The sequence below is a fragment of the Buteo buteo genome, chromosome 1 (genome assembly GCF_964188355.1).
Source record: "Buteo buteo chromosome 1, bButBut1.hap1.1, whole genome shotgun sequence".
Classification (NCBI taxonomy): Eukaryota; Metazoa; Chordata; class Aves; order Accipitriformes; family Accipitridae; genus Buteo; species Buteo buteo.
In genome coordinates this window covers 57,128,360-57,200,448 of record NC_134171.1, presented here as the reverse complement: position 1 = coordinate 57,200,448, position 72,089 = coordinate 57,128,360, and the positions used below count along the sequence as shown (strand labels likewise).

Sequence of the window (72,089 nt, the reverse complement as noted above, 5' to 3'; positions counted from 1 at the left end):
CAATAATCTGTTCAAATACATTTTCTAACAGCATTGCCACCAGCTTACGCCAACCTGGAGAACAGAGATCTTTCTGCCTAGTCTCCCAGCTGTATTCTAACACAAGGCTGTTCCAGGCAGCAATGACACAGGAAAGGTGAGCAAGGGGAAGTTAACTTTTTGGAGCTGTCAAAAAAACCCACCTGTGTTGCTGGCTGAGCTGAGTACAAATAAGACAGAAAATGGCTTCAAAGGTAGTAGTACCAAGACATATTTAGAAAATTGAGCTAAAAAGATATTTAGGCTCAGGCTTGGATTTACCATGGAAAGTCGAGTATGAATTCAACCTCTGACTCACAGGCAGCAACTGTCTGTATGACAAAGCATGCCAGAGAAACCAAGTCAGACGAACGACTTCAGACAAGCATGACAGTTGTTAGTATATGCACACAAAGACTCTTCCCTCTCCCCACGGCTCCCTGTGCCACACATCTGTATCTCCTATTCAGTCCTGCAAGCTTAACACCAGTGCTCTGGCTGCTCATTGATACTGTTGTACTTGAGTGAAATATGCAGCCAAGTATTCTTAATATTTTGCTATACTAACACCATGAAGGGAAAAGACAGCTAGCGCTCTTGAAACACAAGCCTAAATCACAAACTTTTTGCACGGTTTTGCAACAGGGTGTAATTAATGCTACTTAACTTTCCTGTTTATGAACGCTAAAAAATGCTGGGCCTAAGAGGCATCTGATTGCTGGCACGTTTATAAAGGAAAATGAATGTCTGCTAAGAAAAGAGAAATAGATTATGTAGCACAGTGATATATCGCAAACATCAATACAAAGTTGCTGTACATAATGGACTGGCGAAGTCAGAGAAGCACTCTGCTAGCTTTTAGTAGAACAAATACAGGAGATGTGACCACAGCAGTTTTGCTGGTGACATCCATCAGAAAGCAATGCATTAAAAAATCTCCTTAAAACATTATCTTCTGTAATCCAACACTGCAGTTACAATGCTCATTTAAGATTCTCAAACACTGTGGATGTGGGTTGATACAGAAAAGTACATATACAAGTAATGCCCAAGTGGTCTTATACTGTCAATACCTGCTCCAGGCAGTGCGAATAAAATGGATGATTTAAGAAATTAGTATTTTCCTCTTTGCTAAAGTCAGTTTCCTCAAATATTTCTTCATCCTTGACCATTTTCAGTCACTCACCTCCTGCACTGAGAAAAGTTTTGGAGTATTAGTGTTTGCATTCCAGCACGTCTTAAAGGTTTCTTAAGCCATGATGCTTAAGATGGTTCTGTGTTACAGCCCGTTCTGTACTATTACAACAGCTGCCAGAAGAGACAAGAAACAAAGCTCTGTTAGAGTAAGTTTCCAGGATAGTGACTATTTCTCACAACAGGAACAGCTGAGAAATGGGATTATACAGCCTCCATGTGCTATCCTTGAAGCAGAACTGAAAATGTAGAAAAGTAAGCAATTGTAACCAAAGTTCCCAAATTGCAGAGATTTCTATTCACAGTCTCTGCCAAGAAGAGATGGCAGTCAAACCTACTACTTCAGTACTCTGAAACAACAATGTGAACTAGCCAAAGAATTTATCTTTGAGTTCAGATAGGACATGTTGTCACCCCTAAGCTAAGACTGGGCTTCCAGTTTTATTTCCAAGCAAAAAATATTTTTTGCACCATTTGAACAACTAATACTTACAGGACCAGCTATTACAGATAAAGAAAAAAGGCATGGGACTCCTATTAGAGTCTCTGTATATAATGATAATGTTGGGAAAGAAAATGTTTTTCTCCCTAAATGGCATGGAAAAGCCAACTACTTTGACCTACTCATTAGCCTAGAGGAAACATCTTATCAAAAACATTGGGAGCTGGATTGGGTCCATAACTGTGAAAGGTGGTTGTTGTTCTTAATACAATGATTCCTGTGTAATAATAATAGTGAGCATTTGCAGTGTTTCAACTTACATTTTCCAAAAAGCTTTATAAACATTAGTTATTTAATTCACAAAACAACCATTCAAAGGAAGAGATTATTAGGTAAATGCCTACAGAACACAACTCAGAGAGATTTTCTTTAACCTTCTCTCATGCTTTGAGTTCCACATATTTCTAACATAAATCTCTGCTGGAAAATCATTCAGATAATTACTGTGAATTATTGTTTGTGAGTTTGTTTTTCTACTTCAGCTGCAGAAGTGAACCATTTAAAAGATAGTCTGTCTTACCTTATTTGAAAAGATATCCCTTTAAACCAGGGTCTTTGCATTCAAACAGCATCAAAGGACAAGCAATGGGTGACCTTGTGAAAGGTGGTTGTTCTTCATTCTGAATGCTGTTGCTGTCCTAGCTGGCCTGTACATTTCTGAGTATAGCCAATTAGACACCATGCTAGACTTTATTAACAGCAAAATGAGCTGTTTCTGCTCTATGTTTCTCTCTGCTCTCAGCCAGATAAATATCTTCATATCATCATATTTGGGGAAAAAGATATTGCCAATTTTTTCAAAAGGGAATAACCAGTTTGACTAACATTTAATAAAAGCTTAGTTTAACTAATAATAAGACCTTGGGTTGGGGGGGGGGGGGGATGGATCCTTTTTGAAATTAATTTTAATGCTACTTTTACAGAGGCTTGCTTTAATGGACAGTAGCTACACAGTGAGCTCTGTCCTTTGTGCTTCTATATATCCACTAGCTGCTTCTTCCTCAAGCCAAGCACTTTTACATTTTCTCAGCTCTCCTTCTTCTCTCTAATTAGCACCGATCTTTCAGGTTTCTGCAAGGAGCTGAAGGTGCCTCCTTCAGCAAGGAGGCACCGAACACAAGCCATTATAAGAGCAATGATGAACCCTCTCAGACTGCACAATTTATTCATGGACTTCCATATCCAGGGCTCCGAAAGGAAGGACTGGGGTGTATTTCCCGAAGGCATAAAAACATTTAATCACCAAAAATGCAGCATTCTCCTCCAAGAAGTACAATTCTGTACCTAAATTTAGATATTTTTGAGATTATCTGAATGACTGTCATCAAGTAACTGCTAATAATTTTTCTTTACTCCAGGCTCAGATGCAAACACTGGCTCCTGAGCAGTTCCTTACACAGTTTTGTTAGCTTCCACTAGAATAGCTGGGCTGATAAAGGGCTCTCAGTTCTACATCGGCTGCTCTATATCAAAATTCAGACCCAAATGCCTTAAATGAATGCCATTATTGAACTGCAAATACTTTAATTCTCCTGAATGATAGTGTATGTGTTTAACTAAAAAATTACCACTAACGCTTATTAATGTTTGCAAGTGCTTAATTTCCCTTATTCAATGTTTTCCATTCACTCCCCCAACACCTCTTGCAAAATGTCAGCATTCTTCTTCTATGACAGTACAGATTTTGTTACAGTATTTGATGTCTTATTGTTATACCATTTAATTTATTGTTTTCTAAAAAAGAAACTGTATTGACCTTTAAGAATTAGGTATGACAGACATAAAAGTAAACAGCCTCCTGCCTTTCTGAAGAAAATGCTAGTTTTCCCCCTTGTCATTTAGTCTGTCTTAAGTTTTCTCTTATGTCAGTGTAATTCTTAGATGTTTTATCCCAAGAGAATGACAGTTATGCAATCAAGGTGTTTCTGGCACAGACTTTGTTTTTCAGATACAAGGCAGATTAGAAGATCAAATTAATCAACAAGCTTGATTATTATAGAATCATAGAATCATTTAGGTTAGAAAAGACCTTTAAGATCATCGAGTCCAAATGGAAACCTAACACTGCCAAGTCCACCACCAAACCATGTCCCTAAGCACCACATCTACATGTCTTTTAAACACCTCCAGGGATGGTGACTCAACCACTTCCCTGGGCAACCTATTCCAATGCTTGACAATCCCTTTGGTGAAGAAATGTTTCCTAATATCCAATCTAAACCTCCCCTGCCACAACCTGAAGCTCTTTCCTCTCATCCTATCTCTTGTTACTTGGGAGAAGAGACTGACACACCCCTCACTACAACCCCCCTTCAGGTAGTTGTAGAGAGCGATAAGGTCTCCTCTCAGCCTCCTTTTCTCCAGACTAAACAACCCCAGTTCCCTCAGCCGCTCTTCATAAGACTTGTGCTCCAGGTCCTTCACTATCTTTGTTGCCCTTCTCTGGACACCCTCCAGCACCTCAATGTCTTTCCTGTAGCGGGAGGCCCAAAACTGAACACAGTATCCCAGGTGCGGCCGCACCAGTGCCGAGTACAGGGGAACAATCACCTCCCTGCTCCTGCTGGCCACACTATTTCTGATACAGGCCAGGATGCCGTTGGCCTTCTTGGCCACCTGGGCACACTGTTGGCTCATATTCAGCCGGCTGTCAACCAGCACCCCCAGGTCTTTCTCTGCTGGGCAGCTTTCCAGTCACTCTTCCCCAAGCCTGTAGCGCTGCATGGGGTTGTTGTGACCCAAGTGTAGGTCCCGGTACTTGGCCTTGTGGAACCTCATACAATTGGCCTCAGCCCATGGATCCAGCCTGTCCAGATCCCTCTGTAGAGCCTTCCTACCCTCAAGTAGATCAACCCGCCCACCCAGTTTGGTGTCATCTGCAAACTTACTGAGGGTCCACTCGGTCCCCTTGTCCAGGTCATTGATAAAGAGATTAAACAGAACTGAGCCCTGGGGAACACCACTTGTGACCTCATTATGCGTAACGAGGGATTAAGTATATGTTCTGTCTCTTTTTTTGATGCTAATTTTGCCAGATAAAGGATACATTTATCCATTTCTAATCCATAGTCCTACCTGTTTTGAGATGTATTGCTTAAAGCTGTTGTTTGTTTTCATCTACCGTACTGCATATTTCTTGTAGGGAGGAACTATGCATTTTACACATGATCATCTCCCTCTGGAAACTTTAAACCTACCAACATTGTTCAGTAGTTCTCTTCTACATTTTGTGGTTTCTATAATTCTGAAAGGCACTGCTAAAAACTCTAGCTAAAGCCTACAAAGAACTTCATTTAAAAAATTCAGAACACCATTGCAACCAGAAAAATCATACAGGACTTAGGAGAAATCAAATCATTTTTATATGGTGTAAAAAACAGGTAGCATGTAATATGGAGTAGTATTTTTCTACAGGTTTTGACAACCTATTGCTGTTCCAAATTATAGTTTTTTAAAAACCTTTATAGGAATGATTATATTTCCTCTTAATACTCCAGGAAAATATAAACAGGTAAAGTCATGTTACTGCCTCAGATATAAACAGTCAACTCATTGTACAACAAAAACCTGCCCCTTCATATCTCACTAGTGGACACAAAGGTAATTCTAAAAGAAATTCATTGACCGAAGCTCCAGCTTTCTTCCACCAGAGCAATTCTTGTGTGTCATTTATTCTAACCTATGCCTTCCCCCAAGGGGTGGCTGTTTCAAAGGTTTCTACAGCCAGCCTGTCCTATCCTTTCTCCCTGGCCACCCATCCCTTCCAATTCTCTAACACAAGAACAAACATCTCAAGGATCCAAAAATTTGGATTCTGATCTTACAAAGCAAAGCAGTCCACTCAAAAGCCCCAGCTTGGGGGAGGAAGGCTAAAAATCTGCAGGGCCTTCTCATTTGCCTTCTGGTTTCTAAGGTTATGGATGTAATTTTTCAAATTCCCTTCTGCAACTAAGGGTAGTAGATTTTTTTAATGAAAGAAACTTAAAATCTTGTAATAACAACACTGCATGTATATAAAGAACCTTTACTACCAACTGAGTCAGTATCGACTCTCATGGAATAAAGAGCTTTCACTACATACCCCTGTGGCTATGGGCCCACCATGTTAGTCTTTCACTGGCTGTCTTCACTCAGAGACAAGATGGCAGAATCAATGTAGATATTGTCAGAAAGCATTGGCTCAGTAGCAGCCAAAATTCAAATAGGATGTTATGAGCTATTACAAAGGGTATAAAGAACAAAACAGAATTATACTGTAGTATGAATCTATAATGCAACTACAAACATCCAGAAAGAAAGATACAGGTAACTAGAAGATTTGCAAAGAAAGGCCAACAATATTTAACAGAAATGAGAGATATGGTGCAGTTTACACATAAGAGGGTTTAAAAATACCAGAAATCCTCTGCTTGCAAAAGAAACACATCTAATAAATCTTAACTGATTTGGAGAGAATGAATAGAAAATGGCTATTTCTTGAGTTTTAGAAATAAAAATATCAGAGAAAGTCCAAAGCAATTATCAAGCCACAAATTTAAGAGACAAGTTGAAATACATTTTGGCACAGGACATAGTCTACTTTTGGATCTCACAGCCAGATGACATATATAGCAAAAGTATAAATAAAAACACTTTTGCTGGGTCTCAGCATGGCTATTGAACATGTTACCCTAAATCTGATCTCCTCAGTAAGTTCCCAGGACACTAAATAACAAAAGGTGGACGGCACATCAGGAGAAAGACTGTGTTACACTTCTCTGATTCTTTCCGTTTCTGACACAGAAAGCTGCAGCTGATCATGGTCGCAGAGAGGGTTCAGTTCTGTCCATCTTAGTACTGGAAAAGACCTGGTGCCCAGGTCTTCACCCAGAAGCCCCATCTTTACAGAGTTATCACAAAGTCATCCTGTACTTACCTGGAACTACTGGGCCCTCTTTTACTGGATGAAAAAAGTACCAGCGGCATCACTCCTTATGTGAAACTGTCAGGGGCTGTTCAAAAACATTTTCATTGCAGCAGGAATTCAGGAGAGTAATTTACTTACCTGAGCTTCCTTTCTCTTAAAAATTGAATATTTTTATCTCTCAGTCTAGTTTCACAGATTTTGTGCTAACCAGCAAATGCTCTATATAGACCTTAGAATTAGAAGTTTGGGATCTGTGTGCTTTTCAAGACTTAACATCATAGGACTGAAGAAGGGATTCCCACTGGACCAATTGCTCAGTGAAGTCAATGGTAAAGATAGACAAGCTTTAAAAAATACATGTATGTAGTGGCACCTTTCCATGGGATTTGGGGTTAGTGTTGGTAATGATTTATAATGATAAAATACATTCTAGACCTATCTAAGAGTATATGATTCCACCACAGACAAAAGATGCAGAGTACATACAGCAGAAAAGATTATTTCAGTTTTCTGTGATGGGAGTTAGCTGGGTTAGCTGATTAATTGCATTAGCAAAGTGTCTTGCAAAAATAAAGCCTGTGGGACGCAGAATATTCTGACAGGAAAGAGCTTGGCATAAAGGTGACAATATGCATTGATTAGCATATCAATATGAATTTGTCAGTCATATAAACCTGGAATGCCAGGTTGCACTTCACTTTAGAAAAGAACAATTTGCTCTTCTCAAATAAGAAGTGACAACAGAGAAAAACACAGTTGATTGCTGCAGATTGATGGCAGTTGGGGTAAGGGAGGTACAACTGGATAGAGAAAAGCTTTAAGTGAAACATACTATTTTCTGTCCACAGTATCAAACTACTATTTTCTGATCTTAAGGCTTTGGGCTGCCTGTAAAGAGATGCCAGGAGCTGGATAGTATGCAAAAACCCCAGCCTCCAGTGTACAGCCATGAGAAATTTCAATATGTATTTTGGTCCTGAATCAAGACAAAAACATCAATATAGACTTTGAGGTTTGGTTTTTTCCCAAGTGGAAATTCTCAAAAGTTTATATTTAAAAAAACAAACAAACAAACAAATAAACCCCCAAACCAACAAAATGCTTTCTTGTATTTCACAAAAGAAATTATTTCCACAGTCTGCAAGTCAAATTCTTTCATTTGACGATTGGAGACATGAGAAGCATCTACACTGTGGGGTAGTGGAGACTGAATAAAATCCTGCCAATGAAAGACAGGGGTCTAAACAAAGCTGCTCTGTGTTGACAGATAAAACCAATGTTTTTAGGTCTCACTATGGATGCTTGACAAAACATATCATTATACAAGTGTTAATATAATCACAGACAAAGACAGTGTGTTTTTCAGAGTTTCCTCCTCCCTCCCCCTCTGCCAAAACAATTTGGTTCAACTTCCAATTATCTTCAGTGCTCTCTTTCCAATCTCCTGTTTCCCTGCTATTTATTGATTTGGGTTTTACCCTTTTGTCCTTCCTTTGGATTTTTTCTCTCCAGTTTTCTGTCTTTTTGTTCTGAATGGAAGTTGGTTTTAATGGCTGTCATTGTCCACTGCCCCAGCTAGAGACTCCAGTTACCCTTTGCTTGGCCTTCTTGGGCATCCCACACACTACCTCAGCAAGAAACAAGAACATGAGGCAAAAACAATGCTTAGCAGCAGGGAGCATTTATTCATCATTCTGGGATAGCGGTGTTTCATTAGGGTAACGCACCCAAAGTACATATGCCAGCCCAGGATTTCCCTATCTCTATCATCCATAAAAGAAAATGTGTGCTCTATAGCAAGAATGATGAAGGGCCCTTTCTCTGACAGATTAACCTGGAAATAAATCCATTAGATAACACTCTGAACACATGAAGTCAGACACAAGAAATTAGTTTCTTCAGCCTACAAATGCTACCTCTAAACATATTCCTACTACTACAAATCCTACTTGACAAAATTAAATTATCTGAACAATTTAGTGAGACAACAAATATTTTATCAACACCCACCATCCGTATTGGTTTTAAAAGAGCAAAAGATTTATAAAACAGCTTCAATCCCAAGTGCTTGCTGCACGTATGAGAACAAATTATTTTCAGACAAAAGCCTGAAGGGAATACGGGAGATTTAATCAAAAGATTTTTTTTTTCTTCTGCCTACCTCAGGAAAGCTAAGGAAGACTCATATTTTAATTTTTAAAATCCCAGATCTCTAGACTCTTTTTATAGTCCTTTTTGTAGCTACTCTCTTATAAGAGCCGTTGCACTGGGGAAAGGTAGTTGCCTCTGGTTTTTTTTTTTATAGTAAGGCTTAGTTTGTAAGTTCATAATACCATAGAACTCATTTTCATTTGTCACTTGTTGAAGTAATGATTCAACTACAAGGTACAAAAATTGACTTTAGGACATCCATGTTTGTATCTGTTTACATCTTTGAACTGGGCGGGGGGCTGGAGCGGGGGGGCAGCAGTGAAAAAATTCAGGCTGTGAGCCCTTTCCTTTGTTGTTTACATAGACAGGAAAGGGTTTTCACCTTTATTTTTAAAAAGTCCAGTAAAGCTAGAAGGCATTTTTAGCACAAGATTGCTACCTGGTGCCAACCCTAAATGAATGGTATCCTTTAAAGAGAACAATGCTGTTGACAGACTAATATGGTCAGAGAAATTGCCAGATGACCAACTATCATCATTGTGGATGCAATAACACATTATGGATGTAGATACAGTGTCCATCCACCTGCGTTTGTGGCCAGAAAAGGAGTAGCAGTGCTAGCTACTAATTTCTTTATAATTTCTACGTAGAAGTTGTTTTCTTGTTCCAAAACCAGCAACAAAGATCAGAAGTGGCTTATCAGCTGCAAATTATGGAGCTGTCATAGCTCCTTCATCGTTAAACTTGCCAGTGTCTCAGTTTTGCTTCTGACTACTCTCTGTCCTAGGAAAAACAAGCTATCCAACAAATAGTTTGGTCATAAGGCCAACTTAGGTCTACAAAAGTTGAAGTCAATTAGTTAAGGGAACTTAAATTATTGCAATCTGCAATTGGGGGAAAACATCTCTAGGCCTGTGGCAATGGAAAAAATGATCTTGCATCAATTTACTGATTAATAAACTTGTTAAGCTCCCAATTAACTGTAAATTTCTGAAGATGTCTGGGATTTTAGGACACATCTCTGTTTTCAACATCAGTCTCAGAGCAGAGATAGCCCTCATATGAAAAAACTCCTCTTGTCTGAAATCTTCTTTTCTTGGCAGTAGAATATTAAACCATATTAAAATATGGTTTCTATGATTTTTCAGTTTTCAAAAAATACAGCATCTTTCTTTACTACTCATTTGAACTGTACAGAATGGGAATATTTTAAGCATTTATTTGAAAACCTACTTCCTGCATAAGTGTTTCTTTTCAAAAGACAACTGACATACTTGTTCTTTATAAAGAAATAAAAAAACCAAACCCTTTTCATAGCACTATTTGAAACATTAAAAAAAAAAAGATAGTGATGTTAATTTTCACAACCTGTTTTCTGGGGGAGTGGCATCACTTATGACAGCAAGACACGAGAAGTCAGGTGTGTGTTGGAGAGGAAGGATTGACAGATACTCTACTTTTTTGCAACTCACACTTTCTTGTGGTCAAGAAAGTAGCAGCAGGCATCTTTTCTTGCCAAGAACAAGCTTTTTACAATTGCTATCCCCATTATCATCAGAGAATGAAAGGACATATAATTTCACCTTCACATATTTTATTTCAAAAGAAAGAGAACCCCCCTTCCCATCTTTCTTAAAATGTATCATCTAACTTTCTAGTCTTTTTAACACAGAGAGCTATTGACAGTGGTTAGACTATCTTCTTCATATAGCATATAACTATTCATACTACAATATCAGACAGAAAGCAGTAAAAGTAGTATTATTGGGTGTCCCAAGATGCTTTTTAGTGAAACCTGAACACCCTTACTGAAAACTGGATCTTTTTATTGAAAATTAAACTCCTCTGACTAAATACATTCAAAGTGCATAAAACTCAGATCACTGCTGAATTATTTGTAAATTTTTTCAGATAAACAGGAATGAGGAGTTTGTCAAAGCAGCAAGAAAGAAAAACATCATATCATAATGGTGAAATCCTCCAAATTTGGATTTCCCACTTCATTGGCTGTCTAGAGCTTGCTTAATCCCCTGCTTGCTTAGTTTAAAGAATCAGTGATAAAACCAATCAATAATTGAATTACATTTAGGGAAAACATTTTGGGAATGCACAGAAATGCAACAATGAAAATTTTCAGGGTCTTGACCATCTGTCATGGTATTCAAATTCTACCCAGTTGCTCAGATCATTTGCTACCCAGCTATTTGTAAGCCATTTTGAGGAGGAATAAGAGAAATAAAGTGAGAACTTTAGAGAAACATGCACCTTTATATCGTAGTATTAAATGGATGGTAACTTCTCCAAAATTTTATTTTCATCTTGAAAACCAGAAGATATTCTGGAGACATTTCCAAACCTACCCAAGAGATTTACTCCCATTGGGTTTTGATTGCCTGACTCCCATGGTCAGTGTTTTGAAACTCCTGCTTTCTGTTTGTCACAGATGAGAGATTTAGATCATTTAAAGGATCACTGTCAAAGGTATTATTAGCAAAACCGATTTTAATGTGAATTTGTAAAAGTGTAACTTAATAAGGTTTGATGGCAAGGTTCACTATTACTTACTACATGGAAGAAACATACAAAGGAAAATCAAGTTAAAATCAATTTAAAATTATTTACACAGAGACCAGAGACGCAAAAGGGAAAGGGGGACCCTCCCATTGAGTCACAAAGTTCAGAGCGGACCCCCTTGCTTTCTAAATTCCTAATGGAGCTTAGGTGCAGCTAGATCCAGACTTAGTCCCAGACTTTGTCAATGGTTTATGTCTAATGGAAGGGATACAAAGGATAAGGAAAACCTACCGTTGAATTACTATGCCAATTTGTTGGGGAATGAGTGATTATGGATCCTACATGACTTTGAGGTAGCAGCAATTTAAGATTTATTAACACAATTATGGTAAATCACAAGATTAGTTTATATGATTTTTAACAATACTTAATCATCAGCCAATAATCAGAGTGATTTAATGAAGTTTGCTATCAGCACTACAAAGTTTCCTAAATCAAATCGCAGACACACAAACACACACACACACAAATACAGAGGTTAACCTATGATCAAGATTTTTCTCTTTGCCAACTGTAATACATTATTGGTACCAAATGATCTTTGAAACTTCACAAAGTCTAATTGTAGTGAATTACTCACTATTCTCCTTCATCAGCATTGGTCAGCAGACGATCTTTGACGCCTTATTCTTAATCAGCACCTATCAGCAGACGATCTTGGAAATCCTCACGAAATGTACTCTTTGAAATCCTCGCAAAATCTACTATTTAATATCCTCACGAAATCCACCCTGTGAAATCCTTGTGACATCTACTCTGAGAGGCATCCCAAGTCAGGGGGAGGTATTGGGTCACAGCCTGCTGTGATCCTGGAGAGCTCAAAGGGTCTCACTTAGGATCGCTATTTACAGGATCTCAAGATGATTGACTTCGGTCAGTATACTTCCATTCTGGCCACAATTCTTGTCAGGTAATTCTGGCACCTTCCAGGGCAGGCCATAATCCAGGCAACTGGAGTTTCAGGTACAGTTAGGGAGTGCGTAATTATCCTAGGTCACTGTACCATAGCTGGGACAAGAAAGTACCAGATTGTCCCAACCCACTGCACTTGTAGCCAAAACAAGAACACAATCGTGACTGGTCCTGACATCACAATTTGGCTCAGGGGGTCTGCACCACCACACTGTTAGAATTATTGTTTATCTCTTGCAAACCTGTGTGTCTTTTCTTCATCTAAGGACATGGAAATGAAACATCTCCGTGAAAAAATTCCTCACCTGTGATTGAGTTAAGAGACTTCCAAAAGGACTGTGAAATTGTGTATCTATGAATGTAAGTAAAAGTCCTACGTTGGAAAAATGTATGCAAAATAACCCTCGCATGGGAGGATATTAAAAAAATATAATTGTAAGATCCTGTAGGTAGAGTTCTGTACTGGTTTTGGCTGAGGTAGACTTAAATTTCTTCCTAGTAGCTTGAATGGGGCTACGTTTTGGATTAGTGATGAAAACAGTCTTGATAACACAGGGATGTTTTAGTTATTGGTGAGCAGTGCTTACACAGCACCAAAGCCTTTTCTGCTTCTCAGACTGCCCTGCCATTGAGTAGGCTGGGGGTGTACAAGAAGTTGGGAGAGGACACAGCTGGGACAGCTGACACCGACCCCAATATCCCAAAGGGATACTCCATACATACCATATGACTCAGCAATAAAAGCTGGTGGAAAAAAAGGAAGGGGGAACATGCAGAGTTACGGAATTTGTTTTCCCAAGTAACCATTACCATGATGGAGCCCTGCTTTCCTGGAGGTGGCTGAACATCTGCCTGCTGATGGGAAATAGTGAAGGAATTCCTTGGTTTGCCTTGCTTGCTTGCATGGCTTTTGCTTTACCTATTAATCTGTCTTTATTTCAACCCATGAGTTTTCTCTCATTTTTTACTTCCAGTTCTGTCCCCCATCCCACTGGCTGGCAGTGAGTGGGCACCTGCGTGGTGCTTAGCTGCCTACAGGGCTTAAACCATGAAAATCTCATAACAGGATGCTTATAAGGATCAGGTAACCTAGAGGAAAGAATAAATGCCAAGTATCCGTATGAAAAATTGCAATACATCTTATCCAGGAATTCATGTCAAAAAAAATGAAAAGGCAAGCATGAAAATCTCTCCCAGCTGATGGACAACAAATAACAGACAAATGAGAGAACTGAGGCATTGCTGCTTGAGTAGTATGCAAGGAGTGGCAAGGCACAGGCAGCTCTACAGACTGGAATGTGATACCCTGCAAGAGCTGCCTTAGTAGCCGATCACCACCATCCTTCCTCAGATGAACCCTTCCACCTAAACACATTATACAACTTTCCTAGCAATAGTATATTCAGTTAGTGTTCTATCTGTACGTGTATAACATTTATTACACACATACATGAACACACAAAAATTATGACAGAATGCTATTCTGTTATGCCCTAAAGTCAGGCACTACAGAAGTGAGAAACTAGGAACAAGGTAGAGTTGACTACATATTTTTAATCCTTGTGGGGAATTGTAACTGAAACAGAAGAGCAAATATTTTAAGGCCACTTACCACCCTATGCTGTCCCAAGAGCAACAGAAAAGTTGATGTTCTGAGGGGATCCAGCTTAGTATCTGAGAGTCTTTCCTTGAATTCTTGCTAGTAGTCTAAAGCGAGTGAAATCTTTAAGGTAAGAATCTCTAGGTCCTAGACTGGTACATCAATAAATTGGTAGCAGCTTCTTAGGTGAGTTAATCCATCAACTATGATCATAACTATTCAAGTTCCTTAAAGATTTAAGAAAACTGCTTTAACAGGAGGGTAGATCAGAGTCCACCTATGATATGTGTGAGCCCATTCACTGAAAAATACATATAAACAATAAAACAATTGTGTACTTCAAAAGTGTAGCTGAATTAATAAGCAATAGAAACTCTGTTACTATAAGAGATCAGTCAAAATATTAGTCTGAGACAGTTTTTGACAGAAATAGACATTCTAAGTGAGCAAATTTCATGCTTTTGTGCAAAATTTATACTGAAAATTTCAACTTTTTTCTAAGAAAAATTTCAATTTTCAAGGTCTTTTTTAGAAAATGAAGAGTAACAAAAATAAAGAAAAATTGTATAAAGGCAAGTTTTCCACAGGAAAAAAAAATCTTCCTATTAAAAAATTGTCTGATCAAATCATGCTCACACTCATGAAATTAACACAAGAAAGCATTTTCCATGCAGTTTCTACTTTGCATTCTAATTTATGGCTACAAGCCCAGTCACTGAACATCAGTCAGTAAGCTGGACAGGATAAATGGAGAAATCAACTGGTGATTAAGCAATATGGTAATAACACCTCTCATAAATGAAAGATGATTGTCCCTTTAGAAAGAGTATACAAGGAAAGTAATTTTGCCATCAGCTCTTGTCAATATTAACTATAGTATAGTACTGTACAGTACAGCATAGTTTAGTATAGTATAGTACAGCAGAGCATAGCACAGCCAAAGAGTATGCAAGATCTGTCTTCACATAAAGTAAACTGAGATTGAGTCTAAATCAGAAAACAATATATGCCATATTGTTACTTGAGAATTAATTAAAAAAAAAAAAAAGACACGATGATTAAAATCTAAGTACCTTCCACAAAGTTCCAGAATAATTAGTCACCAAGTGTGAACACTAATATTTGAAACTTGTCTAAATAAATAAGATGCATTCTTTACAAATTACATTTAGTTTCTACTGTTTGCTTTCATGCCTCTTCCTCCCTCTTTGCTACTGCTTGTTCAAAACTCATCCGGTGATATATGTTGTATCCACAAAAAATAAATTAGTCTAAATCATTTCACCTCAGAAAATTAATTGCCTTCCTCTCTGTTGTCTTCTCAATGCCTCTGGAACATGCTGAATTATTGAGATAGGTCAGCTCATTTGAAACAAGATTCTTTCTCTGCCAAATGAGCCTGTCTGACACTAGAAATAGGAGAAAGGTTTTGTGATTCAGTACGTAAAAAAAGCAATCTGATATTTCACAAGGAGTGGGCATACAAAGAAAAGCTTGTGACAAAATTACTGACATTTCGTTTCCAACCTTAACAGCAATGCTTTGTTGCCATAACTGGTAATCTCAGAGCACTTTACAAAGCAGATTAGGCAGGTGGGAATTTTCAAGTTGAGAGAGGAACTGATTTCTCCAAACTGGGTTGTGCCACAGCCAAACTAGAATGAGGGTATCCACAAACCCACTTCAATGCTCTTAACACTCAGCAACCGATCATCTTTTGCCTGCCACTGCTCTAGGAAAAAGCATAAGATTAACTAAGAATATACTTTTCCTTAGTTTTTCAAGTAAATATAGCTCATTCCACATGTTCAAAACCAAAACTGCTGGTTTTAAGCAGTGTCAAGAATACTGAATTGGGCTGATGTAGCACAAAAACGTGTAGCAGCCAGGTGACTGAACAGGTCAGCTCAATTAAAAGAAAAGGCAATAGGAACACTATCCCATCCTAAGACAAAACTAATGCAGCTTAGCTCTCTTTTCTATGGTTTACAGAATGTATCATCTGAAGAATCTGTGGCACTGCAGATCAACCACAGAGTAAGCAGTACCAGGATCCTTAAATACTGTGTGCTAGAAGAAGCCAAAAGTGAGAAATACCCTTACTCTTCACTCTCCTCCTCTCCACAGTGCAACTAAGGCTTATACAAGGCTGAAAAAATTAAATATTTTCACCAAAAGCCCAAACCAAAAAACTCAGGAAATCGTTTTGAAAATAATTTCTAATTAGAAGTTACTTTTAATCAACCTTCTACTTATTAGTTGCCATATTAGAAGCACAGAAGTTAGTAAGAAAACTCTTTCTTGAACTCTGTTAATTCTCTAGTAATACTTCACAAATGAGAGAATAACATAGCCCTGAAAATACTTTTTTCTAGCATATGGGAAGAGAAATCCCTGAGAATAAGTGTTTGATGGATCAGACTTCCACAAGGGAGCTAGCACATCATATTACATAAGATGATCAAAGCAAGCAAAATACATTCAGCACTACAAATTATTCCTAGAATTATGATGAACACAGAAATCCTGGCCTGATTTGTATCTAAATCATATCTGCTTTTCCTGGATTATCTCCACTATAACTCATTTTGGGGGGGGGGGGGAATTTTAAGTATTTTAAATGATGGCTAAGGAAAAAAAAGAAACTAAAACCTTGCTTTTGGATGCGAAGTTAAAAGCTGACTTTGCTCTTTAGTTAGAAAGGCAGAAATTTAGAGCAATTCCCCAGAAATCAGAGTAATTCTGGATCAACACCAGTGTAAGTGAGATCGGAAACTGTCAAGAATACCTAACCTAGCATCAGCATGTCCCATCATTCTTCCTTAGAGTAACTTCTGTGAAGAATTTAGACTCTACCTCCTTTTCAAGTAAATATATTTTCTGTAATAATCCACTGTGCTATAGTACTTTTTAGTTTTATTTTTACTACTACTTGCAATGTTCAATTCTTCCTGATTCCTTAATCTGCTCTGGTTAATCTGTTTGTTTCACAGAGGTTATGGATGTTAAATGTGATTATTTACTTTTTCTAAACCCCTCAAAATGCAATTATTCTGCTTTTCCTTAAACTCTAAGCAATATGGAAAAATGAGTGTAGCAGGAAGCTTCTTTGGCCTTGTGAATAAAGCTAGAATGTTTTAAAAACAGAATTTACTGAGCAGGCAGAGATGGAGTAGCAATTTACAGAACCATTTGCAGCAAAATTGTGGGAAAAAATATTTGTTGTCTGGAAGGCAGGAAATTACATAAAGTACATATTTCTAGAAAATCTTCCATTAGAAAAACTGACAAAATTACCCTCTTCATTGCTCATCCTCTTTTTTTGCTTTTACTATCATGGCTTTTTGGGGGTCATAATGACCTAAAAATCTTCAAGTCAATTTGTAGTCAATCATATTTTCTCACATTTTTTGGACTGTAATGCAGCTTGCTGAACATCAGCCAAATATGTGATCTTCAGCAGTCAATAAACAATTGGCCAGTCAACTTCAGAGTGTCATCCCTTGAGCTGGCTGCAGGAATGACTCCTCTCATGCTGAAAAATTCCAATTCTGAATGATGAAAGGCAAATGCCAAGTACTCTCGTTCTTACATAAATAATCTTCTTTCAACATGAATATAGGAAATCAAATTAATAGGAACTCTTTTGTAAATATATATCATGGCAGAAATAAGATGGTCCAATGGTTACAGAAGAGGCACAAGAAATTGACTGACTTGAAGCCACAAATTGAATTTCACTGACATGGTCACAGTTGTTTTTCCTTTCATTCCAATTCCAAAGGAAGGAGAAAGATCACACAGCAGAGAAACACAAACTGAGCATTAGGGAGAAGAGACAGGAAAAGAAAAAGATTGGTAACAGTGATTAACTTTCATTGAAAAATAATAGTTCTTAAGACATGATTATTTCAACAATATGTTCCATAAAACTCTACATAGGTAGATCATATTCTGGAATTTTGGAAAAAGAAATTCAATTATTATTTCTGCTGAAAACCAACTAACTAGCAGATCTTTTGGCTTAAGAAAGTCTATAGTTTAGAAATAGAATGTTTGTGAGAAAATGTCATAAGAATACAATGATCCTTACGCATCAGTTCTGACAGTTGTTTCTTCTCCACTGACAGACACATAAGCAAACGTGCAAAACATGACAAGACATTGTCAGCATGAAGGCCACGACAGGGGTTAGGGATGCAGAAAAGCCAAGTTCAGATCCCCTCTCCACCTGCACCTGAAGTATCTCAGATGAAAAACTCGATTCTGAAGCAGGCAGGGCACGAATCTTAGATTCCAAAATGCAGAACAGGAGAAAGCAAATGTTCTCCCACATTTGAGAGAGTAGCTAAGAATGTTTTCTTTTTATCCTTTATTTTCAATGAAAAAAGATACATTTCAAGACACAGAATTTTCTGTGTTGCCAAAAGGCTCCCTCCTATATTTGCCACACAATTTGCAGATACAGCTTTTCTACTAAGTTGTCATATGCTTCCCACATAAGCAATTACAAAATTCACTTGGCTCTGATCCTGCTCTAGCACTTAGAATTTAAAATAATTTTTGGACAAAAGTCATAATATCACGTGTATATTTATAACCTTTTTTTTTTCCCTTGTACAACAAAGACAAGAGTACAAACTTTTTCTATGCTGCCAGAATATGGTCTCATATGAACATTCCAATTAGACAGTCTTCTAAAATGGATGAGATTATACTATTTTTTTTAGAAATACTTTGTACACAGTATTCTAAATCTGTGAATTGCCTGCAATGCTTTATGAAGAACAATCCATAATAATTCTTTTTTAATGAAGGCAGCAAGTAACTTTTAATATTCTCTTGATATGACAGTGATTGTAAGGTAATAAGGAAACTGCTCGTCAGATCAAGTTTGAAATTTTCATTCATTCTTTAAAATGAACACCAGTAATACCTATTAAAGGCAAATTGATTCAGATGGCTCTCAAAAATCAGCATTATATAACTAAGTAGCTGTATCTAAGTCTTATGAAATTTCTACTTATCCTTTGTTTTTTTCAAAATATTATTTCATATTTTAATAGATTTATGCTTTACCAAAATTCAAGAATGAAAAGGCAACTTTAGAGACACCTATATACATACATCCCTGTTACAACTGTACCCAGAGCACCACAGCTAGGCAATTGAAATAAAAATAACCCTTGATGCTAAATACTCTATGATTTAGCAGATTCATGTGATTTCATTCTTTACATATAGAAATGATCCTTACACTTTCTGATGCCATAGTGAAATTGTAGATTTTTCTGTTGGTGTCTATGGACCTATAATAATAGTCAGCAGCATCTCCTGTTATTAAAAAGCAAAGTCAAGAAGCCTCCTTGTTTTACTTTTCAGGTAACAGTGAAACACAGATGTGTCACCGATGCTCTATGAATAATGTGGATAAAGTTACCTGAAAATGTTATTTCCTGATTTTACTCAGCACTGAGTTACTATGTGTATTGGCTTTGTGTGGCAAGGTTTTGGTAGCGGGGGGGGCTACAGGGGTGGCTTCTGTAAGAAGCTGCTGGAAGCTTCCCCTGTGTTCAAGAGAGCCCACACCAGCCGGCTCTGAGACGGACCCACCGCCGGCCAAGGCTGAGCCAATCAGCGATAGTGGTAACACCTCTGTGATAACATTTTTAAGAAGGAAAAAAATGTTGGGACAGACAGAAACAGCCGCCGGAGAGAGGAGTGAGAACATGTAAGAGAAACAACCTGTGGACACCAAGGTCAGTGAAGAAGGAGGGGAAGGAGGTGCTCCAGGTGCCGGAGCAGAGATTCCCCCACAGCCCCTGGGGAAGACCATGGTGAGGCAGGTTGTCCCCCTGCAGCCCATGGAGGTCCACGGTGGAGCAGATATCCACCTGCATCCCATGGAGGACCCCACGCTGGAGCAGGTGGGCTCCCGAAGGAGGCTGTGACCCCATATGGGAACCCCACGCTGGAGCAGGCTCCTGGCAGGACCTGCGGATCTGTGGAGAGAGGAGCCCACGGAACAGGTTTTCTGGCAGGACTTGTGACCCCGTGGGGGACCCACGCTGGAGCAGTGTGCTCCTGAAGGACTGCACGCCGTGGAAAGGACCCATGCTGGATCAGTTCGTGAAGAACTGCAGCCCGTGGGAAGGACCTGTGTTGGAGAAGTTCGTGGAGGACTGTCTCCCATGGGAGGGACCCCACGCTGGAGCAGGGGAAGAGTGTGATGAGTCCTGCCCCCGAGGAGGACGAAGCAGCAAAAAATAATGTGTGATGAACTGACCGTAAACCCCATTGCCCGTCCTCCTGTGCCGCTGGGGTGGGTTGGTAGAGAATCCAGGAGTGAGGTTGTGCCTGGGAAGAAGGGAGGGGTGGAGGGAAGGTGTTCTGAGATTTGGTTTTATTTCTCATTACCCTACTCTGGTTGATTTGTAATAAATTGAGTTAATTTTCCCCAAGCTGAGTCTGTTTTTCCCGTGACGGTAATTGGTGAGTGATGTCTCCTGTCCTTATCTTGACCCGCAAGCTCTTTGTTATATTTTCTCTCCCCTGTCCAGCTGAGGAGGGGGGACTGATAGAATGGATTTGGTGGGCACCTAGCATCCAGCCAGGGTCAACCCAACACACTATGATTCTATTCATGCCTCCTCAAGACCTTAAAATATGCATTTTATTATGTATGACTATGTATCTACATTTTATTATATATAACATATATTCAGTAACTCCAGGAGACAGAAAAGTCACCAATAAAATCCCCCTTAATTTGAATGTTTTGAAGGAAACAAATAACTGGAAAGACCCCTGTAGGAGACAGAGGAAATTGTATTGCCAGTAGGTGTCTTTTCTATTGACTTTAGTGGGGTTACAAACAGGCCTGCAGGAATTTCAGGCGGCAACAGCAGCTACCCATTAGTTTCAATACTGTGGGTTCAGAACCTGCAAGGTCTAATAAAACACATTCTTTTCATCTCTGATTTATTTGACCTTGCAATTCTGTTGTTAAATGTAACTTAAAAAAAAACCAAAAAAACAACAAACACAAACCACACCCAACAAAAAGAATCATTAAAGCAATTTAAAAGAAAAGAAGAATATGGGGAAACATGTATGAGTGCACACATATATGTAAGTTGCTAGTTCACCTCACCTATGACATTAGAGAGGTACCTGAGCAGATGGAGAAAGATTAAAAGGCAGAGGTGCCTGGAATTACAATTGCAAATGATTTGTCTTCCACTGGAGAAAATAAAGAACGTACAGTGGTTAGAAGAAAACCATCGTAATTCAGTGAGGATTTCACACTAATTTGTGTCAGGGACTGCAACAAAGAATATAAAGAGGAAAAGAATAATAGCAGGAAAGAAGACTAACCACAATAGCCCAAGAAAATGTTTATTACATCATGTCCCATTTCACTCTGCCTTTCCCTCCTCTCCAGATATACTGCTGTCAGGGAGAAGAACCACTTGAGTCAATCCACTTAATTTTTTCAAAAAAATTGCTAGTATCACACATTGTATAATGTATTCTCCTCTCAAAGCCCCAGCTGACCAGGAAAACAAATGAATAAGAATTATTTCTCACAGAACAACTGTGCCCTACAAATTATGTTTTGACACAGGCACCTCACTGTACCAGCTATTCAGCCCTTTCAGTCATATTCTATGTGTGGCAGCTAAAAATCAGAGGACTAAGCTAAGCTGGTGACAATGGAAACCAAGTGTATTTAGCCTTTCAGGAGGATAGGAAGATCAAACTCTCAATGGCTCAAGAAATCCTGCTGGTTCTTTCTTCATCAAAGAAGAATAAAAGTTTTCTCATATGAAATAATTTGTGAAAACTATCATCATTCAGAATAGTCTTCATTTCCAATTAGCATTAGTTAATTTTCAATAACTCATCCATAGACCTGCTGAGTTTTACTTTATTCTAGAAGTAGTTTCAGTGAAGTTGTACCGCAGCATCATATTCCAGAAGAAAACTTGTCTCTAACCATTTCTTTGGCTCTGACCGTCCCCACCCTTCCAGCCCCCTCTAGCTATGATGAAGAGCCACATGTAATACATCTGGGTTTGGCCCACCCCTTTGCTGCAACATCCTTACTCATGCACTTGTGAAGTTGCCTGATGTCCTACTGAGTCATTTTCAGTCGGTGCCAGGAAGGAGACTTTTGCATTCATAAGCAATAATCAGAAACCAAGTTCAAACTGAGTTTTCCAGCTGTGTTTTAAGCTACACAAATAAAAGCAAACTGTTCAAAAGCCAGGTAGGCTGACATTGTCATGACAGCAGCACAATGCTAACAAGCAGCCATAATAAATAGGACAGTGTTGAGCATCCTTAAGTTGCAAAAATTCTCCTGCCATAGCTAAAGCTTTGCATGATGAACAGGACATATCAAAGCTGAAGAAAAAATTTGAACCACCAAAGCTGCTGCTGAAGGATCATCCCTTCCAGCTGGAAGGGAACGAGATCATTAGGCTAAGCCTAATGAAGCAAGCAAATTCAAGCACAAAAGCAAACTTAGCAATGCCCTCAGTGCTATATACAAGAGAAAGGAACCACAGAGGACAGGTCCTGTGAAACAGAACTACTGTGATTAACAATGATGCTGTTTGCACTCATGCTAAATAGATACGCTGTGCCAGCTGCTGTTCTGCTACAAATCCCTACTTGTGCACTACTGCTCATATTGTCTGGCTCTCTTTCCCACAGCACACAGATGAATTTAGTGGAAGAGTGACTTCAGATTAAAACTTCAAGTACACCAGAAGACCTGTAGAAGAATAAATCATGGTGTCATAAATAGCAAAGAATAGACTAATTTCTAAATCTACTTTGCAGTCGAGATGCTAAGTCAAGATCTTATCTTCCACTCTGGGCTCAGTAGGAAAGGTTTTGCTGGAACTGTGAAAAAATAGCTTTGAGATATATAACACAAAGGAAGAACTATAAACAATCACAGCTACTTTCCTGATCACACTAGCAAGACAGGTGCCAAAGGGCAGGTCAACCTATTTCTTTGCTGTAGTCTTTTGGATGTCGGAGGACCTGGTTTTGCTTCAATGGATTGTACCAGTTTACTCCTGTAGGGTTTCAATAAGAACAAAAGCTGGAGCACAGATGAATTTATTCTGGCAAATTTTTAGTCATCCCCAAAAGGAATCGTAAATGTTCCCCATAGGAGGCTGATCCAGTTGCCTGACATCTGCCTTGTGCTGTTCAGTGTTCAATTTCTCAAAAACGAAACAGCTCCAGGTACTCAGCCACCTCTTCTGCCAGATTTGGATACCCGCTGCAACACAACAGGTAACATCCAGCTCACTGAGCAAGCAACTAATGAAAAATCTAGGTTGTCCATTATGTAACTATGTTAATGTTACCACACGGGTTCTCTCCTCCTCATGTGTCGAGGAGAGGGGAGAGGGAAGGACACAGTATATAAGAAGGTCCCTACAGGAGTGGAATATTTCCTCAGTTTCCTCAGGGTACCCCTGAAAAGGAAGACAGGAATCAATGATACTTTCATTGCTGCACTGCAAAGCTGACGCTTTTGTTCACATACTGTGTTGGTGGTCTGGCTGACATTTCACAAACACAGAATACAAAAAGCTTCCTGATTTTTGTTTAAAGTAAGTCTCAAGGACTCAATGTACTGATAGCTTTGCTTGCATAATGAGGTGTTGACTTGTACTAACTTTTCACACTGTGACTAGGAATGTATTGAAGAGAACAATTTCCCTTGGCGCACTGTAGAGGATTAGTGAAATACATATGAGAATGGTCACTCCAGAACACACTGTATGCAATGGCAAGCAATTTTCCAAGACAGAGAGCTAGAACAAGCTTCATTCCTGTGAGAAAAGAGGAACAAGAACTCCTGCTCTCAAAGTCAAAATACAGCCCCTAGTTTGCAGCATTGGTGCAGAACTACTGCATATTGCACATTTTTTAGGGGAATTCACCACTGAGACAGAATTTGCACACAAGACCAGAATGCAACTCCATGAACTAAGCAGAGCAAATAGTTCAAATGCAGATTCTTTACGTTTCTATACAGGGGAAGTTTCTGCAAGTGCTATACTGTATGCTGTTCTTATAGGTTTGCACCCTGCTGAATCTCTAGCAGTACTGTGTGCAAGAAGTAAGGTCCCTGTCTCTCTGCTGAAAGTGAGGAAAAGGAGTAATAGAGCTGAGGTTGCGAGAGCTGAGTGGAAGCAACAGAAGCACATGGGACACAGGGACTGGGGCAGCTGGTGTGGGAATGTGGAAAACACATCAGCTTAGTAAAAGTCTGCAGTTCCTAGTTTGGGCATAAAAGTGGAAAGGTACAGGGCACAGGGCTGCGTTTGCGCTCTCTCGCTCGTAGCTATATGAAAATCTTGAGTGAAGCTTCTAGGTCAACAGTTGAGTGTCCAAGTCTCTGTTATAACTAGTCAGGCCAGTATTGCTCACTCATTGGAACTACTATTTGAATTCTTTCCACACTGAGACTCACAGAAATTTTCTTTACCACAGTTAATTCAATTTCTTACTTGGATTTTGCCTGTGACTTAGATCATTTATTACAAGTCAGATTTCTTTGCCCAGGTATGGGATTCTCTCGGTCTATTCCACTGGCCTATTTTGGACAATATGATACAACAAGGAGCCCTACCTACTAACCCTCTGGCCAGCACCCCACTCATTCTACCAGGAGAGTGCACCTGAATTACTCAACTGCTTGTTCTTCACTGCCTTCCCAAAGTCCCCTCTATACATGCCCAAAAGGCAGAGAAATGTATCCTACAGTTTGCTGTAGTTTAAGATAACTTAAAGAGTGCTTAACCCACTCAGCACTATTACAGTCTCTGCTGACTCTGTGCTTCTTGCTATAGGATCTCTTGAGCACATGGCACAAAGCCTATTGGGGAAATGGTGTGTGAACCACTATTCCCTTCTTCAGACTTACCTCCAGGGAGAGGATGAAAGACAATGCAGATGGAAGATGTGGGACTCGAAATGAAACTGTGGGATTAACTGCAGTGGTTTTGCTGTGACACGGACCTGCAGTGTATGGGTAGGTTCTAGACATGTTCCCACTGCTCTGATACAGTTGAAATCTCTGCTGATGACAAGTAGTAGCTATAAACTGTTGAAGCATGGAGCAGATCAGCACTAAAACACATTTTCTCCCTAAAGACTGCAGCCTATTAAATAACAAAGGTTTGTTAGTTGAATTTCCTTGCAGTCAACCCTTGCACAAAGCATGCATTCCCAGTGCCAGCTGTTGTTAACATATGTCATGGTTTAACCCCAGCTGGTAACTAAGCACCACGCAGCCGCTCACTCACTTCCCCCCCACCCAGTGGGAAGGGGGAGAGAATTGGGAAAAGAAGTAAAACTCCTGGGTTGAGATAAGAACAGTTTAATAGAACAGAAAGGAAGAAACTAATAATGATAATTATAACAATAATAAAATGACAGTAGTAATAATGAAAGGATTGGAATATACAAATTATGTACAATGCAATTGGTCACCACTCACTGACAGATGCCTAGTTAGTTCCCGAGCAGCGCTCCACCACCCTCCCAGCCAACTCCCCGCAGCTTATACACTGGGCATGACATTACGTGGTATGGAATACCCCTTTGGCCACTTTGGGTCAGCTGCCCTGGCTGTGTCCCCTCCCAACTTCTTGTGCCCCCTCCAGCCTTCTTGCTGGCTGGGCATGAGAAGCTGAAAAATCCTTGACTTAGTCTAAACACTACTTGGCAACAACTGAAAACATCAGTGTGTTATCAAGATTCTTCTCATACTGAACTCAAAACACAACACCATATCAGCTACTAGAAAGACAATTAACTCTATCCCAGCCGAAACCAGGACAACATACTAACAAAAAAACTGATTTCTTGTATGTTAAATTTTCTCATTTACCCTTTTCTACCAGTATAGAAATCACTGCATATAAAAATATTGTTTGCTCAAAATAATAATAGCACTAGTGTGGAATAAATGCAAATAAGCAAAAAGAACTAAAAAAAATTTTTTTCAAAGCTACAAATAAAACAAACCCCTACTATTTTACCCATATTTAAGGACACCTATGTTTAGGGCTGCATGGTGTTCGCAAAAAAAATCAGTGTCTGCTGAACATGCAAATGGCTTTATCGGCAACAAAGTTAATGCTGTAAGAAAAAGATTTTAATTTTATAAATGTTTCTTGATGTCAGTAACATATTACAGATTGAAAAGTGAAATTAAAGAGCAGCAGGATGTATTTCTTTATTTAAAAGAGGTCACTATTCCAAATCTGTAGTTAACAGAATGGTTAAAAGTGAAGCATGTACTAAATGAAAAAACGGCAGCAAAAAAGCAGATCTGAATTCATCTGGAATAAATTCATTAATTCACCTGGAAACAGCATTAATAAAAAGCAGTCTCAGTCCTGGGATGTTCAACTAAGCCAGCTAATTAGCCCCACAAAGACAGGGCAAAAAGACTATTTAAAAAGGAAGCACAATAATGAAACGTAAAGAAAGGCAATATAAAACAAATCTCTGAACAAAAACAAGGCGAGAAATCATTTTCCCTGTGGCGCTCTCCACAGCTCCTGAAAGTGCCTGCTGCTGGTAATGAATGAAATAAAAGGGGAGGAGGGAGAACAGAGAGAAAGAGCTGTTATCTTACCCGCTGACGGAGCTTATCGCTCCACTCCCTTCATGACGCTGGGAACTCACAAGCCTATAAAATGTGCTTTGCCTCCCAGTCCCCTTCTCCTTCAGCAAAACCAAAAGCAAGAGGTGGCCGTACAGAGGAGGAATGGGATGCTGTTCCACCTGGAGGTAGCTCTCCTGACTCAGCTGGTACAGCATTTCTAACAGTTTGAACAGTGTAGCCAAAGCTTTTTCTGACAGATCTCTCCTTCCCAGTACCTGCTGTGCTGCCTTACTTCCCTTTTTCTTTCTTTCCTCTTCTTATCTGTTGGTGGGGAATTTAGAGGGTTAGGAGAGGCAGGTGAGAGAGGCGCATCATTCCTGGAAGAGAGGAGAGGAACATCCAAGATGACTTCTGTCCCCACAGCCAACTGGAACGTGAGCATGAGCAGCAGGTGGAACGTGAGCCTTGCTGCCACGGGCGATCCCTGGGGACAGGCGCTGGGAGCGCCAGCTGGAAACACTTCTCCCCCTGTAGCATCCTCAGCAGCCAACTTCTCCAATCAGTTTGTGCAGCCCTCTTGGCGCATTGCCCTGTGGTCTCTGGCTTACGGTGGTGTGGTGGCAGTGGCCGTTTTTGGAAATCTCATTGTCATCTGGATCATCCTGGCTCACAAGCGCATGAGGACGGTGACCAATTACTTCCTGGTGAACCTGGCCTTCTCCGATGCCTCCATGGCTGCTTTCAATACCCTCATCAACTTCATCTACGCGCTGCACAGCGAGTGGTACTTTGGAGAGGCTTACTGCCGCTTCCACAACTTCTTCCCAATCACAGCTGTCTTCGCCAGCATCTACTCCATGACAGCGATAGCTGTGGACAGGTGAGAAAAGAGAGGAGAAGTTTAGGGGCGAGAGACTGAGATCAGATTCTCTGTTGAAATAAAAACACAGAGATAACAATCATGAAGTGATGAGAGGCAGAGCCCTCAATAGTTCATCGATTGTGCTCCTCTGTACTTCTTTAAGATCTCTCTCCCTAACACACTGTTTTTCTCCCTGTCTTTGGTCTTTCTCCTTCAGCCTTTCATTGGTTTTACTGTCTCGCTTTCTGTTACAACAAACACTTCCTCTCTCTGACTTCAGCTGCTCTCTATGCTCCACCTTTTTAATACTAATTCTGTAACAGCAGTCATTGCTCAGGGTTTTGCTTCCCCACCTGTGAAAACAGTATCTGTCCCTCAAAGTCATCTAATTCATACTGTTAAGGAGTTGTAGAGATTGTGTATGAAGGGAAAGGATTTCAAATTTCCCTCCTCTGTATTTCTGCAGCTGGCAGAGGCATTTGCCTCCTCCTCAGAAATCACTTCAGACACTGTTTTTAATAGCTCTTCTCACAGACAGCTCTGAGCTGCTTGGTTCCTCCTGATTTTAACTGATGAGACTATTTACATTGCCATTTGTAGATATCCAGAGGTCTGGTAAGAACACGGTTTTAAAGTGCTTGATTTTTTTCTGATTACTTGCAGCAAAACAAGCCTTTGTGACTGTGAAAGAAAACAGGATGGGGGAAAACTTTACCTTTGTGCTCTTGACAATAATGGAATAGGACAGCTGTAGTCTCCATAGAGTAAAGGGGAGATGTAGTTGTCAGATTTCTGACAAGAGATGCTTTGATGGACCATCTTTCTCAGAAGGTGCTGTGAGTCTCCCCTAGGAAACATTCCTTTCTTTATGATCATTTTCACATTTGCTGTACTGGAGAGATAACTTACCCCATGCTTTGGAAATCCAATAAATTCCTGAATTTTCATTCAGAAAAACAGATCGCTTTGTGCTTCAGTTCTTTTATTCCTTTTAGCAATGCACTGAAATTACCCACAAAACTCCTTTCTACATATTCGAATCACATTATGCATCTTGCCTGAATTGACTTGGCAGAACTACAGCACTTTCAGATGATGGTAGTTAGGATTTTATATTGTTCAATCCATCTTCTGAAATGTTATTTCTCATTTCCAGGTACAAAGATTGGGAAACATGTTGTTGTACCTTTTTTCTGTGCCGTGGACAAGTTCATAATAATGCTTTTCTGTTGGCCCTACTAATTGCAAATTTTAGGTGGCATTCTCAGCCAGACACATTTCTGTTCTGTAAAGCTAAAAATGAAAGAGAAAATGAGATTCTTAGCAACTCTTCTACCTCTCTGCTCTGGGGATGGGTGAAGACAGGAGGAAATCAGTACACTTTCCTCCCGCCAGTGATTTATTTTGTTCCCAACTGTTACTGTCCACTAATAACGCAGGAGGTAGCGTAAAGCCAGTGATACTATCTTTAACCAGGCAAAGATTTCTTCCATTGTCAATTTGGGTTTAGCTTAAGATTCTCATCTAGCTTGAGATTTTTCAGAAAGATAAAAGTTTTGTAGTTGATGCTGGGGATTTAACTGTTATTGCTGCAGATCGTGTCATTAGCTGAGCAGTTACTAGGATGCTCTGAGTAAGGTTTTTTCATTTTTCTGACAAAAACATCTGCAGAGGTGTAGTACTTGCTGCCTTGAAAGTTCCTAAATTTATGCTAGGAAACTGGAAATGAATGTGAATACAGTTCCTTGGGAATCCAAAGGCTGACCTTCTAGAGTGAGAGAAGAATACCTCTGCTCCACACTGACTGAAGTGCAATGGTCAGAATCAAATATATTGGAAATGTTTTCCTTGGTTTAGCAATGTGAGACACTGGTGCTAAGTTGACTCAGAAGTGAGTCAATTAGTACTGTTATTCACTGATCTATTTCTTGTCTGAAAATCCCCTGAATAAATCACAATTTCCACCCCACCACATCTTCCAAGTTCACCTGCTCCCCAAACCAAATCAAAATCTTCCCTTGGGGAGAGCACAGTGAAAGATACCACAGCTGTGTTTAGGTGAGCTCTCCGTAGTACCAAGGAGCATCATGTAAAACAAACAGAAGAGCAGTCTATCCCTCCTTCCCTATTCACACTGCTATTCCTTTTCCTTTTATATCAAATCACACATGATGCATTCAGTACCTTTAACCATTTCCTGGCTACCTCTGCAGAACACTTCTGCAGAGTCAAGAGGAAAACTGAGGATCAAAGTGAAACCCAAGGAATGTCCTTGGATGTACAGACTGCCCTATTCCAGGGCACAGATCTGCTGGGTGGACATTTTTGAAAACTTTGGCTCCCATTTGCCTTCTGTAAAAGTTCAGCCAGTGCTTCAGACAGGACACGTCGCTTTAGTTTTGACCCAGTAAACTCATTCTTAAATATTCATGTTAATTTAAAAATTAAAAAAAGAAAAGCTACAAATTAGGTTAAAGCTACTGAGGGAACTGAAACAATCAGATGAGTTTCTAGTAGAAATTGTTAGCATCCCAAAATACTGAAAGGTGTTGGCTTGCAACTGACTAAAATGTATGTCGTGATATGCTCCATTGATTGTTTTAGAACATCCAGATGTTCACAGAGTATGAATGAGTCATTGCAATTCTAGACATCACTGAGCACAGTGATGTATGGGCAGTACATGTTTCCTTTCACATGTGATTCTGTAGGCCATGTTGTCTCCGTTGTGTGCACTGTGAAATTACTGGAATGACACAGATTTCTGTGGAGTAGGCAGCTCCTGTAGTGGGGTGTGCTGCATCTGGAGCTGACGATGGAAGTATCCAAGACTGCTGTATGGCCACCTGGTCATTGAACACAGACTCAAATTTATGTGGGTTTATTCACATTTCTGACCACCCTTTCCTGGTGGTCTTTTTCCCCTGCCTTCTGTTGCTTTTCCAACAGGCTGTTTGCAGTCTGCTGCAGAGATGCCACAGGTAGCTTGAACTAAGCCAGCTCAGGTATCAGAAGCAGCACAGATTTTACGCTGTACTGCTTCATAGGCATTCATTCATTCGTCCTTCTGTAGCTCATGCTGCACAGTACAGTCACATTGCTTCCAGTGCAATAGTTCCTTTGGCTGTCTTATGGGGATAAACTTTTAAAATAGCCTAAGATAAACTGAATAGGGGATAGTTCTGGAGCCGATGTGCCCTTGCCACTGGCCAGTGCATGATCCTAAAGGGTGACATGTCTTAACTCCATCTGTGACTACTGGCTGTGGTACACTTCTTGGACATATTAAAGACAGCAACTTAGGCAGAATTTAAGCCATCTGGCCCTGGCCACCAAAGACCCACTGTCCCTTCCTACTAGTCCTTAGCATGCAAAAGAGGTGGTTCATGTAGGCTGGCAATTAATTTCCAATCCCAAGATTGCCTTGTTATACAATCAGTTTTGTGTGTAGGCCTAGAAATTCTATACAGATATCTGATGGTTAAAGCGGAAGTTTGGAGATGTAGTAATATAGCATAAAATAACATGCCTTCAGTAGAGAACTTAGTATATTTTTATGCATTTTTTCCTGTTATTAGCACATCTACAGTATGACTTTCTCAGTTATTGTTCTCTCAGCAATTCTGTAATGATTTCCTCCTGTCAACAAGTTTAACTCTTTGTAAAAGCAACTGCTTTGGAATTAAACAAGGTATTCTAACAGTGATGGTGAGTAGTTGCTGATCCTATGCACATCTTACCAATTCTTTTCTTCCTTGCACGCAAGCAAACTTTTGGTCTTTGAAGAGCTATTACATATATATTAGATTTCCTTATATGCAAAAGTAATTGAAAAGAATGACATATATATGCCAGTATTTCATACAAATGCAAATAAATTTACATTTACGATACACCAATGTTCTGCATTACTGCAAAATGGCCTACAAGGCTTACTGCTGTTCAACATGGGTCAACATAATAGCATCCAAAAGACCTATGTAAGTTTTTTTAAACAAATTATTATGAAAGAGAAAAACAATGGATTTGACCTAATCCTTTCTAAAGATCAGATTCTGCCAAATGTTACCCATCTATCCTAGCCCTATACTCTGCAAAAATCCCAGCCCATTTTTCAGTTCAGCTACTTGCAGAGTCAAAGGTATTGCAATAGAAGAATGACAAAAGAAAGTCCAGTGTTAAAGAGAATTCCATTTTCATGTACTTTTGTTTAATCACAAAACTTTCTTCACATGTTGTGCTGATATAAACTCTGAAGCTGTTACAGTTTGCTGCCCCAGTGAGCCATTAATAATGAAAGTCCAATAATTAACTTCAAATCAGGAGATTGTCAAAGTAAATCACCACTTTTAAAACTTAAAACTTGATCATGTCCTAAAGTCCCATTATGATTTCAACAATAACTTCATCTTTTACCCCTTTTTTGGTCCTTCTGATGGAATGAAATGCCCTTTTTTTGACCTACAGGCAGATACAGAACTTTATATTTGTCTAGTCCAACAGACCTGTTATGAAACTTCCGATTTGTATTTATTCCACAGAACTGTGTCTGTGACTCTATTTTTAGAAGGAATAAGGCTATTAAAATTAGAGCTCAAAGACAGGTATATTAGCACTCTTACTTCTGGTACCCCAGACAGCTCACTTAAGTATGACTACACAGTATCGTGTTGTTGACATGGATAACATGTTGACATAAGGATGGATGTTTTTAAAAATTTGATTGAAAAATCAAATAATGAAACAATTTGCAGCAGAATGAGAATCAGAATCCAAGAGGCATGGGCCCAGGTTTCTCCTTCCCAACACCCCTACATTCACTTTGCTGAACACCAGACTCAAAATCAAATTAACCTTCAGTAATGAAAGATTAGATAATTAGAGAATCTCCATGTTTCAGAATATGATCGATTCTTGTTATTAGCAGTCTCTGTTTCCTTTTGGTTGCCCTTCTCATTTCTTTTTAGTAAGCTTCCTCAAGTTTTTATAGTTCCCCCTTTTTTAAATGAAACACTATCATAGCAGCTTTGGGGGGCTTTTATTGTTTCTGCAGAGATGTTAAAACCAGCCATACTCTAGATGCTATTCAAAGAATAATAACATTTAAGCCTGACCATAGACACTGTTCAGGACCAACTCAAGAGCTTCTTGGTTACTTCGGGCTTCTCCTCATAGATGCTCCACAGAGCAGTCATTAATGTTGACCAAGAATATATTTTATGTCTGCACAGAAGTCACTGATATCTTCTATTATCATTGCATTACCTGCTATCACAGCCTTTCTAATTTCTTTTGGCATGTCACCATTATTACTGTGAATTAGTTGAGTGTATAATTCTGAAGTTTATTTTTTCAGAGTCATGCTTGGAGTTTCAAACCATAAAATTCTATATTATTCATGAATACATTTGGTTTACTTGACTTGATTTTAAACTGTATTTAACATTCGGTTTTGTTCCTCCTCTTGCACAATCTCCTCTCTTTTTTATGGAACTTAGTATTACAGTGTTACATTCCTCCTACCTAGTTTTTAGTATGCCTATTACGCCAACAAGGATCCTTATTCAAAACTTGTCATTCTAGTTTCCCAACTTATTTCTTAGACTTCTAATATGTCTACAGAAGCACACATACACTGGGTCAGTTTTCTATTTTTCTGTGACATTGTTCAGTTACTGGTGGCTGTTAATAATCCCTCTATACACTCATTAGACTCCAGCATGAGTAATATGATACGAGCTTGTAACAGAAGACAGTTATGAGGCATAAACACGATTCAATTTATCAAATGAAACCTAAATTCATCATGTGTACACACTCAGATCCTCAAAATATCACTTAGGCTCTTCATTCTCTTCAAGTGTATGCTATAAGAGCAGTTATTATTGTCACAAAGTAGTACCACAAGCCCTATAAATGAATCTGTTACTGAAATTCTGAAGTAGGCAGTAGGTGCCTTGAAAAATGTATTATCTTTCCCATAGAATACATTTTGGTATCTGTCTCTGCATGAGTTCCTATTCCTGGGACAAAATGCTCAAGGCCTTCATGTGCCATAAACATTTTGAACTAATACTCCTGCCAAACTATACGTGACCATCTTTGATGTAGAATAACATTATCTGAATTGGGAGTTAAGTATTTGTTACCTGTCCTGTGTGCTCAGAAACACTGAAGTATAGGGAAATGAGTATGTGAAAAAATTATCTCAGATATGTCTAACAGGTTAGGATATGGAGTGCAGAGGGCATGACCCTATGTTGTGGTCGTATGGTAGTAGCATCAGCAAAAGATGCACACCAGGAAGACGTATACTTGTATTTGCATTCTTGTACATGTCCTTGGCACCAAGTGTTTTGTGCTTGGCTCACCAGTGAATAGAGGAGGTTGAAGCAGTGGCAGGCAGGAAACCTGCATTTCCCAGCCAGCTGCCATCCCCTGCACAGAGTTCAGCCCCAACAGAACTGCAGCCTTTGGCCCCTCTCTCACTCCCCTTCCCTCAAACTCTTGTCTCAAAGTAAATGGTTTCCATGCAAAAGAAGAAAGAATTTGCACTGAAGACCAGGGAGAGAGAGATGAACACAGGAACAAGAAAAACAAAAAGCTGGATGGATTCCTTTTCTGGTTTCTTGTGCTTTACAGGCTATTTTCCCCAGAGAGATCTCCCCTTCATATCCAAGAATATTTTCATCTGAAGAAATGGGTAAAGGGAGTTTCTGTAAACTCATTGTTCTGTTTTTTCCACAAGATGCCATTTTATTGTTAGTTACATTTACCTGCCTCTGGTGTCACATAACTACACAAAACACTACCTGCCCTACTCCCAAACTAAAGTTCAATACAGCTTTTTTTCCAATCTAATGGATGACTTCATAATCATGACTTCATGAATCAGCCCTGGTCACTGCATATCATGAAGGGAAAAATGCAAGATATTTTAAAATTATCACTATTATTACTATTATTACTTTGCCAGTCAAACTATAGAATTCAAACAGGACATCCTTTCCCTGTTTCTCTGTATATCTCAATTTGTATTTTAAGGTGGAGCACATCATATTTCTGCATTCCAGTATCAAGGCTGCCCTCTGAAAAGTATGAGTTCTCAGAACTGGAGAGAAAAAGTTGAACAGGAGAACATTAAGGGTTCAAAAATCAAGAGGTGAAACATAAAGGACTCTTTATGACTTGGGGGCCTAAAATGATTTTCTGGGTTTGACAAATTCTCTTTCTTTCTGAGAAAAGTGGTGAAATAGTTTCTACAAAACATCCTGATGCAATGGCTACAAGATTCAGACTGTCAGAGACATAGAAAAAATAATCCATTTCTTGTTATGGTACAAACTCATAATGATCAGGCAAAAAGACAGCATCTTCTTGGTTTTGGGTCAAAAGTCATGTCAGAGTTATGTTATTGATAACATACTGAGGAAGTTTGGGAATAAATACAGGCCTAATCTATTTTTCTTTTTGTGTTGCATTGAGTAACTATTCTATTTAACAAGGTGCTTTCAAAAGATGCAATGAAAAAAAATCAAGTGGATACAGCAATGTCCTGAGGAGTATAAGCAACATTTACAACAGTGACTAACGCTAAGTCTTCTTGTTCCCGGCAAGAAACAACATCTGACAAGTTTGAACTATATGTTCAAATGAGAAGTTCATTTTAGACAGTCTTAGCCTTAAATACATTTTCTCAGTGCCCTTATTTATAGCTTAATGAAAATTATTAAAAGATGTATCTGTGCTTTACTGTGTAATGTAGCCTGCAGTACTTTTCAAAGATAGCCAAGGATTGGTGTCACATCCCAATTTCTCAGGATGATGACTCAGGTTTGCTGATTGCCAGGTCAGGATTAAGGTAAAACGAGACCAGGGATCCTTTAACTCACAAAACTCACCTTTTATTCGCTCACAACAAGAATTGGCATGCTGACCACCAAAACTGGGATGCTCACAACAAAAATTGGCAAGAAACTGTGCCAGTAAACTGTGTTATGTGCTAACCATACATCACCAAACGTATACTACAGGCCTTGCCTATCTGGGAATCAGTTCAGGGAAGACAATAAGGAGATCCCTCCCATTGAGTCCCGTGGTTCAGAGCGGAGTCCCGCGGTTCAGAGCGGACCCCCTTGCTTTCTAGACTCCTTCTCACAGAGGAGCCTAGGGGTGGCTGGACCCGCTCTTAGTCCCAGACTTGGTCAACGGTTTATGTCTAAAGGGATGAGGTGCAGGGATTATGGATGAGGAAAAGGAGAGGGAGAGGAGAAAGATGTCACTGGTCCTGGGTCCAGCATTGGTTCAGTCAGCCAAGGGGTCCGGTTCCGGTGGGCGTGCGCACCTGGGGCTTCAGTTTGTGTCCTTTTATCATCCCTGCCCCTCCTTCGGGCGAGCATTGGGCTAATTAGGTGTCATGAGCGGTTTGTGAGCCTTTGGGCTTGGGGGTAATTTGGGGAGTAACTTCCCCTTCCCTGCATGGTGAGCTGCCCTGCTCAGCATATCAGAACAGGGTATCAGAACTGGGAGCTGTGCACCCTCCAGCACGCCCTCCCCTCCTGTTGCTGATGGGCTTCTTTTCACCTCTGGTTCCTTGCTAGGCAGAGTTCCTTGTTATGCAGAGTTAGTCGTTAAGTGGAACTTGCCCCACCACAGTGTTTGAGACATTAACTCTTTCAGTCTCTCATAGTTGGGTTGTGGTGGTGTTTTTTTCTTGAATATTATTGCCTATATGCATGTATTTCTGCCTGATTTACCAACCGGGAGAGAAATTCACATGTTTACCTAAAATAAAATTATTTCATAATACCTGCAGAAACAAGAAGGATGCCATTCAGATGACAGTGTCAAAATGTAAGCAGTTAATAGAGTGGGTTGTGGTCTGTGCAGATGGAGCTGTTTTTGCCGACTTTGCATTGACATTTGTCCTTGATAGCCCAGGTAGATAGTATTCAAAGAATAGGAGAAACAGAAGCCCTTCTGTCAGGAGAAGTCAGTTAGTCCACTGTTTTATGGGACAGGCCAAAGAAAATTGTTATCGCTTTTCTATCAATATGCATAGGTATAGAATACATTGCATAAAATCAATTACATACTTACAGAAATCTAGCCCGCTGTCAGCTACCAAAATGTTCCTCAAGTAGAAAGCATTGCACTGTTTATGAGAACTCAGCTATACTGAAGAATTCCAATATTCCTGTTTTAAGGTTTCTGTTAAGATGGACACAAAAACAAGGCATTGGATGCCAGTCCTGATTTCAGAAAAAATGCAGTGTTACCCCCTGCTCAAAGCACGACGGCCATTCACCAAGAGCAGCACATGTGCCTCTGAGTAAATCGAGGCCAAGTTATCCCTCTGGGATATTGCCCACTGGTGTCTCAAATGTACAGTGTGTTTGTTTATCTACCATGCTGTCATGCACTCTTTCTTTATGCTGTTAGCTTTAAGGTTATCACTGTGTAACAGTAACATCGTTCACTGCAGATCCTTCTGGCCACCAAACCCAGTCTTGTACAACAGTCCTAGTCCCACAAAAATGCCCGTAGACACGCTCCTGCACAGAAAGTCACTCTCCATGAATGAATACAGACCACTCCCACATGAAAAGATGGAGCCTTGCACTAGCAGGTAGAAGATAAAGATTAAAGAATGCAAAGGTTAAAGGTTTGGTTTTCATCATACAAAAAATACCTCTAAAATCTCACAGTTCATTCCATCCTCTTCAGTCTACTGTAGCTACCTGACAGAGACCTTTTTTCTAGGATTTTCCACAACAATGCTTTAAATCAGGGCAGGGAATCATGGCAATTTCCCTACCTAAGTTTCTTAATTACCAGTTATTCCAAATACAAAGTTTCAAAACCAGCTCCAGTTTTGAGGGAGTAACAGCATCTGTGCATTCACAAAGGAATTGCATTCTGCTGTCTGCCGTTGACAAGCCACTTATATGCAAGAATTATGATTTTCTTTCAGTCTCTTCCTTTGTCAAGTCCCAATTTCCTGTTACAATTTGGGGCTGAAATGATTACTTTTTTCCCATTTGAGTTTATAAACACACTGTAAACAGGTGAAACAAATCACTTAGGATGATTAAAGGGTTGCAACTGTGTCTCCAGATGGGCATTTGTAGAATCCAATTTTGAACACCATTTTGGTTTAAAACATCTTATGTATTTTTGCTACAATTTTCCAAATAATGTGTTAAAGAGGGAAGATTTTCCTGCCTGTATTAGTCAGTGTATGCTGTTTTACTAAAAGAAAAATTAGGATTATTTTTTTATCTTTTCTACAGTCAAGACCATAATACACAAACTTCAGAAGCTTTTATAGTACTTACCAGCTATTTGTATCTTATGTTATTTGCAAACTGTAAGAGAGCCACATAATTATGCTGTCATTATAACCACTAGCTTAAAGAGTTTATCAATGTTATTCAAATGAGGACTGTCTCTATTATCATTTCAGAGAAAACAGATTTTCTTGATTTGATGAACCCAAGAAACAAGTACCAAACAGTAAATTGTAGACTCCAGCCAAACTGAGCAGTTCTGAAGGAAACTAGATCTATTCTGACCCCAGCAGATAAGAAAACAGTCTTGAAGAGCGCTGCAGCAAGCACACCATGATGCACCAGCCATTATATCTTGCAGACTGACTGATTTCTCATTAAGTTCAATGGAAAGGCTCTTGCTGACTTCGGTAGTAATTAGTTAGGGACAAAGACTAACACAAGCCAAAGCTGGAAGAAAATTGATGACAGTGGGATATAGCATGATCACAGCAAACAAAATCATGTGCTAATGATTCTAGTGATGAAACCGAAGTGCTACCTAAAAATGCTTTAGAGTAATACATAGAACATGGTGCAGGTGTTGAATAATCCACATTCTTGCAAGCGTTGGCTTGAGTTTCTACCTGCACATATTTACATCCCTAAATTTCTAAATATGCATATCTGTCTTGCAATTATCTTCCAAGTGTTAGTGTTTATGTTGGATGGAGTAATACTGGTTTCTGCTTGTCGTCATAAATGAGCATAATGAGTTAATTCTTTTCAGTTGATATGTACTTTAGATTCAGCATCCCCGCTTTATTGTGTGGAACAAGCTATCTGTGGCATTATCAGCAGCTCCCACTGGAGTGAGAAAGCATTGGAAGTCCGATCCTGAAATCAAACAACCTCAGTGAGAGTTCAGAGCCCTTTGTTTGGCAAGGGGTCCCATTGCTCCAGCCTGGTGACTGACTAAACAGTAAATGTCCAAAGACTGCAAAGCAAATTGGCACAGCACCCCACTGAATAATGTTTGTGTGGTTACAGAACACTTTCCAGGGGTGTAACAAGTCTTTAGTTGCTTGTAGCCATTATAAATCCTCCTTCAGCCCAAATGCCTACCATCTTTTATTGTCCTTATAGACAGAGGTATGGGGAGGACCAATGCCTGTGTAGAAATATCACAGAACACGGTAGACCTATGAGGGCTTCAGCACTCGCCACTTTGACTTCAGAAGGACTGCATAAGTTCAGGCCACTTGAAAGAACCGTGGAGAAGCAGAACAGTCATTAAGACAGATGACACTGGAGCATCAGAGAATTCCATCTGTTCCCCTTGCATGCAGTTTATGGTTAGCTGATCACAGAGAGAACAGCTCTTTGGGAGTCCTCTCCCATATACCTGCAGAGGCAAAAGGGCTTGCCATCACAGAGCCCTACTGTCAAAACATTGTGCTTTCTACTTACCTTGGAATCTCTGGTCCGGTAGCGCTGCGTTTTCTCCTGTGTCTTTTGCCTTTACATTACCCAGTTTTCTTTCTTATTCTCTCCTCTCTCAACCCAATTTCTGTCTGCTATTATTCTATAATTCCCCTTTCTTTGCTTCTCCTCCTATTAGTTTCTCATTATTCTTGTTTCGCTTCTATTCCTATTTTTGCACTCAGCAAACTGTTCCTTCATCTCAGTTCTTTTGCTTTTGCTCCAGATCCTGTATCTCATCATTCTCCCTTTCATTCGTGGCCTACTCACACAATTCTCTTTTTTCTACACCGTGTTCAGCACCATTCAGTGCACAATTCAGACAGCATGTCTGCTGCTCCCCCTTGTAACTGGCACTTTGCAATACAAAATATATGTAAGGATATCAAACAGCATAAGGAAATGAGCCCTAATGACTGAGCTACACCATGAAAGATTACAGTTTTCAGCCATGGGTAATTGGGATATATAGGGGCAATATCCTGCATCATACATACACATTATCCCATACTTAGCCTCCTCACCTCACTAATTTTCTGAGCTACACCTAAGCGTGGAACCTCTAGCCTGTGCTAGCAGGAGATTTCATTCCTGATGGAAACATCCTGGCCAAAATGGACAGAGATCAAAGGCAAGGTCCAACTGAAAAATTAGCAACTGCTCCTTCAGGTTGAGGCTAAAGAGATAGACAAACAAGTTACCACCCTTAGGTACCAGTAATGGCAAGATAACATTTCCAGCAAAGAAAATAATAGGCAGGAGTGGCTAAGCCTCCTTTGCAAATGACAGCTAACAGTGCAGGAAGGACTCAGTTCTCTTCTGGGCTTCTTTTGGCTACAGAGATTAACATCCAGAGACAGCTTGACTATGGAGGTGTTTTTTAACCTGCAGCTGAGAGTCATTCCACATTTTCCCCTATCCTTAATTATGGCAATGATGGCTTCTCTAGGAAAATGCCACCAAACTTACATGACAAATTTGAGTGAGTGTAACAATTGCAGCTATAAAGCCATATCTCACTATGTTAATTAAGCAATTTTGTTTCTAAGAAAAGCCACTTAGGGAACAAGTTAGATACTTCACTGTAATTGTTAGTGTACTGGCAAATTAGAATAAATTAGATTTGTTATCAAAGGCTCAGTAGTAGAGAGCTGTCAATACTCTCTGGTCAGCTAAGTAATTCCTGCACAAAGTCATTATTGAGGGAATGGTAAAGGCTCCTCCACCTCCTCCCCATCATGTTTGTTATAATGACTGCCTGCTACCTTTTTGTAATCTACCTTGTGCAAAAGCTAGGCTGTTGGCTTACCACTCAAATTTCAACAAGAAAGACAAGTTGCCTGCTTTTCATCTGATCCTTGTCCTTTGACTTACCTCACTCAGCCAGCCAATAGTTAAAATTTCCATCACTACAGCTGAATGAGTCATTTCACACAAACAATCCACATCTTTAAAGGGCAGTCACCAGACAGGGAGATAAAACAAGATAATTTTATCTTAGCCAAAGAGAATTACTGCTGATACCTACTGGGAATATGAATAATATAACTGGGAATAAGAATAATCTGAATGTAATAGAAATCTGACAATAGCATATAAAATAATGTCAATGTGCAATCTGAAGAAAACTAGCAATTGAAAGGAATGATTCCAGGCTATGAGGGGATGCCTTAAGAGTCCCACAAGCATGTGAAAATGGTGACTTGTTTATGGGTTATCACCTACTACAGGTAAAGATCGTCAAGCATTTTGGAGAGTATCTGGCAGCCCACGCTCAAGATAGCTCTATTTGAAAGACAGGACTCATGAATAGAAACTTATGCTCGTTACCAAGTTGTATTTACTCTTTGGAGGAAAAGGGAACTAGGGGATAGAGGGCAATAATCCAACTGATGTATATTTTCATGACATCTGCTGCTCTCTCAGGATAAGACACTCAGCACTCGAATACAGCTATTGCATGGTTAGTATGTAATACAAAAAGCACCAGTTTAGCTGAAAAAAAAAACCACCAAAAAGCAGGTAAAGGAGAGGAGAACTAATTAAGCTGTGGGAAAAAAATATGTAAGTGCAGTAAAAACAATGCAAAATGAATAGGCTTGAAATTTTAGATATGGAAATTGATGATTCAGAACTGAAATTTAGATCACACTCTGTTTCTGATAGCATTTAAATGTTTTAAGCCTGGGTACCACTATGATGGCAGATGTTGGATTTATCACATATTTGATGGTTAACTATCAATAGAGTTATTTTTGCTAAAACAAATATCTATTCTATAATTACCCATCTCTCAAGTATGAAATTTCCAAGAACTAGGAATATCTTGAATGAAATTTGTTTGCCATAGCAGGTAAACAGCAATGCAGAAGATTTCTTGCACAAATTCTTAACAGGAGCATTATATTATGAATATTATTATTGTCTTGTAGCTAATGTTTGTACCTAAAACTCTTGGGCAAGTCTGCCTAAAACCTAGGTGTGTACTGTAAAAATTAGGACATGTTGCACCTTCCTTCATTTTAAACGAGTGATACTCTTCTAATTGCAGAAGAACAGAACTTATGCATCCAAAAGAGGATTGATTCAAATCAATGGCAGCTTATCCATTGAATTCAATGGGTTTCAATTCAAATCCTGCCTGAATTTGGAAGCACAGACCCAGGCTGTCACCTAACCGTATAAGAAGTGTTGTCACGATCTAAAGCCAAGGCAGAAGACGAGATGCAAAAAGTAAACATCATGAGTGGCTTTGGAATTTTTTTATCTATATATGTCAAAAGGACAAACATACTCAAGAAAAATAACAATAATCACATATTAGTGTCACTTTGGAATAGGACCTACTAATTTATGCTTTCTCCCCTACAAAATAATTCATCCTCTGTGAGTGTAAAGTAAACTGATTTTATAACTTCTAAGCCCACAGCAACACCTAAAGTCTCAAGAATAGCACAAAATCTACAAATACTGATGAGACAAAGTGAATTTTTTTCCACAGTCCTGCCATGCAATGCCTATTATTGCCTATGTAATTTTCCATACAGAAAATAGTCTCTGAATCTATCCCAATCCATCTTTACATGAGGTAGAACTGTAGAGAAAGAGTAGGTCAAAAGCCATAGTACATCTTTTACTTATTGCAATTCCTTTAGAAGGCATAAATGACGCAAGGAGGAAAGCAATACTGGAAAGTTCTGAAAATATTTTTTCTACACATGTAGGCTGGAATAGGTGTGGTTTGACTTTGTAGCTGTATTTAAAACCTGAAACAGACAAGGACAAGGGTAGTTACCAGGCATGAAGACTGGAGACCTACCATGGAAACAAAAAGGACCTTTAGGAAATCACTGATACACTCCAATAATCTTGTCAAAGATGATCAGATAACTGGACATGTGTACTGTGAAAGAGAGTGAAAAGTATATGGGCCATAATTATTCTTTGGCAATGAGTTTGCTTCTTCCAGAATTAGTACTAATCCCTGATGACCAACTGTTGAAACTGATCCAGACATTCTCCTAGAAATTTGGAAAACTCTCATTGGTAAAATATTCAGGCTGATTTTCATATTCATCCCAGTTTCCTATCTACTTCAGGTGTTTTCACATAATATGAAAATAAAAAACCACAAGGAAACACAGAAAAGAATATTTTAATTTTGTTAGTTTCCTTTTGACTTGCCCTGGTTATTCCCGAGGAACTTCTAAAACATTGCTATTCTAATTCTGATTTCAGAAAAGCAGTGGTTTGGGAAACACAGTGTAGAATGTCAATGCTACCAATGATGGCACAAGGGCAGATCTTTTGTTTCCTGAATAAGCACAGATACACTGAATACTTCCATGGAAATTTCTTGATTTAAATTGCTGATCTGTTAACTCCTACATTAACTCACAAACAGCATTGTGTTTCAATCATGAATAAAAGGATTTTTTAATATACTTTGAGAAACCTCTGGATCTGAAGAAAATATTAATGTAGAAAACATTTTCTTGTGTTGTTTTGGAAGACATTAGGATGTCAGATTAAAGGACATGTAATTAGTTGTTCAGCATGCTATATTGGTAAGACAATAGAGACATACATATAACCAGTATCTCCCTGGTTTTACAGAAGTACAAAGATTTCTTTAAATGTGATTCTGCCTTATATGTATCAGCATTCCCCCTAATAGTGGAAGAAAATTTGAATAGTGTTCCTACTTAATTAATATGATTAATGATTTTGCAAGTCATTATTTGGTCAATGTTAAATGAGACAAAATAGTGTGATCAAGGAAGTTGGTGGAAAATACATTAATTCAGGGTTTAGCCCAGAAATCAAAACAGTAGTCATGCTAAGAAAAAGGTGGAAAACTCATGAAGTATGTGTTATGGAGTATATAAAATACAAAATTTCTGTCTCCCTTGTTCCTTGCATCTATAACAGAGATCAAAAGACAGAAAACCAGACTTGTTTTACTGCCTGTCTTGATGCCTTCCTGTTGCTCTTTTTTCCTAAGCTTTTAAATTGTAATTACTTCGAGTAAACTTTTTAATGATTTTTTGCATGTTCTTCTAAAGTTATCAGCATACATGGATTGCCAATACAATTATAGGCCAGCAAGAAGAATGCTATCCTACCTGCAACACAGAAACTGAGAAAGCAAATGAGATGTTTTTATGCTTTATGCATCCATTTCTCTCAGTGCTTTTAGTGCTTCTACATTGCCTGAGGAAATGGTCATTATGGCTCCTCTCTCAGTCTCTGTATGAACCAGTCGCAGTCTGGGGTTCTTTGGCAGATGATCTGAAGTCAATCTATGTCTACTGAAATAAATGGATGTGGACTTATTAGGTTCCTGTAGCTTTTGGACAGATGACTAATAATCCTGACAGCTTGGCTGTTAATTTTTTAATTAGAGATAAATCCTGTATTATGTAGTGGAGTAACAGAGGATCCAGCTGTATTGCTGCTTTTCAATCAGGTTGTGCAGTAACAGGATTAACTAACTCTTTGAGAAATACTTGCTCTACTGGTATACATATGGTTAACCAGGTGTCCCACAGCTTTAAAATAATATTCAATGAACCTTCTCTTTTTTGCAGCACTGCCTTCATGGGGGCTGAACCACCCAAAGAGAAGAATGCCATCAGAACTCCAGGAAGACAAATATCTCTGCTTTTATCTTTCTCCCAATCCTAAGCTTGGGTTGATTCTAGATAAATCCTAATCTCTGAAGGTTTCTTATGCACAGGTTTTTGCTTTCTTTTACAGATACATGGCCATTATTGATCCCTTGAAACCTAGGCTCTCTGCAACTGCTACCAAGGTGGTCATTGGGAGCATATGGATTTTGGCTTTCCTGTTGGCCTTTCCCCAGTGCCTATACTCCATAACCAAGGTGATGCCTGGGAGAACTCTTTGCTATGTAGCGTGGCCAGGTGGTCCAAAACAGCATTTTACGTAAGCTTTTGTTCTTCTAAACTTGTGTGTGGTGGTGTCTACACTTGCAATGGACTTGGCAAAAGCTGTCGAATATCACGCCGATACTCTACATGCAGAATAACTAACAAACAGCATTGATCACTGAGAAACGTAAAGCAAGTTTTCTAAGCTAGGAGGATAGAACATTTTAAGTGATAAGTGGAACACATTTATTCTTTTCCACTTCTATGAGTGTTCTCTATGCCATGCTGCATGTTTACCTTCCTTGCTTCATTTAAGGTGGCTACTTCTACACAGATAGAGATGGTCAGAAACGGAGACCGAACATGCAATTCAAAGAAAGCTTCCTTTTCATCCTAACCAGGAAAAGAAGTATTTCCAGCCTCTCCTTGTCCTAATCAGATTTTTTTCTCTGGATGTCTTCATGAGAGTGTTGGATTTTCCCACTTCATTCTATTACACTATCACAATTACTAATCTTGGATATCAGTCCAAATAAGAAAACTGTAAAACCTCTAACTGGTTCCAGTTTCTGAAAGTGTAGAATAACAGTCAACTGAATTGAATATATCCTATTTGTCCCTCTGGCACAATTAGGAAGAAGTGGTTACCTAGCCATAGGAACATTATCTGTCCTTTCACGTCTTCATTGGCATTTAAGATGAACTCTGTGTTCAAGGCTGAAAGCCTGAGTAACTACCCAGGATTAAATTTGGCATTTTGCTCTCTTTTAGGCAGCTGAAAGAGGCCCTGGTCATATATAATTTTTATCACTTTAGGAGACATGCACAGATATTTCTCTTTAGGGGAGTAAGGTCACTCTCAGTGATGGCTGGGAATTCTTCACTGATCATTCACTGGGTTTTTATCTGAAGACAGCATTTAACCAGGAACAAACAGGAGGCAAAAGAAGTTATCTTTTTTTTCCCAGTACTTACATCAGCAGCAGTGACTATGTTGCACACAGGCAACAGGTCTGTGTTGCCTGTGTGCAACCAATCTGCCAATTGAAGTACATTGGGTAACACAGGACACTCATCAGGGCCTTTGTATAAATATACCATTTAAATACTTATTTTCCTCTTTCATTTATGGTCCAGACTAGAGATCAAAATGCCTAGCTTGCCCTTAGGATACCTGGGTGTGCAATAATCAAATCAATTCAGCTAGTTATGGACAAACATACCTTATTCTGCAGTCACTAATCATAACTATAGAGTCATTCTTAATTTATGTTAGTGCAAGTTCAGAATCAGAACTAGAAACCCCATAAAGCACTTGCACTAAAATGTAAATAAATTTGTAGTGCAATTCAAGACTTTCAAAAAGACAGTGAAAATACCAAGGACTAGCCAGTAAAGATAAAACACACTTTGTGCTAAAGTAGCACTCTTGACTTCTAGCAGCCTATTCCATTGGTATAGCTCCTCTGAAAACACTTAATAGCTTAATGCTTTTTCATTGCAGGTATCATGTCATTGTGATTGTGCTGGTCTACTGCTTTCCGCTGCTTGTCATGGGCATCACTTATTCCATAGTGGGAGTTACTCTCTGGGGAGGAGAAATACCAGGCGACACGTCCGACAAATATCACGAGCAGCTCAAAGCTAAGAGAAAGGTACTGTTTCATTAAATCTCACTAAGTGAATCCTGATAACATCATCTGCAATTATGTTGCAAAGTATCACAGTATGTATCGCAGTTCAGAAACACCAAGTCACTTGAAATATCAGTAATGAGAGATCAACAAAAAGTTTGATAAGTTTGACAAGTTGTCTTCTATGTTCACTAGCTGTTCTTTTTGTAACTTTACTGTTTGTCATTAAGTAAAGGTAACATTTGGATTTTAACTTCTTACTCCACATGTAGCAGCATATAGTGTGCCTGATACATGGAAACTAAGCCCAAATGTTTAGCCTTTACAGAGCTAAAATACTGAGTTTTGAACAATGGGCTAGCGAAATGTTAGCTCCTCTTAGGCTGGATCCTCATCCTACTGAAAGAAAAGTGAATCCTGCTGTAATTTTCAGGAGATTAAGGCCCATGCATCTTTGAGATGAGTGCTGATCAGCCTGTTCGTGTTGAACAATTTAGTTTTTAAATCAGTAACTTTTGGTGAGAAGTACAAATTTTTTTTCCCAGTTATTTTCTTTCAATCTTTTTCACTGTAAGTATTGCCTAATCTAACAAGACTGTGGATTGCTTAAGAACTGATTATTTGACTAGTTATAGTTATTTCCAGTTCAGTTTTCATGATGTTGCAGTGCCATGAAGATTTCTTTCTTACAACATTCTTTTTTCTTAACCTAACTTGTCTTCCTTAATAAGGCAACCCTTCTGCTTTTTATTTCTTACATTTTTTTTTTCATAGTAAAATGCTTTTAGTCTTTTGGATTTGAAAAAATGGTACCCAAACATGGACTTCTAACTCACAATGATAAGCACATTTTCAATTGCTCAGTTTGCTTTCGATACTGTGAATATGTTTGAACAACGGTATATGCTACCATGCTGTAGCAATAGCAGAGTGCAGCATATTGGGTCCTGAGACAATTGGAGATCTTCTGCAAATACTGGAGAACACTGATGTTTCCACTTCATTCAGGACACTGCCAGGCATATGAAAGTGTTTTTTCCCCACATACTACACGGAAAAAGTTGTTATGGCAGAGGATATATGAAAGGAAAGATTAGGATCATTTTCTCATTCAAGCGCATGAAAGACAAGTGCAAATCTTTCTATGGCAAGTTTCAGTTGTCAGAATGGTAGACATGCCTAGACAGCTTTCTGGTATGATGTGCAATGCCTCCTATGAAACCAAAGGTGTTATTTATTTTTGCTTTTACATAGCTTTTTTAAGAGTCCAAAATGCTAGCTTCTCTTAAGGAAGCAAAATGCAGTTTGACTAGTATTATCACTATTATTGCCTTGTAACAGTTCAAAGATTATTTGGAATGTGAACAGAGAGAAAATGATGAAGAATCATCATGGGAAACTAATGACTATATTTTGCGTATTTGCCCCAAAGTGAAATTATTGGACTAATTTCCAGAAATGCTGAAAGCATTTTAAAAGATCAGCATTTCACTCTTTAACATTATCCATAGAAGTCCAACATTACCATTACAGTCTTTGCCATGCATGTTGTCATTTACCCAAATGTGTATTTTCAAAGTTATGAAATTACCTTTCCTACAGAGCATAAGCAGAAAAAGATTTCACTGGTCAATTAACTGTGCTATTACCAATACTGCCCTTTCAGCTAGTGAAAAAAAGGGCACTTCACTCAGTGAAGTGTGCCCCAGGTCTGATTGTAAAGACAAACCGAGGAATCACTTTCTGTAATAGACATGGTTTGCAAAAGCAAGTGTGGAAAGAAAATTTTTAAAAGCTAACTTGAAGAACCAGGAGATCCCAGAACTTCAGCACCTGTTATCATAATGACTAAGTAAAATAAACATCTTATGTCATAAAAACTAAAGGTCTCTGAAGATAAAATCTGACTTTTGCTATACGCTATCAAGGGTCCAATTAAATCCCTTGAATACTTTAAAAACAGCACCTCTTTAGAACTCTAAATAAATGCAAGAGACAAGAAGTAGCATCCTTAATTAGAGGATTTTATATGTGAGAGTACTGGAATGCATGCCTTCAACACATGCAACAAGGGGATTAAATTATGTGCAGATATATTGTAGCTGCATCAGTGACTTTATTGGCAGAGCTCCATGACAGCTCTTCAGTTCCACTGCTGTGCTCTCTGGCAGGATTTATGAAATAACTGGTATTTGGAAAGATGAATCATAATTGATCATTCATGGAGATGAACTAATAGACTGGAATCCAAATAAAGCTATCACTCAGCCTGCCTCTAAGAACAGAGCTATTGCTTTTCCCTTATTCAAACAAAGAAATCATCTGTTTTTCTTGCTATTTAGCATGCAGATATCTAGACATATGGGAAGTCTGTGCACTTGTAATGAAGGAGAAATATAAAATAGCTGACTGCGTGTTTCATATTATGCAATGATACAGTGCAAAGGAAGTTTGATTAGGATTGTTTGAAACAGTATGTAATGTTAAGAAGGTAGTGAACAGTTCACGTAAGGACTTTAAAAGAAACTATGTTTGCCAAGAAAAGATTTGAAGCTTGAGAAAGTTGTTAGTAGTTTGATAGATAGTCTCATCACTTCGTATGTGTGACTTTGCAATGCACCCTGAATTCTTCTGAAAGCAACATCAAAGAACAAAGGATTCAAAGAAATTCACAGTACGCACTACAGTTTGGGCAACACAAAGTCATACTTAGTATCTTCAAGGGTCAAAGACTTGAAATTTTTAGAAATTCAGGACTGCATGAGACTACTACCACTACTTTTTTTTTTTTTTGTCAGATCAAATGTCTCAGGGGCTGACCCATTTAAATTTGCCTGACATCAGTCTTTTGAATTTCTGAACATTCACTACATGTGGGGACTTTACAGCCATTACCCCTTCTTCTTAAAGCTCCTGGCATGAGACTGACTGATGTTCAGCTGAACATAATTTATTCTCCTGCAGTTCCCATTTTCACAAGACAGAATTATAGCTTCAATACTGTCATACATAACTGAAGTTTATGTAGGTGGCTTATAATGTTACTACCAGTTTTACTAGGCCAAAGCGTTCTTTATATTCAATGCAAATACTTAGAGACTTGCTCTCAGATGTTGTCTCCACACCCTGTTTTTTCTATCTAACCTGTTCCAATCCCTCGTACAACTTTACTTAACCTGTAAGAGGGGATAATCATGTAGTGTAAACAAAATCAGTTAGTGTTGTCTTTGTCAAGAGATGCAGTTCTGATACAACTGTCTGAAAAAAATAAAGTTTCTCTCATCAGAAGATGCCACTGCCTTGTCCCAATAGGAAGAATAGAGAAGAACAGAAAATATTCTCCTTAACTTTTATATCTTTTCTTTACAGTTCCCCTTACCTCTAACTACTAACTTTATGATAATATGTCCCTGTGCATCTTTTCCAGCAATTTTCATGATTCCTCAATAGTTATGCCTCTGCCTGTATTCTTTGCTTCTCCTAACACAGCTTCAGGTGTCATCTCAACTTCTTACTGCAATGAAGAATGATTAAAAGCCACATTTGTCCAATATCAAAACTTTTGCAAATTTGCACATAAAACCAGAAAAAAACTCCATATGTTTGCTAGTGACTCACAGTATTACAGGAATCACTAAAATGATGGTTAGGTTTACCAGCCTAACTACATAAGAAAATTTTCAAAGTTATATAGATATATATTTTTTGACAGCAAAAGTAGGCATCCCATATTAATTTACAGTCAGATATGTCTATTTAATTAGTTACTACACTATATTCAACACATTGGAGGAGACAATGAAAAAGTAGGAAACTTAAGACTCCCGTCTGAAAAGAAAAGACTATTCAAACCAATGTGGGACTGTAGGAAGAATGATGTCATGAGAACCACTTCTGAATATGAATTTGAAATATTACATAGTGTGAGGAGCCAAATCAAGTAAGACGGCAGGACACATTTTTCCAAGTCAGAATCAGAATGGTTACTTGTAAATTCAAAAATCACTCAAAATTACCGTGTGAAAAGCTTTTACTAGATAAACAGAAATACCCAGGTGAAGTCTTAAAAGACTACAAGTAAATATTACAAAAAAGCATGCCAACAACTTTAAATAATTTTCTTAAATACTTGCATGAAATATTTCCCTCTTTCATAGACTACGGAAGTAAGCAACAGGACAGGATCTGAACAAATGGTCTTTGTAAGATCTACTGCATGAACACTTCACACGTGGCCACTTGCACGTATTATGTATTTCTCTGTTTTGCTCTTTTTTTTTTTTTTAATGGATTTAGAGGAAGTCCAAAGAAGGGCAACTAAAATGATCAAAGGTCTTAGGAAGAGATTAAAATGGCCTGGACTTCTCAGTTGGGAGAGAAGGAGGCCAAGGGATGAGATGATCAAGGTTTACAGAATCGCGAAGGTGGTAGATAAAGTGACTGAAGAACTGTTGTCACCAAATCCTGATATACAAGAACTAATAGGATAGCAGTTTAAAGCAGGTAGAAGAAAGACTACTTTAGGAGAGGGTAATTTAGTGTTGGTAGAGCTTCTGAGAGTCCCTCCTGTCAGATGCTATGATCTCAGAAGGTTCAGAAAGGGATTAGGCAAATTAACAGCAATAAATTCATAAATAGATACTGAAAGGATGAATCAGGGATGCACCCCTCTCTAATACAATTTTGGATGCTGGAGCAGTATTAGGAAAATAGAAGATGGAAAATGGCCAGGTTCGGGGGATCTCCCTAAACAGCACCTCCTACTGCCACTGTCAGAAACAGAATAGTAGGACAGATGGACAACTGTCTGACTCAGGAGTAATTGTCCTATGTCCTTATGTTCCTTTTTTACATAGCAGTACAGATGTAAAAATATAGTTCAGCATGCTATTCCTGACTTCTCACTGACTTTCAGTGCAACCAAAAAGGCAGATTTTCCTTTTTTCTTTTGTTTTTTTTTAACCACATATGAATACATGACATGAAATCATATTCATATACATTTTATACTACATCGCACAAAATAAGAAAAGCACTAGTTAGAAATAATGATACTTTTGCTGGCATTAATGGTAGCTGACCAGGTCAGGATGAAAGAAAGAAGCTGCAATATTTCACTGTGGAGTAGTTTATTAAGGGGCAGATTTTGTTAAATTGGGGCGGGGGGGGGGGGGGGAGCAAGAGAGTCAAAGCCCAAAACATTACAGTGTAGCACCAAAACTTGTGAAACACTGAATTCTTTATGAGCATCCACAAAGGCTGACGAAGACTTATAAAAACAAGACCATACTCATAATATAAAGCTTATTCATCAAAAATAGGTGATGAGAATATTGCACTATGAACTCACATGTCACTTGGTAAGTAATTCTGAAATCAACGATCCTTATTCTTAACAAGCAACCACTAAGTCTAGACAGACAGACTAGTTAGATACTGCCCCATTCATGAAACCTCATGTCAAAGTTTGCATCCAGCCATAAGAAACAAAAGGTTTTGACACTCTGGGTCCAAGGATTTGTCTTGCATATGACTTCCTATTTCCTGCCAACACCATCTTGAAACTCCACTTTTATCCTAGACATTTGTTCAGACTTCTTCAAGGTTGGAAAATACTTGCTACCCCAGGGGACTGCACAAAGACATGGTAAGTTTAATATCATCCCAGTTATTTAAGCAATCCATCTTCTCCTAGCTTTTCCCAGCATGAGGACCAGAATTCCAGTCTCCAATAATTTATATGTTATATTCCATTTTCAAAGTGGCATAAGGGAGTCAAGCAGTTTAATATGACAGAAAGTCAATATAACTTGATTATCTTAAATTCCATTAAAAACACCAGCTGCAATCAACTACTCTACACAGCTTTGTACTACAGACTTCAAGGGATAGCCAAATCTTCACAGCTGACACCCTGGTCTATACTGAATCATCACCTAAGAATGTTTTTTAAAAGTCAGACAGTAATAACCACAGATTTTTTTGGCCTTTATTCAGGTAATGGTCTACCAAGGCTGCACATATGTCTAAATATTCACTTCTCCATGTTATGTATGCAAAGAGAACCAAGTCCTGGAGCACACAGATACAGGGGGAAGGCATCTTGATTACAGCTCATCTAATTGGCCATGTAACAGCAGACTGTGGAAGAGACTTATTGCCATCGTGCCTTTTCCAGCACTTATTTATTCATGGGCATGAATGTTTCCACCTTGTAGATTAACTTGTGCTTGTGCTTCATGGACAAAAATGACTGCCATAGTGATGTAGGAGCACTTTGCTTACATACCGACAAGGTGCCCACTCCAGAACTGTGCAAACATACACAAAGGGGCACGTGCGCTTCCCCCCTGGGAAGGTACCCTTTCCCTTTGGTTGATTTTACATTTCTGAGAGTGGTAAGTGGAACAACCCATTCTGTCGTGGGGGTACTGAGGTGCAGAAATTCAATTTGTTAGGAATAATATATATCTCCTACCAAAAATAGGTGCCTGTGTAATTTTTTGGTCCATCAGTAATCCTCTTCTGTAAACAGGTCTACTTTTTGACTTTGCAGAGATTGACAATAAAAATAAAATGGAGAAAAAATATAGGGGCACAGAAACAACACAGAAGAGGAAACTGAAGAATTAAACCCTGTTTGAAGAACAGCTGGTCTCACTAATCTAACAGTCACAGCACTATGGCTTATATTGCATGGATGGCGATATTGCTTGACTATCTGAAATTTCATACAGCTACAGTTAAATTACCATTTATCCAAAATGCTGATGCATTATGAGTGCCTTGTAGGCCAAAGCTTTATTGTGGTGGAAAACCATAGCAGTACTTCCATGCAGCCATTCACAAATTTAGCAAGCATTGTTCAGCACATTCAAGAAGCAAAAAGACTGTGTAATATCAGATTGAAGGACAATTTACCTCAGCTATCACCAGTTCTGTACATTCCACTGCTTTATTGTCAGTCAAGAACTGAAAAAAACAGAGATGCTTTTTAACGACTCCAGTCCTTACATGGAAATATCCACTGATTTACTCCTTAGGCAGCTGAAGGTGTGACAAAAATACCACCCAAAGTGGCAGCTTGTTAGGGTCATACAATGTGTTTCCTCTACATGAAATACCAAAAATTGAACTAAAAGTTTCTGAAGTCATTAGCTCTGAATCTGTCTTTGTTTTCCCTATCATAAAACTAGTCTAACTTTATGATCTCATACTTTTAAGTCAGTCTCCTCTGAGGTTAGACTCACCTAGTCATATATCTTAGACTTTGTGAAATTACTCTAGAAATTAAATCCATTTGAAGATTTTCATATCAATGAGACACAGCAAGTTTTAAACATCAGTTTAAAACTTTAAACACGGTTTAAACACAACTGTGGTTGTGTTTCACATTGTCACACTTCTTGCTTAAAGTAAAGACAAAACAAACCAGAAAGAAGAAATTCTCAGGATCTTTTAAAGGCTCCTCCAAAAGCAAACTCGCCCCTTGTTTGCCAGACACTGGAAGATGTTGAACTGTGCCCAGAGCTTTGTCCACTTACTCCTTGAGTGTCAGTTTGTCTCTTTCAATATTAAAATGTTAAATGAGAACAGGACAGGAACCAGCCTCAGGGCCCAAGACCTGCCATCACAGGCAACCCTAACAGAATTCCCCTGATATCATCTTAAATCTCCATCTTAAAACCATTTTTCCTTCTGGATTGCTACATCTAGCGGAAAGTGTTCTAAAAATCTCACCACTCCAAGAGTTCCAGTTTCCAGGCCAAATTTATTTATGGACAGCTCTATTTATGCTGTTATCTTCTGTTAGCTTAATTAATTACTTCTTATCCCTCAGTGGTGCCACCTCTACAGATGTTTTTATAGCCATATCCTCTCTCAGCCTTTAATTACATTTGTTACACAAATGAAACAAATGCTTCTGGTCTTCTTTTATATAACAACATCTGTATACAACAAGTGATACAAACCAGACAAGGAATGCCGGCAATGAAGTCTCACCATGGTCCTGCATAGTGGTAATAACACTTTCCGGATTCCACTGAAAATGCCTCATCTGGAACTTCCTAATATCTCATTTATTCCTTTCATTAAACTCACGACCTGGTTGTGCTGTAATGAATCAATACATCTGTCTCCTCATTTGTTCACAACATTTAATTCCACAATTCACAGCAGAAAAATTTTATTAGTCCTTAATCCAGCAAATCCCAGAATTTTTCTGAGTATGACCCTACCTATGGAAGAACAGTGTAAAACAATCCCCAAAACTAGTACAGTACCAGTCCAGCAGTTTCTATCTCCTCTGTGATATCTGTCACTGCCATGACCCCACTTAGAGACACAATCACTACAGGTACCACACGAAGTATATGATTAGCACTTTGAAGTTGCATTTCTGCTCCTGCAGTTCTTCAACATCCAGGTTCTTCTTCTGTAGCAGCAAAGCTGTACAAAAGTGTGTTTTCACCAAACTTATTTGGCATGCTCTTATTCTTCTGTACTAAACTCCTCAGTAAATACACTATATGCAGCCAATCTCAAGACTGACACCTACAGAATATATCCTGGTTTGGAGGGAGGTTAGTATTAAATACTTTCTCATAAAAACTGTTTCCCTCCAATACCTTTCCAGTGGAAAGTGTTTCCCAAGTCATGCTCAGTAGTGAAATGCAACAGGTAAAAGTTACTTGCAAAAATTAATAACTAAAGATGGGTTTCCTCTGATTCTGCTTCAGGGCATCTCTTACTATGATATCCTTAACTCTGGCAATTTATGGGAAGTATGAAATATCCTTGTTAACATGGTAAATGCAAACCAATCCTAATAAAGCTAGAGCCTGACTTGTTACACATGCCTAAAACCAGTTTTGTAACATTGTAGATGAAGTTACACAAAGGGATGTAGCACGCTTCTTAGCATGCTTCCTATGAAGCACTGATGGTAATTTCTGTCTGTTGTTCTTCTCTATGGCTCTGCATAGGTGAGTCAGCACTGGTCATGAAGTAGGTTATTGGACCAGACTGCAAATATTAGTGTTCCACTAATGTTTTGAGCATAACATTTTTGTCCCATACCTATAAAGACAGATACCCTGCCAGGCTCACCAGATTGCTGTTAACACAGTAGTAAAAGTCACCACTTGCAAGTAATTGCTATTACAGTCAAAAGCTTGCAGAATAGGGATTTTTTTTTAACCCTTTTTTCCCATAAGCTTAACAAAAGCTTCTAAAGGGTAATAGCGGCCAGAATATCATATGAATATCTGTCTGGTGAAAATACTAGCAGAAGAAGATTTCTTTTCCTATTTTGATCAGTGATACATTCTTATAGCTATTAAAAATCTCAGCAAGAATACAAACAGAATATTGACAGGAAAACTTGGTTTGGACATTTTTCTTTACCATTAATTAAATTCTTAAATTTTTGCAAAATCAACACATTAATGACAATGTATGACGCCCTCCCTAAACACATGCATGCAGAGAGGCTTTTTTCCAGAAGTACAAGGCAGCATGACCAATACTCCAATAAAACTTTTTTTTTAAGTTTTGAAAAGTTCTGTCAAACCCTTTCCATTACTGAGTATATGGATGGAATACCTACCGAAAATATAGGGAATGAGCAAAGTAATTCTTAATGTTGTGCATCATAATTTTCATTTTATAGTCTCACTCTTCACACGCTTAGCAGTTGCCTAGGGAAAGACTGGGACATGAGGTACTGGGGAATTAGTTTCATTGCATGTTAAAACCAAAAAATTTTTTACAGAGCTATTTTATGGGCATAGAACTCTGGAAATCCAGGGTTCATCCTTTCTCCTTCCCATGATTTTTTTTTTTCTGGGAATTTGTTCTATTTTTAATAATTTGCCCACATTTTGATCAAGTTTTCCTACTGAGGAAAAATAAAGTCAGACCTTCTGATAATTTTCTGAACAGCATTAAAACAGTGATATATAATGAAATTACTGGAAGCTGCCTTGCTCTGCTTTCTATCTACCAAATAGCTACAGCACACTCAGCAACAGTACCAGATTCCATCCGTCAGCTCAAGTTTTCCTAAAACTCAGCTATGAACTGTGAACACATCACTCCACACTCATCATCCGTGCTTCCAGCAGCAATCACAGGGGAGTAAAAGAACAGTAAATTCTAAAAATGGCTTTATACTGTGCATAATCCTTGCACAGTGTAACTATTTACTGACAGACCGATGCAAGTTTTCTGGTTAAAACTTTCTTATAGAACAGCTGGCAACAGCTCTATTTCAGGGCAGAGTTAACAGACTGGTTCTGCATGGTCAGTGATTAGGCTCAGGACTGCGCACTTAGAATTTCTGTGATGCTTCTCCTCTGTATTTCTATATTTCTGATCACTTGTGGCAGAAAATTCATGTGAAATATTTAGTCACAGTCCTAGGGCAAAAATTTCTGTTTAGTAATGCCTCATATTTTTAAGAATGGAAGTAACACTGGATTAAACAGATCAAAAATTTCAACAAACCACTCTAATGTTAGTGAACTCAGTGTGTTTTTAAATGCATTGCTGAATTGAACTATACACATTCCTTAATAATAAAACCAAGATTCCTACCGAAAGACAAGTGAAAACTAAATCTGTCTCTTTTTCAAAATTCAGACTTTGAGCATGGAGATGATGATCTCAATGTTTAAAACTATGGAGTTGGTTTTTTTTTAGACAGCCCTCATTTCCTCTGTGTACTTCTCCCCATGTTCAAGTTTGGGACCTGACCCTCCAGACAGATAACCTTAATATCCCACATTCAGGACAAAGTATGTTCTTTAAGTTCTAAGCAAATTCTTTCACCAGCATACAAACAAACCTTGAAAACCTCAAATCTCTTTTGTTGTCTCTGAATGTGTCTCATCTAATCTGCAGTCAAAGTTATCCCATTACATATACTAAATTGCAACCACATGTATAGACCTGTGTATGTATATACATATATATCTATCTACAGGTAAGAGAGAGCTCATAAGAAGCCCCTTCCTCATTGAGTCCCTGTAGGGAAGTCATGAACAAATTAATTTGAGCATGAGTTTTGAGTCTGTTGAGCTTTCTGGAATGGTGCCCAGCACCTGTGTGGTGAAAATTCTGGGAAACCTGACACAAATCAGTCATTTTGGAGCACTACAGGGCCACGAGCTGTATGTTCAGCTGAGCAGAACTGCAGTTCCAGTATTGCACTTATACACTTCACTTTTACATTCATTACATGTTGCTATTCATGTAAAAAGAAAACATAATTCCAGCACGTCCTTTCCTGAGATAAAGCAGAAGGCTATGGGACTACTTCCTCAAGACTTAGTGTGAGAGACCTCACTAAACTTCTGCTACAGCATAAACTTACAAAGAGGAAACCAGACGAAACAGCCCAGAGCCATCGCAAATGGTGGCAGGAGCTGAACTGCAGAGAGCCTTCAATATTCCGAATGTGCTTTTTAGAAGCAGGACAAAATTATCACCTAGACACAGAGGGATGTCTGTGTTATGTCTATTGATACCTTCACCTAACAAATTTAATCGTTTAACTCAAGTACTTCATGCTTTAGAAGTTTCTGTACTGCTACATTGTAAACAACCTATTCAAAGCACCTTTATGTCATTACCCATTTTCTGGGGTGGATAGAAAGAGTTTCTTTGATTTCTACAGGCTGTGGAGCCGGTTTCCTAGGAAACAGTTTCAGTCACCCTGGCGTGGGCCAGTTTATACCTTATTCCACAGGAGTATCAAACCAGTGCAGTAGTGATCAGTGTGTTGACCATTATGGCCAAGTAGTGGGGATACTTTAACACTTGAAGCAATGCTAAAATGTCTGTACAAAAGCAGAAATAGCAGATGCTGTCAGGACAATGACACTACTGATACTTTTTAGCAAGAATAATTGATCAGAGCATATACCACCTTTTTACTGACCAAATATTTCCAAAATGTTCTGTATGTGAATTACAAGTCTACTTCTCCTAATAAATTCATAACCTTGTACAGTCATTTGTGGAGTCACAAAAATAAACTAAGTGCATCAAATACAAAATATAAAACCCAAGCATCACTGACACTAACAGTTTCCTTTCAACTCAATTTAAATGAAAATAGACTGGGGGACATTATTAATTTTTTTGTTTTTTCTTAGGAGGTAATAAACACTTTTGCTTCAAACTTTGAAAGGGAAGTTGTTACTACTGTTGCAAATGCATAATTATGATGGCAATAAAATTATAGCTTTAACCATGTTTTTTTTTCTAAGCAGAGTTTTGCCATGCATTTTTAAAAAGTACAGTCCAGGAATAATAAATTTCATCTTCAGGCAACACAATTTTATTCCTATCAACAGAAAAGAGAAGAAGGAGGTTTTCCAAACTACATATTAAATAATCTTTCCCATGATGTTCTTATGCTAAATTATAGAGAAATATGGTAAACATTAAAATGGTTTCTAATTACATAAATCATTTATTTAATTGCCCTAGGTGAATAAGCTGAAAATAAAACAATCCAAAAGACTGTAGGCTTTCTATATGAAATAAGAGCCTGTGCTCCTATTTTGAAGATAACCAAAGGTACCCAAGTCATTTTAGGTTCAAGAGGACAGTTTCCATTGATAGGAGTCCACATAAAGCAAACCACGTGTAGGGATACTTTTGCATAATTCATTGGCATAATTCAGCATAGCCTTATTGGTTTATTGCACTGTTCAATATAAGGTCTAGTTTCCAAGAGAAAAAAATGACATGTGCCAATCCCTCTGAAGTCTTATATGGAAAATTCAACATTGGCAAGGTTCTGGGAGAGCCTTCAATGAGGATTAAAAGTCCCAGAACATTTTCAGAATTGTGACAGAAAGTAGACTTAAGAACCAACTACTCCTATTAGGAAAACAAAAGCAGATATGATTACTTTGTTTCCCCCATGCCAAATCTCATCTCTGCTTGGAAGCATGGAAGTGAAATGTGCCCTACCACTCATTTCAGGTCAGGAAGGAAACCATTGTAAAATAAGTGATGGTGTGAATTTTAAGTACAAAAGCACTAGATCAGCTTTTCACTTTTTTTCAGAACTAGATCTCAGGTGGATAACCATATCCAGTAATGCTGATCTCACAACAGCCACTCAGAGTCATTTTCTAAAGAACATAATCTTCTTATGTCACTCCGTGCTGAAGACCAAGGCAATGCTACAAAGCCATCTACTTTTACTTGTCATCTAGGTTACAGAAAAAATCTCTTTTAGTTTTAGCAGCAGACATTAACATATTGTCTAATATCTAACAATCTCTTGTGAGAAATTGAGACATCTCCTTTAGATAAAGTAACATAAGACTTGTGACAACTTTTCCTCCCCGCCCCCAATCAGATGCTTGTAAAGTCATGTCTTGTCAAGCAAAAAAGCCTGAGCAAAAGATTTACCCCTTTTCTTCAATGGAACAGATATTTCTTGTCATGTTGAGAGAACCTTAAAGTCACACTCAAAGCTGTGTTCCATGCAACATTAGAAAAGCATCATTTAAAATGGTAGTAGCTAAGACCGTTCATGAAAAATGTCAAAATTGCTTTGATTTGGTGGGTGGACCCCACATTTTAGCATTTGTAAGACAGCAATCTGATTCAAAGTACTTCATACCAGAACAGAACAACTTCTTCAACTTTACAGTTTAAATAACAAAGTAAGTGATTGTGAATTCTGTCCGCAGCAAGGGTTTATGCAAGTTGAAATGAAAGGTAGTTTCTTTATTTCAAGCAACTGCGAAAAAATGGATGGAAAGTATAAGTCAGAAGAATAAAATGATTTGTTAAGCACTAGAATTGGCAAGTACCTTACCTGACTAAAAGAATTCCAAGCTCTCCGATTCTTTCTCCTTCTAAATGTGCATCTCCTTCAGCTATAAAGAATCTATCCTTTCTATAGGCTAAAAGAGCACAGAAAATCCCTGAGTTTGTCAAAATTATATGAAAACCCACAGCACTTGGCATCTCAGAAATCAGTCCTATCTTTGTACTAATACCAGTAGACTTACCTTTGAATCCTAATTTTCTTGCAAAAGATAGATGGTTTACTCCAACTAAGCATTGTGGAGAAGCAAAAGACATAATGGTGTTCCCTTCTCTCTGGTGCTTGTGCTTAGTACACAAGTACCATGTATGTCCCCAGGATTGGGAAGTGGATCTATTGATTGCATCCTAACACGCTGGGAGAAATACTTTGTGCAGTGTTAGTTTGGTATTTTACTTCTTCCAAAAGAGCACAGAGCAGAAAGAGAAACACATTACAACTCCCAAAGATTATCTGTGAACTGTGTTTAAGTTGTATTCATGGACAAAAAAATATCCATGAGTGGCTAAACAAAGACATTCTTACATTGTATGTGTTCTTAAAGTATTTGCTCTGCTTCTCATTTACATCTGCATAACACCTAGGGGTAAAAGTTCTGAAACTAATGAAATTATAGTGTAAGATATTGGTGCAAATTAAATCAGAAACCAAATTCCTGACCTTGTAGAAGCAGCAATATCAAAGATGACTTAGAAAGGAAATAAGGAGCTACAAAGCAGATTGAAAAGGAAATGATTCTGTGGCCTAAGTCTTGGGTGTTGATGGCAAATCAATGCCTTGCAATGCAAATTGCTATAGCCCCCCAGCAGCAACTGAGTCTCTCAGAAAAGTGTATTTTATTCCTAGTCTTTCAAGAGCTGTTCTCAACACTACATCTAAATCAGACTCATTTTTCTAGCTATTTTTCATGCAAAATAAAAACAGGAGGAAAAAAAAATGTGTTTGCTGCTCTTTCCAAGTGCAGCAGAATCTGTTAGCTCCTTTTCACTTTTACTGCTTCAAATGTTTCACAACAAAAGCAAACCTGCAAACTCAAATTCCAATGAACTTATATCTGGTTTGTTCTTTTAAATATATCTTTTTCTCATTACATATCATTCATTAATGAAAGAATGCTTCTTACTCAGAGAGGAAGGATTTAAAGGAACAGGCAAGACTACAAAGCACATAACTTTTTTTATAGACATAGTTTTTCTTAGACAAAGGCAGAAGTACAACAATTTCAGCAGAACATGTTGATGAAAATCAAAATATAAAATACTTTGATTTTTCATCATATTGCAAATCTAGCCTCCAGACTTGCCTGAGGTTGCACAACTGAGAGACTCGGTACAACTAATTTTAACAAAAGTCCTGGAACAGGAAAAAAAACCCTTTCATCCAGCCATGCTGCCCACAATAAAGAAAGGGAGATTGAACAGAAGACCAGGGGAAAACAGTGCCACTGGGACACAGGTTGGTGGTGTTCACTGCAATCACACATTTTGGAAAGCTCCGTGGTGAAATGGTGGCAGGAACAGAGCTAGAGATTAAGCACAATAGAATTCAGTAATTTTCTGGTTTGCTTGCTTTAGAAACGTTTCCTAATGCACAAGTGCAAACCCTTATTAATGAATTCTATGCAACACAGAACAGGGGAGAAAGCAATTGAAAAATCGTAATATCCCCCCAAAATAAAGTAGAACAGGCATATTAAAAAGAAACAAAATAAAAGAACTTTGTATTGTCAGAGCCACAGGTCTAAGTACTCCAAAAAAATAAAATCATTGAGGCTCTTTTTATACTCTGCAGTTGAACCTGCAAAGTGTCATTGGAGATTTTTTAGTGAAACATCACAGTGTAGTGGGAAAAGACAATCAAGCTTTTGCAGCAAATTCATACTTTGCCTGTTTCCCTTATTTTCCCTGTGCCCTAATTGAGCTTAACAGTTTACTGGCACTCATTCTTCAGGATTTATACCAAGTAAAATCAAGTGCTCTGGGTTTACAGACCCTGAAGGAAGTCTCTGTTCATAGTTATTGATATCATCAGGAAATGTAACTTGAACACTGGAAAGACCAAGGGGATGGACAAGAACTACAGCCATAAACTGTAAGCTATGGCCTTGCACAGTGTCTATGTGCCTGTCTCGGAAAGAGGAAAGGAAATTGGGAATAATCTCCCTCCTTTTCAGCTTCCTTTTATTCTTCTTTTTCTCCATTTCTGCCAACACGTACTCATTCTTAGCTGATGAAACAAGGACAGAATAGTGCTTTTTGATTCCTCTCATAACTTTTGTGGTTGACTTCAAATTCAACTGTAACTGCCCTGTGTTTCAAACAACTTTATGCCACACAGACTTATCTTCTCAGGTAGTATGTCAATGAGTGCATTGTGCTACATAAATACTCAAAAGAATGACAGTTTAACCTTGACTTTTCTTAAAGGTCCCTTTTTGCTGGAAAAATTAGCACTTTTTTGTTCCAGGAAAAAACACTTTACACATTAATAAGGAAACCTCATTGTGTGCCTCCCTCTAAACATACATGTATCAGTATATTACCATTCACCTCAGCGATACTCAGACTCATACAGCCTTATCTGAGAGAAAAATGATACTTTAAATTTTTAGGTAATTTCTGTTATTTACAAAAACCAGCTGCAAACCTGAACGATTAAGAACGTAGTGTGCTTCACTGTCTGTCATTCCAGTGACTTGTTACTTCAGAAATTAAATCAAACACTAATTTCCATCTAAAATCATCTTCTGCTTGTTGTCTAGTTTAACTATTTGCTTCAGAAATTTCTGCTGTCAGGATGGTGATGACTTAATATTTAATCATGGATTTCCAGACAGAAACAGCAACAAGAAAATTTTATGCTTATTTCACTGTTTTTAAAGATGAGTGGTTTGCTTTAAACAAAACAGTAACCTTGCAGGAAAAGATGTGATTTTTCTAGGGGTGATTTGGCATTTTTCATTTCAAAACCTAAAAAAAAAAAAAAAAAAAAAAAAAAATTAAAACATTTAAAATAAGAATTGAATCTCCTGAAATTGTGACAAAAGATTTTTAGCTGCAGATTTTATTTAGGTCATAGTGTAAATAGTTGTTTTGGGATTTCTGTTTCTCCGAAGAAAACCTGAAATACTATATTTGGGTTAAGCCAAAACTTACTTCATTTTGCGCTGATTTATGACTGCAGCAGTTGAAATCAAGAAGCTATTATTTGCACAGGCTGTGAAGGTTTACTAGCTTTAGGAGACCTTTAAGTAGACTCTTGAAGTGCTGCTTGCCTTGCCATTCAATATAACACAGAAAACTGGCCAATAAGAATTTGGAAGTAAGAAAAAAGACAAACAACTTTCTTTTGAAAATGTTGTTAACACAATTTAGTAGGCCAAACTGGCAACCTGCACTCTGGGGCATGAGTGACACAGGGTTCAACCAAATTAAACTACATATATTGCTGGAAAGCTCTACTGTTTCAGTTCTCAAGCACTGCACAGGTGAAATGTTCAGTATAAACACGGATTAGCCTGATTACACTTTGAAAACTTGTAGACAAAAATCCTTCCATTTAGTACCTATGACATTCCATTTATAAATAATTCTAGGAATAATTTCATATGCACAGCTGGTACTGCAAGACTTGCTAATTAAATATCAAGGCAAGTAATTGGACTTTCAAGAGTTCCGAAATTACAGAAATCCTGAATGGTGTTGAATACTTATCATTCCTGGCAGGTATAAAACCACAGCATAAGCAAAGTGCACCTGCAAATCAATGGACAGAAAGCTTAAGTATTGTGGTGAAACAATGGAGTTGAGTCTTCTACCTGTACAATGTGTGCAAGGCACAGGTGTAAATCCCCAGCAGAAGAATAGTGGAAGTTATGCCCAAAAGAGTAGAAAAGACATGCCATTTAATGAGAGACTGTGATTTGACAACATATTTTTATGGCATCATTTCAGATACATAATTTAGTCCAGAAATGTCTATTCACATACAGTCACAACTTCTTCCCTCCCCCAAAGGACATCTCACATATAGTCCCATATACATCTATACATGTCTAGATATAGATATACAGATGGACACTTACCAAAGGTGAAAGTGATACTATGTTTTGGTGTGTTGCCTTCCCTTATAATAATACTGATCTTCCTTCTGCAATGATTTACAGTTAACTGATGAAAAGTGCTTTAGAAGAACCAAATATTATTAATGTTGTTGTATGTGTGGACAGATGCCCTTTTTGTATCTTTAAGTGATGGCTGGTATATGTATCAGTAATAATAAGTATTCTTATAAGCAAAATCGTGTACAGTACAGTCCCAGCCAGCAGGAAAGCTTGTAAACTGGTGCCAGATATTAAATGAAAAATTGCTTTATCTTTCCCACAGGAAGATGTAATATGAGTTATGGACGGCACCATGACATTTATATGTAAAATGATTCAATTAAGTTAGCTGAAATGTTATAAAAATATCAACCTAAGATGTGTAGGTATGGGAAATTTCAGGTTTGTGGGGTTTTTTTCCTGGCAACACTACAAACAGTAGGAAACGGCAGCTTGTACAGAGAAATGAAAGTAACTGTTGATAGTGATCCCTATTATTCCTCAGTATTCACAGTACAAATGAACAAGAGACCCCCCAGCACACATCTATCACGTTTGGTTTCATTTTACCTACAAAAAGAAACTGTTGTGTAAACGTGTGACATACTGTGTTGACAATGGTATCTGGCTAGTATTTGGCATAGCTGAAGAGGGGAAGACAGGAGTGAAAATTTTACATGACTCTCAACTTTTCTTCTTGTATTTCAAGTGCAAAACAGAGCTCCTCTTCATTTGTGCTTAATGAAAACTATGGTAGCTAACAGATGTTACAATGCCTGCAGAAAACAACAAATAATGATAACCAGCCAAGGAAACTGTTAGCCTCTGAAATTACACAGGATATTGCAGTTGCTCATTTCCTACAACCTAGTGTTTACTCAAATCACATCTAATAATTGAGGACAAGGAACATTCTTGCTGACCACAGCCAAAAAAGATGCTAGGGTCAATAAAGGCCAAAATGAGGTCTCCAAATAAAACACTCTGTAACCTTATTCCATGATTAGGTGTGTAGAAAAAAGTAATATTTTAGATACCTAAATATAAGTAAGCAAATGTATTACTTGGAAGAATCAATACAAATAAAGCTAGAGATGATTTGCATGTTATTTTCCTTAGGAAAAGGAGGATCTCCAGCAAGGAAAAAAAAAAAAGAAAGAAAGAAAATAAACAGAAATTTAGGAAAGGCAGATTATAAGGAAAATTGTATGAAAGCATATTCACCTTTGCTTTGACTGACTTTAACAATCAAATGCAAGAAAATTATTAATGGATGTTGAAATGCTAGTCCAAATAAAAAAGGCTAATGTATATTGTAAAATAGCATTATTACTTCCTTCTTTCAGGTGGTAAAAATGATGATTGTGGTTGTGCTGACATTTGCCATCTGCTGGCTGCCCTACCACATTTACTTCATGGTTACTGGGATCTATCAACAATTGAATCGGTGGAAATACATTCAGCAAATCTATTTGGCCAGCTTTTGGCTTGCCATGAGCTCCACAATGTACAATCCCATTATCTACTGCTGTCTTAATAAGAGGTAAGAATTGGTTATGAAACAGTTGGCATGCATAGCTTCAATGGGAATATAAATGGTTTAAATGGGATAAAAGACAAAGAATTTTCACTTGAATAGTTTTCAGTTAGTGGGAAAGAAAACAAAACAAAAGCTTCCTTTAGGTTTGTACTTGAAATGAATCCCCAAAAAACAAATGCACACTTCCAGTAAATACTTTGGTCTACTGAAAATTTCAGAGCAAAATTCAGCATTCAGAAACCAACCCTTCCTGTTTCCATATCCAAAATTTAAAATCTAAAGTAGTTTAATATTTTTTGGCTTGCAAAACATTAAATAAAGAAGTAAAGAAAGTCATTAGTGATATACAGTGCAATCTGTATGTTCACTAACTAATTGTAGCCACAAATTTGTTTTCAGTGCTGGAAGGATATCATATAAAATGTGATTTATTGTGTATTTTATACCTCACCATTAGATTTCTACTGGGCTCTGAGGTCTGTAACAGGCTAATAAAACAAATATTTATATTCTCATTACTCAACACTAAATTACAGTATTGTTTGATAGCAAGGCATTATGCTCTGAATTTCAAAGGCACTGCATTTGTTGAGTTTGGCGAGATTTTATGGATATTTGGCAGTTTGAAACTACTGGATTGCAGAATGAACTCATGTTTTTCATTTCAGCCTGTAGGACCAGGATCTAAACAAACATCATCCTGGCCATCCTATTTTTCAGTATTTCTTCTAGTATTATTGGATACAGACCACCAAGAACAATGAATCAGTTCACATACTCAGTCAGTATGAATCAGTATTGAATAAGTAATCTGAAATATTATTCGAAATCTCTTCTGAATGAGCAGCTAGTGTCAAGTTTAATTGCTGGCAAGCTTTATACCAATTTTGTTAAATATTTATAAAACCCCACTAAAGATCATGCAATACTCGTCAAAAAGGAGTCTAATCAAAAATGAAGTGACCAAATCCTGCCGAGTTTTTATTGGTGTAAAAACACTGGAGTCTGCCTCCTTGATGTGGATAGCTTACAATGCTTAACTTTCATAGTTTTTTAAAATATCAAGGTAATGCCTGATTTCATACAACCTTCTGCCCCTTTTGATAATTTACAACTGTTTAAAGAACAGGTAAAGTTTTAGTATGCCAGAACAAAATCCTAACTCAAATAGCGAATTTCCCATTAATTTCAACAGAAAGCAGATCTCACTGGGTGTCCAGTGTCTACAAAATCACAGGCGAGGAAGAACTACACCTCATATTTTCTCAATTGCTACCATAAAACCTCTAAAACATTGCCATTTTCTTCAAAAACTTTTTATGGCAGAGTTACAAAAGATGTTATTCATAAAAACCCAGTATCTCTGATGTGGCTTATGTTGACACTCATACAGTGCAAAATTAAACATCTGGATTAAAGAATATGAATCAACAAAAATTTCATAATTTTGAGAGGCACTAAAGGTCACCTTGATCAGAATTTAATGCAAGAATGAAATACTGGTGAAAGTTTTCTTATAATTAAATTCCATATTGAAATCAAGAAGGCAGAACATCTGCTTCCTTTTCATGCAGTAGGAAAATACAGCCTCTTGCTGGGAGTCAGATCAATTCATGCAGTATTGTTACATCTGCTGGATCTAGTATCAGAGTTATAACACCTATTCCCAGCCTCATCTTCCAGGCTAATTAGGATATTACTTACGTATCTAGATAAAAAGAGCATTATTTCAAGATGAAGAAAAAACATGCCCTGAATGAGAAAGAGGATGGAAGGTGAGACAAAAAAATACAGTCTAAAGATGTTTAGGTTTTACAGCTTCCTTCACTAAATCCATTTCTATCAGAGGTTCTTCCAATATTTTTTCATAACGTGGACTGCTGAACCATTGCTCCAAAAAGCTTACAGACACAATAAACAACACAGCTGATTGTTGAAACAAAAACAAGAGAAGCAAGACAAGTGAGAAAGTCTGATAAGTTTTAGGTCTAGGTGAAAAGGTTTTTTTTTCAGGTTACAGATAATTGTTTTTCTAATATATTTAACTTCTATTCTGGAAATGCATGCACACAAAAAGTAACAACAGTCTTTATAGTAAATCTCTGCCTCTGAATTGAAATAAAATAACACTGTATGAATATTGCAAGCACTAATGTGCTAAAGCCTCAAAATTCCCATTTGTACATTGTTCACATTCAGTTTTCAACTTTCTAGGAACTTCTTTAATTATTACAAATTATTTCCAAATATTTTATGTGAACAATTATTAGTCATTACATCATTTCCATTTAAGCACCTCTGTTAGAGAGGGAAACACAGAAAGGATATTGGAATCTGGAAACTGGGATGGTATTTTAGAGAAAAGAATGCTACAAATTTTCTCACCGAGAGAAGACGAAAATATGGGTGCAAATTTCATCATAGGTCAAATCAAAACAATTTCTGTGAAGACAGTGCTATGAAAGCTGGTGTTTGTTTATTCAGGCATGGGCAAAGGAAGGGAAATCGAGCATCAGGAAAATACCAATGTTAAAATGCAGGAAAAGTATATAGAAAATCAGAAACAAAAATGAGCTGTTACCACTGTCATTTTTACCCTACTCAGACTTTAGTCAAGCACGATCCCACTGACTCACCACAAACAGGATTAGGGGCAAGATAATTAGCCGAGTCAGTGTCCTCTCAGCATGGTGTATGTTTTCATATGAAGGCCCGCGGCGGGCTCTCGCAAGCACAGGCTTTTGCCGAGCATTTCTCTTCCCAGGTTCCGAGCTGGCTTCAAGCGAGCTTTCCGCTGGTGTCCCTTCATTGAGGTGTCCAGCTATGACGAGCTAGAGCTCAAGGCAGCCAGGTTTCATCCCACCCGGCAAAGTAGCCTATACGCTGTGTCCAGAATGGAGTCCAGCATGACAGTGGTGTTCGACACGAACGATGGAGACAACACCCACGCCAGCCGTAAGAAAAGAGCAGCTCCGAGGGACACGAGTTTCAATGGCTGTTCACGGAGGAATTCCAAGACCATCTCCACAGCCTCAAGTCTCATCAGTTCACTGCACACATCAGCAGATGATAATTCCTATGCATTTCATGGTGCCAGTTGCTAGAAGGGCAGCACTGGACAATGCTCTCCTGCTTTGGGACTAGATAGTCATACCACAGGAAAGCAAACATCATTCCACTGATGAACCCTAGCTATAAATATCATGAGACTTTTAGGCATCACTTACTTTTCTGCTTTAGAAAGAAAGAGGAACTTGAAGACATATGTATGCACCAGTCTGAAAGCACAGTCCCACCTTATATACGGCAATGTTTGTAGGGATTATCCAAAATAAGCTAACGGCATAAAAAACATGTTTCAGCTGTATCTGACCTGTGGCATTTATGTTTTACTTACTGAACTGTAACAGGCTCCTTTACTTACTGAAGCTGAAATGTACGATGTTTTTCTATTATAAGTGTATTGATTCTAGAGTAACAAAATTACATAACATCTGACAAAAAAAATTCTTTATAATGAAGAACTAATGAGCCCAAAGTCTATTCAATTGTTTTACAATTTAGCCCTATTCCCAGGCAAATAGACAAAATAAAGTTCAGGTGAATGAAGTTCAGCTCTGTCTGCAACAGTAGAATCTTTCAAATATATATGAAAAATGTTTTTTAAAAAGGAGAAAATCTCCAAGAGACTAAATTAAACTCTACCAAAGTTTCTGTATTAGTGAACATTAGATTCCAATGGAATGTATACTTCCAGGAGGATGTATTGCTTAGATGAACGTCCCATAGCTTTCTGTCTTGGTGCTAAGGGTAAGATCTTCCTTCTTCAGCTCCTAACAGGAGCTTTGTGATTGACTTTAGAAAGGTCAAAAGATTTTAAACTGGAGATTCACAGGTAAGAAAAATACCACTGTGGCAATGAACACTTCTCTGCAGAAGATACAGTAACATGTTTCACTATGAAATACCTTTACCAGAAAAAAAAATATTTGGGCTATTTTCCCAAATTTTCCATAGCTAGATGCATGTAAAAATACACCTCTGTCTGCATCTGAAAACATGTTAGGCATTATTACACAGACACTTTCCCGCCCAATTCAATCAAAATCCACTGACCATCACTGTTGCAAAGAAAGCTGAACTTAATACAAAAGGGACCAGAGGGCAGCCTTTGTTTTAGATAAATGGCTGTATAAGTTGCCTGGATCAACTGGTTGTAGGAATGTTCTCAAACAGTAAATCAGAACTTAAGCAAAAGAGTGTGAATGCCTTCTGAGTTAGCCAGACCAGCACAGGGGAGTGCTCAACCCAACATGGTACCAAAACTAAGCAATTAACAAAGAGAAGTTTGAAGGGAGAAAGGCTTGAGCTGGCTTTAGCCCGCATTCCTTCCCAGTGACTGGGGATGCCTGGCATTGTGACAGTGAGCATATCATAAAAGACTAGTAATGAGAATCATGTTTGTATTGTGATTCATCTGTATGGTCAATTGCTATATTCTGCTAAGTGTAATTTGTGTTTCTACTGTGATTTCAGTGCATTGCTGTATCACTCTGCTAAATCAAAATCCTACATAAGGTGAAACATACTCAAATAAGTAAATATGGTGTTTAACATTAAACCCTTCATGTGTGGAATAATTGAAGAACCTGGTCTTAGAGTACTGTACTCTGATAAAAATGTATCACAATTCCAGACTTGCACTTTTCCTATCCAAGGCCTGATCTTAAATCCACTGAATCAAAGAGCTCTGTTCATTAATGGCTTTCCTCTTAAATGCCAGTTCATGTTTTTCAATGGTCTGCATTTCTGAAAAAACAGATTTCTTTTCCATCATGCCACAGTTGTACTCTCACTTTTCCTTAAAAAAAAAAAATGTATAGTAATCCAGCAAGTATCATGTTATGCCTATAAAAATATTTTTTCTATTTTTCCCCCTGAAATACTCCATTTTAAGAATTTAAAATCTTCACAGGTGTTTAACAACTCTGCTGAGAAGATTCAGGATAGCTGCATACACAAAAAAAAATGAACCTAACCATATTAACCTGATGGTGACAAACACATGCTGTAAAGTCCTCTGTCTGCTCATGTACAACTGCTGAAGAACATGCATACAGAAAATGTATAGCTAAATACATTAGTTATTTAAAGTGTATAGTTAAATAAAGTGTCTTTTGTAACTATGGCAATTACAAATTCAGTACTGATAAACATCAACACATGAATGTAAGTTTGAATAATATGGTTGTAGTGAGATTAACTTATTGTTTTTAAATGTAGAGTATAAATCTTAGAAAGCCATATATAAAAATACAGCATCACAAATGTACAAAACATCATCCTCATATAACTTTTATGTTCCTTGGCTGACAAATATTGAGGGAGCAACGGTGGCTTCCTCACAGCTGTGTCTTAGCAAAACAATTTCATTGCACTAAGTGTTTTAGGATATGACCTCCTGGACAACTAATCCATTGATAAGCTCACTATATTTTGGTAGGGTAGGGGTGTCAAAAACACTCTCACCATTCCTGTAGTTCTCCTCTGAAGTTACAGGATATTCCTGTACAACAAATGAAGAAATACGTGCTCTTAACCACAGCATTGCTTTAACAAAACATTACAATGATACATGGTGCAAATCCTTCTCTCTATCTCAGCCTCAAAAAACATGAAGGGTTACACAGTGGAACAAGTTGCACAGAAAAAGCTGCAACTGACAGCAGATTGCATTTGAATGACTACTTCTGAACAAACATTTTGGTAAGTGTCCTGGTCACTATAAAATTCATTATAGGCCTCTTGACATTCCTCACTGAAGGTAGAGGAAATCAGATCATCCTCAGTTTGTGCCAATAAGATTGCTCAAAGTGGTAGCCTGTATGCAGTGCACATGCTTCTGTGTGACGATTCCTGATGCAGCACTGTAGCACTCTCACGGCTGCGCTGCAACCCTCAATCCACGTTCTTCACTTTGCTGAGAGGTGAGTTCAGGAAAATAGGCAGATACAGAGATAGCTTCCTACTGAGAGGGGCATAATACTCTAAACCAGCTACAATTCAACAGCATCAGGAAAGATCTTCTGAAGCCTTCTCATGTATAAGTGTTCCTACTACTTCAGCCCAGGCTCCTACTGGAGTCTGTCTCTAAAATGTTTATGTGATGAAAAGACTTCATTGCTCCCTGAACTGCCATTTTGCGGTGAGGTTCCCTTAGCATAGGACAGGTTTAACTTTCACATCTCCAGAGACCATATGTTCAGCGTCAGTTTTCTCAGTCATTCCCTTGACACTGGCTAAACTTGTGTTAAAAAAAAAAAAAAAAGCCAGAGTGAAAAAAAGCTAAACGTGACTACATTTAAACACAGATCTTCAAACTCATTTCATAAATAGAGATTTAGAATACCCTTGTCTCAAGTCTTCCACATAAAAGCATGATGT

General features: G+C 38.2%; 1 protein-coding gene across 1 annotated transcript; it reads left to right on the top strand.

Annotated features, from left to right (window-relative positions):
• Positions 1-26,872: 26,872 nt before the first annotated feature.
• On the top strand, positions 26,873-68,749 carry TACR3 (tachykinin receptor 3). The gene is made up of 6 exons (XM_075039901.1): positions 26,873-27,386; positions 44,378-44,566; positions 46,016-46,166; positions 51,727-51,792; positions 65,452-65,648; positions 68,410-68,749. The coding sequence occupies exons 1-6, from the start codon at positions 26,911-26,913 to the stop codon at positions 68,747-68,749; spliced, it is 1,419 nt and encodes a 472-aa protein (XP_074896002.1). The 5' UTR covers positions 26,873-26,910.
• The last annotated feature ends 3,340 nt before the right edge of the window (positions 68,750-72,089 follow it).

Bases quoted from the DNA above. Each gene is read 5' to 3' on its own strand.
- TACR3 (XM_075039901.1), top strand. From the start codon at position 26,911: ATGACTTCTGTCCCCACAGCCAACTGGAACGTGAGCATGAGCAGCAGG. The intron at 27,387-44,377 runs GTGAGAAAAGAG...TTTCTTTTACAG, and splicing joins ACAGCGATAGCTGTGGACAG to ATACATGGCCATTATTGATC. The intron at 46,167-51,726 runs GTACTGTTTCAT...CTTTTATCCTAG, and splicing joins AGCTCAAAGCTAAGAGAAAG to ACATTTGTTCAGACTTCTTC.